This window comes from Peromyscus californicus, unplaced genomic scaffold (genome assembly GCF_007827085.1).
Source record: "Peromyscus californicus insignis strain IS unplaced genomic scaffold, ASM782708v3 Scaffold_4__1_contigs__length_199733344, whole genome shotgun sequence".
NCBI lineage: Eukaryota > Metazoa > Chordata > Mammalia > Rodentia > Cricetidae > Peromyscus > Peromyscus californicus.
Genome location: NW_026294562.1, coordinates 53060466 through 53132554, shown reverse-complemented (window position 1 = coordinate 53132554; position 72089 = coordinate 53060466). Strand labels below are relative to the sequence as shown.

Here is a 72089-nt window from a genome sequence, read left to right as displayed (position 1 = left end):
TAATAATATTTCTTCCTTATAAATTATCTCAATAGTGTTAACAGTTCTCTGGAAACTTACTGTTTTATCCATTAAGTATTCATATTTATTATCAATATGTAGCATGACTCTTAAAAGGCCTTATTAATAGAAACAAACCTGGAGCCAGGTATTGGGGTGAATGCTGAAAGATCAGAGAAGCAGAACAAGCCACAGCTACCTCACCTTGCCAATTCCACAGCTGATCCTGTTTTCTGGAAGCCTCTGAGTCCTCATCCAGAATAAATCTCAGCTGAACTGTTGCTCAAAAGCCTAAAAGCTTAGCCAGCCTAGTTCCTGGCTTTCATGCCTTATATACCTTTCTGCTTTCTGCCACTACTTCCTGGGATTAAAAGCGTGAGTCACCATGCCTGGTTATTTCCAGTGTGGCTTTGAACTCACAGAGATCCAGATGGATCTCTGCCTCCAGAAGGCTAAGATTAAAGATGTGAGTGCCACCATTTTCTGGCCTCTATGTCTGTCTAGTGGCTGTTCTGTTCTCTGACCCCAGATAAATTTATTAGGGTGCATGATATATTAGGGAACACAATATCACCACATTCCCCCTTTTTTGTCTAAAATTAAAAAAGCTTATAATTAATACAAGAAAAACTATATCCAATAAGTATATATAATATATACAGTCAAGAATTACATTAACAGTGTCTAGTCCATTAACATTTGACAGATTCAGACAAAAAATTCCATTATATATATTAACAATGTCTAGTCCAGTAACATTTGATAAACTCAGACAAAAATTTTCACTACTTATCCTATTTAAAGCAAGTAGTTCCTTTTAAAAAGTAGATTCAATAATTGACCTTTTTATCTTATACAATAATCTACCTTTTGTCATTTTTATATCTTCCCCTTTTTCTTTTTAGAGTAAATTCAATGATCTACCCATTTATCCTATTATTTCTTCATCTTTTTTCTGAGTAGATTTAATGATATACCTCATATCCATATTCTCTTTTTTCTTTTTTTTCAAACAAAAACTCTGAGTCTAATCTCCTTGGTCAGCTTTTTTCCTGACCATTAACAATTAACAACTTGTAACCAACCAACCATCATAAATAATGACAATATCCATAACTCATTAAACAATCAAAAACCACCACCCCACCTCTTGGGAATGTAGGCGTTGTTTTCTTAAAATTGCTTCCTGCTTTCTAGGGGCAAAGACATCTTTAGGGAATCCTGAAAAGAAAATTTTTGGGTTAATTGTCAAGTTCTGGGAGAGGTAGCTGTATCATTTGTTGTCTAGTCTCTGCATAATGGGAAAATGTAGGGCTTATCTCAAGTCCTTGCTTGAGTTATCTGTGAATCTGGATCATCTCAGCTAGCCATCTCGAAACTGTCCTGAGCAGTTTGTAGTCCAAAGTCGATCTTTCTGTGGTGTTAATGGCTTTACCATAGTCCACATGGAATCATCATTGTGGGATCCCATCACCTTGTGAAGATTTCAAAGTCACTATTAGATGTGGTCATGGTTCCCTGAAGACTTTTTTTTTGTGCCTCCTGTGTGGTTTGGAGCAATCACAGTCTGATAACAGTGAATATTATGTACATCCCAGTAAGGTCATATATGTCCTATAGAAATTCATTAATCATACAAGCAAAAAAAATTTAAATTCCTGGATGTAATATTTTTGTCATTTTTTGAGAAGTATTCGAAATTTGTAAATTTTGAATTGTAAATTCAAAAATTTAATTTAATTACAATTCAATAAATTGTAAATATTATTACTTTTCTATTTTATTAATCAGTTTAAAGTGTAAAATTATCAGGTAATTTACCTCAGATAAAATCCTCAAAAGATTATCCTTTTATTCTTTTGTGTCCAGATGTAATTGACCAGGTTGAGCGAATGGCTGGTTTGTTCAATGATTTTTGGATGCAGTATTCTTGCTTGGCCAGTGGATGTCCCAACTGTAGCACCAAAACAAGTCTAGTGTGAGCTGACTCAGCTCTCTGAATGTGCACTCTGAATGAAACACTAACCCAGGTAACCCCTACCCGTGATTACTGGGCAGAGCTACCAGGATCACAACAGATGAGGCAATACACCGAGCAATTAGAAGTGCTGCCTGGGACACCTGTAGACACTCTGGGGGACAGGCTGTGTGCATGTGCTCCACTGTGGCTGTGCACAAAATGGCAGCGGTGGCACACAAAATGGTGGTGGCAGCGGGAGTTTCAAAAGATGGAGTTGGCAGCAGTTACACAGAGCAGTTTTAAAAGCAAAGGAATAGACTGCTGGTAGTCTCTAACCAGGTGTGTGTGTGGGGTCTGTCCTGATCTGGCCACTACAAGCATGGAACTAGAAAGGTACCTAGTGTGGGCACCTTTCTCTGGTGCTCTATCTGCCCAAGAATGCACATGCTTCTGGTAGTGGTTACAAGAACCACTGCCTTGTGAATTGCCTGGCCAGAAAGTGACTGACTCACACGCCACTTGAGCTGCCTGGTCTACAGCCTCCCTGCAGGGCTGCTATATGCAGCTGGTCACTTGAGCAGGAGCCAGTTCATTCCTGGGGAGTTTGGTCTGTACACGTTCTGCTGGGCAGAGAAACGCCAGTAGCTACCCATGTTTGTTAGTGTTTGGTCACACAGGTAGCTCCAGTAGGGATGGGTGGGGCTCAGATCCACATATTTGGGACTGGGTGGCTCAGCGGTGCTAGTGAGGCTGACCTGCAGGGAGCTCACAAGCCTCTGAGCTAACCTGCCACTGCTGCCGCAGAGGCTTTGGGCAGGAGCTACAGAGAGTGTGGGGTCTTTTTGTCATGTGGGTGCCATGATTTATGACCAATCCTTGTGAGTCTATTAAACAGGTAATAGAATTTATTAAGATATAAACTGAGGAAATACATTCATGATTAAAGAATGGAGTAGACAGATGAAGTTGTCCTCTGATCTGATGGGGAGGGGGGGCGCGAATCCACCTTGTAGGCAGGAGCAGGGAGAAGAGGCATGTGACCCTTCTCCAACTCCTTATAAGAAGTCACATACAAAGGCAGGAAACACTGCCTCTTTGGGCCGTATAGCCCAAGGTCATGGGCAGAGCAAATACCACTACACTGCCCCTTACCTGAGGGGTGGTCCCAGCATCCCAGACTAAAAAGCTCAGCTACCACCCAGGCCCACTCCTGGGCCTTGGATTGGGACACCCTAGCATCTACCCCATCTATGACCTGCTGGAGCATGTGAAGGGACTGGTCCTGCAGAACCATAGTCACAGGATTTCCATGACTTGGGGCAACAGAAGGATATCCAAGATGAGTTTTGGTGAGGGTTCAGTGATGATGGTGTGCCAGAGGCCAGAGGCCTTGAACTAGACCAATGACTCATTGCAATGAACATTTGTGGATAGGGCTGATTGGACAAAAGGGTATACTGTGTGTCTCAGTTAGGGTTTCTATTGCTGTGAGATACCACGACCAAAGCAATTCTTATAAAGGAATACATTTAATTTGGGGAGAGCTTACATTTTCAGAGGTTTAGTCCATTATCATCATGGTGTGACATGGTGGCATGCATGCAGACATGATGCTGGAGTAGCTGCTCCATCCTGATATGCAGGCAACAGGAAGTGGACTGAGACACTGGGAAGAATCTTGAGCATATATGAGACCTCAAGCCTGCCTCCACAGTGACACAGTTCCTCCCATCAAGACCACACCTACTCCAACAAGGCCATACCTCCTAATAGTGCCACTCCCTTTGGGGATCATTTTTCTTTCAAACCACCACACTGCGTGACACACCATAGCTCCCAATGCTACCAGGATTAATGAAGAGGTGTTGTAGAGGTGGAAAGATGGAGGAGTGAGGTGTTTTTTGTTTATTTTTAATTAACTTTTTTTGGGTTTCCTTTATGCAGGGATGCTGCAAGGTGAGTGGCAAATATGGAGGGACTGTGAGGTGAGTAGGATTGGGGTGCATAATGTGAAATTCCCAAAGAATCAATAAATAATTATGTTATTAAAATTTTTCTCCCAAGGGTTTAGGCAAGATTATGGGGGTTTGCTCTCAAAGGAAAAACTGTACACTTTTTTGTGAGATTGACTGGCTCTCCTTAAACATGATGGCCATTTACCAGATCTTTAGACCCAGCTATTTCAAAGTCAGGATGGGTAAAGGTCTCAGGGAACCCAGTGCACTCTGATCAGTTCCCTTATATTGATCAATTGTTGAAACTTGTTCAAATCTCATCACCTAGGCTTAAGATTTGTACTATTAGGGATTATTCTACTGTTTGGGTTTCTAAAGAACTCCCTGTCACTCATCTCTTGCCACCTTTCCTGCTACCTTCAGAAGCCTAGGACCATCTGACAAGTTCTCTTACCCTTCCCTAAAACCATGTTCACATCTCTCATCCTCATGCCAATCTCCTTTTCCTCCTCTCTCAATCCCAGACTCCTCTATCCTTTCCCACCCTACTCTATCTACTTCTGTCCTTTACCTCTATCCCTACTCCCCCCACTTCCTCTCCTGGATCTATACCACTTATTTTCTCCCCCTCTCCCACTGTAACCATGACAATCCCATCTGTTGGAGACATCTCATTTCCTTACCCCATCCACACTTCCTTGGCTGCTCTTGGTCTTGTTTGAATGCCTACAATGTTCTGGACTCAGAGTCAGTCCTGGACCCTGTCTTTCTGCTGTCTCCCGGAAGAGGGGCAGGCATAGACTTAGGGGAAGGATGCTACCATTTTCAAGTCTGTATCACATTTTCTACTTCAGAGCTATATGACTGGAAATTAATCCCCCCATTTTCTGACAAATTCAAAGCCATAACTGTCCTCTTGGCATCTGTCCTCTGCATCCATGGCCTGACCTGGGATGATTGCCAGTAACTCCTTCTGCCTCTGTTTACTTAAAGAGAAAAGAAACATATTGGGGCAGAGGCCATGAAGGTCTTTATTGCTTTAGCCACTGATACAGATGCTGTTGGTGTTTGAAAGAAAATGGTCCCAAAAGGGAGTGGCACTATTAGGAAGTGTGGCCTTTGTTGGAGGAAGTGTGTCACTGTGGAGGTGGGCTTAGAGGTCTTTTTTTCCATGCTTTACTCAGTATGACAGTCAGTCGACTGTAGTGGGTAGCCTTTCCAGCTTTGATCTGGAAGTTCCAACCCCCATTGAGACTTCAGCAACTGTCACGCCTACAAGGCAGGGTCAAGGGAGGCGCCGGGGGACCCGAGATCTGGATCGGCGGGCGCGCTCTCTGTTGCGGGACCCTGGACTGGAGAGGTGGACCGAGCAGAGCTCCAGAGAACACCGCTGGACTGTGATACACCTTCCCCAGACTCCGCGACCTACCTATTCCTTAATTTGTAAGTTACGCCATTAAATAAATCTCCTTTTAACTACGTGGAGTGGCCTTAATAATTTCACCAATATCTGGCGCTCACGTGGGGCAAGTTCCAAAGGCCTGGGTGGCTCCCGCCCTCAGCCTCCTCCCTGGCTGGCGGGTACCTAAACCCGCCTGCAGAGTTCCATAGAACCAGGGAACGCCTACACGGTTCCATTCCCGAAAAAGGGAGCAGTTAGTCCGGTCTCAGCTCCCTAGCTTAGCCCCCAGACCAGCGAAAAACCGCTGTGAGTGAGGCGATCCCCCTCCTCCCCGAGTGCGGGCCCGGCTCCCACCATCCCGGCTCCCGCCATCCGGCTCCCCGCCATCCGGCTCCCCGCCATCCGGCTCCCGCCATCCCGGCTCCCCGCCATCCCGGCTCCCCGCCATCCGGCTCCCGCCATCCCGGCTCCCCGCCATCCGGCTCCCCGCCATCCGGCTCCCCGCCATCCGGCTCCCCCGCCATCCCGGCTCCTGCCTCCAGCTGCCGCCCGCCAAGGTTGCCAGCAGGCCCTGCTTTGGAGCTGTACCAGCGCCTCCTGCTGACTGAAAAGCGCCACTACACCCCCCCACCACAGAAAGGTAAGATAGGCAAACCAGCGTTTTATTTCAAGTAGAAGTACTTCATAATTTTACACCTTAAAACTGACTAACAAATTTTGAGTAATTCTTGTAATATGGCTGACAACATTACCTCACAAGAATTTGAAAACCTTTTTGCCTGTATGATGAATGACATCTTCCTGGAAATATACGACCTTCCTAAGGCATATATGGCCTGTACCATTTTGGCATTCATTGTAATAATCCACACAGTGTTCAAACACTGGTTTAATAGCAAGAACAAAGATGAGTCATTATTGGGACTGATACGGGCTTTAAGCGAGAGCAATGAAGGCTTACAGAAAAAGATTCTCTCTCTGGAATCTGCTTTAACAGATAGCAATGAGACCTTAGAGAAAAAGATTCTCTCTCTGGAATCTGCTAACCAGGATTTACAGGCTTTCAAAACTAACAATGAAGGCTTACAGAAAAAGATTCTCTCTCTGGAATCTGCTTTAACAGATAGCAATGAGACCTTAGAGAAAAAGATTCTTTCTCTTGAATCTGCTAACCAGGATTTACAGGCTTTCAAAACTAACAATGAGGGCTTACAGGAAAAGATTCTATCTCTGGAATCTGCTTTAACGGATAGCAATGAGACCTTAGAGAAAAAGATTCTTTCTCTGGAATCTGCTAACCAGGATTTACAGGCTTTCAAAACTAACAATGAGGGCTTACAGGAAAAGATTCTATCTCTGGAATCTGCTTTAACAGATAGCAATGAGACCTTAGAGAAAAAGATTCTTTCTCTGGAATCTGCTAACCAGGATTTACAGGCTTTCAAAACTAACAATGAAGGGTTACAGAAAAAGATTCTATCTCTGGAATCTGCTTTAACGGATAGCAATGAGACCTTAGAGAAAAAGATTCTTTCTCTGGAATCTGCTGATCAGGATTTACAAAACAGGCTTGTACCAAAAATTGATCTTATTGATAATAAATGTGAATATTTAATGGACAGAACACTAACTCTCCAGACACTATATAAGGAAGAAAGATTATCATTAATTGATAAGATAAGGTCCATGGAATCATGTGTTTCTGAGGAACATGAAAACTTCTATGATTCCATGAGAAATCTGGAGTCCCTTGCCAGAGAGGAGGTTCACTCCATAGAACAGACTCTAGGTGCTTGTTTGCAGGCCTTAGAAGAAACTCTCAGTAAACATGACAAGGGACCTAATAAGCAGAAGGGCAAGACCATAGAGGTTGTAACATCTCCAAATGGCTCTCACACAATGGCTTATCCTGTTATCATCCATGAGAAGCCAGCAGATGACACACACCCCGAGCCATATACTACATATACAGTACAACCAATTTCAACAAGGGACTTTAAAAATATAAAGGAAGCAGTAGTTACATATGGGATACACTCCACATATGTAAAACAATTGTTAAATTCGTGGTCTACCTCACATAGAATCATCCCAGATGACTGGCATCAGTTAATTTCAGCTGTTCTAGAATATAGTCAGCAGCTACAGTGGAAAAGCTGGTTTAGAGAAGAGGCAAAAAATTTAGAACAACAAGGTAAAATCAGAGGTTTTGTGATCTCCCAAGATCAAATACTTGGTGAGGGATGTTTCGCTGACAGGAATGTACAAGCCACTTATGATGAACATACAATATCCCTATGCCGTACAGCAGCTCTAAATGCTTGGGAAAAAATTTCAGAACCTGGAAAACCAACTGAGGTATACACAAAGATATTTCAGGGACCACACGAATCCTTCACTGATTTTTTACAAAGACTGAACACAGCTATAACAAGAGCTGTATCAGATAAAGAATTAAGAAAAGTATTAACTGAGTCCTTGGCGTTCGACAATGCTAATGCAGAATGCAGAAGAATACTTACACCATTAAAGATCAGATCAGCTCCTTTGGAAGAGTGGATTCAGTATACTAATGGTGTTGAGTCTCGTAACTACAGTAATGAGGCTTGGATAGGACAGACAAATCCCAGAGGTGAAAGAAGGCCCCGTGTTACCAAATGTTTTAAATGTGGTACACCAGGTCATATAAATAAAAACTGTACATGGGGTACTCCTAGGAGTAATACTCCTTTTAGGAATAGCCTAAACAGGAGACCCCAACCACTTCCCGGATTATGTAGAAGGTGTGGCAAAGGCCGACATTGGACCAGTGAGTGCAGATCAAAAATAGATATACGAGGTAACCCTTTACTGGCGGGAAATGCCTCAGGGGGCCTCTTGCAGGCCCCCAAATCAAATGTAGTACGAACATTCCCAGCCACTGTGGAAGAAATTCCTCTCCAAGACAACTGAATAAACCAATGCCTAATGTAAAAACCGATACTGCAATGGATGATAAAACAGCTCTGATGGATGGATCACAGTTTACAAAGAACACTATAAAACAAATATTTTGGCAGACTTCCATAAATGATCAAAGACCAAAGCTTAGAATTCGAATTAATGGCCTGGTTATGGAGGGACTGGTAGACACAGGTGCAGATGTGACTATAATTACACCAAAATCATGGCATCCAAATTGGCCTCTTCAAGAGGTAGATGTCCAACTTTTAGGGATTGGCACCCTATCTCAGATAAAACAGAGTTCGAGATGGGTTGAATGCATAGGGCCAGAAGGACAGAGAGGAAGGCTGAAGCCATATGTAGCAAATGTAGCAGTAAATCTTTGGGGCCGAGATCTGTTACAACAGTGGAATACCCAGATTAAAATTCCTACACTTTCAGAAAAAGAATGCAGACAAATGCATGTTTCTAGGAATAATATCATCACATGCTATAAAAATCAGGCATCAACCATTCAGGCTGTTCACAAACAGAGCACAACTGCTGTTGAACTCTCAGAAGTACCAACTGCCTTACCTTTAAAATGGCTAACTAATAAACCTGTCTGGGTTGGACAATGGCCTTTGACAAAAGACAAGCTACAAGCTTTAGAACAGCTGGTTCAAGAGCAGTTAAATGCTCAACACATTGAAGAATCTACCAGTCCTTGGAATTCTCCTGTATTTGCTATTAAAAAAAAGTCTGGCAATTGGAGAATGCTGACAGATCTGAGAGCTATTAATAAAGTAATTCAGCCAATGGGCTCCCTACAGACTGGGATGCCCTTGCCCTCTCTGTTACCTAAAGAATGGCCTATAATAGTTATTGACTTAAAAGACTGTTTCTTTACCATACCCTTACAAGAAAATGATAGAGAAAAATTTGCCTTCACAGTACCTAATTATAACAATTCTCAGCCAGTCAAGAGATATCAATGGAAGGTTCTCCCACAGGGAATGTTAAACAGCCCTACTTTGTGCCAATACTTTGTGCAGAAACCATTGGAGATAATTCGTGTAAAGTTTCCACAATCCATAATTTATCACTATATGGATGATATCCTATTAGCTGATCCAAAGTTAGATACATTAGAAAGCATGTTTGAAGAAGTAAAGAAAGTTTTACCTCGCTGGGGACTGCAAATTGCTCCTGAAAAAATACAAAGAGGAGATTCTATTAACTACTTAGGATATAAGATAGAGCTACAAAAAATTAGACCCCAAAAGGTACAGCTAAGGAGAGATCGATTGAAGACTCTTAATGATTTTCAAAAGTTATTAGGAAGCATTTCCAACTTACTGGGTATCATGGGAATACCCAAAGAGGGACTACAAAATTTGGCTAATACTCTAGAAGGGGACAAAGAATTAAATAGTCCAAGAGAATTATCAGCCGAAGCTGAGAAGGAATTGGCCCTAGTAGAAAAGACAATTCGAGAAGCACATGTGGATCGTGTGGATCCAGAACTTAAATGCATTCTTGTCATATTCCCCTCCAGACATTCCCCAACAGGTATTTTGATGCAGAGGGAAGATATTATATTGGAATGGATATTCCTACCACGTAAACCAAATAAGAAATTAAAGACTTATATAGAAAAGATCTCTGATTTGATTCAAAAAGGTAAACTAAGACTTCGCCAGTTGACAGGAATGGACCCAGCAGAAATTGTAGTACCTTTAACTAATGAAGAAATTTCATCACTATGGAAAGATAATGAATACTGGCAGAGAGCCTGCAGTAACTTTTTGGGAGAGATTAACAACCACTATCCCAAAAGCAAGAGAATAGAATTCATAAAGAAGACCGAATGGGTCCTTCCTCACATTGTACGGCAAAAGCCAATTTCTGGAGTCCTCACATTCTATACTGATGCAAATAAATCAGGGAAAGCAGGATATAAATCAGGAGACCTAAGTAAAGTGGTACAAAGTCCATACAGCTCTGTACAAAAGGCAGAACTGTATGCCATTCTTATTGTACTGAAGGACTTCACAGAACCCCTCAATATAGTCACTGACTCTCAATATGCAGAGAGAGTTGTTTTACATATTGAAACTGCTGAATTTATTCCTGATAATACAGAATTAACTTCATTATTCATACAATTGCAGGAAATCATCAGAAAAAGGGAACATCCTATATATATATAACACATATCAGATCCCATACAGGTCTGCCAGGACCTCTAGCACAAGGTAATGATGAGATTGATCAGTTACTAATAGGTAATGTGCTAGAAGCTTCAGAATTTCATAAGAAATGCCATGTAAATAGCAAAGGTTTGAAGAAGGGTTTCTCCATCACTTGGCAACAGGCTAAGGATATTGTGAAAAAATGTCCTACTTGTTCCATCTATAACCAACTTCCATTACCTGCAGGGAGCAATCCAAAAGGTATACAAAGAAATGAAATTTGGCAGATGGATGTGTTTCATTTTGCAGAATTTGGAAGATTAAAGTATGTACATCATACCATTGACACCTATTCAGGATTTCAATGGGCAACTCCTATGAGTTCTGAAAAGGCTGATTCTGTGATTACACACCTATTAGAAGTTATGGCCATCATGGGAATACCTGTACAAATTAAGACAGACAATGCCCCAGCATATGTCTCCAATAAAATGAGACAATTCTTTGCTTATTACAATATAAAACATGTTACAGGTATACCACACAATCCCACAGGCCAAGCAGTCATAGAAAGATCCAATCGAACTTTAAAGGATATGCTAAATAAACAGCGACAGGTAACAATGACTCCTAGAAATAGATTGCATAGTGCTTTATTAACCTTGAATTTTCTCAATGCTGATGAGAAAGGAACAACAGCTGCGGAGAGACAATGGACGACAGACAAAACTCCTGATCTAAACCAACCGGTTTATTTCAAGGATGTGCTGACCTCAGAATGGAAACCTGGATATGTTCTACGTTGGGGAAGGGGTTTTGCCTTTGTTTCTGCAGGAGAAGAGAAGCTATGGATACCAACAAAATTAATAAAAATTCGATTTGAACAGGAAAAACCCCTTGATGAGGTGAAGTAAAAGATCATCCACCAATGTGACATCTCTAAAAGTTGTAAGAAAAATTTAACAATCAAGGTTGGGGTAGGGTTCTGTTTTTGTCTTTCCAGGATAATGGAAATACCCATCTTCCAAAAATCATAAGGCCTTGGATATCCGGATGTTTACAGCAGAAAGAAAGAATCTATTGGTACCAATCTACACACGGTAAAATCTCACTGTCTAACATCTATCTCTCTATCAATCTAGAAAAGTTGTGGTTCCAATTCAATTATAAGCCAAGCTGGCTTTGGAGATGGAATTGGCTCACTCCTTCTCTAAACCCAAGCACATTGCTAAAAGAAAAGTTTGAGAGATTCTTCAGTTCCATATCAGAAGAGCCTCTGGTGTGGGACAGAAGAAAACCAATAAAAGGGACCATTGTCTTCTAGATTCTAATTCTCTGCATGCTTACTCTTGATTTCTCAGAATCCTTTCTTACATGCTATGTCTTCTTTAAATCCAAATCTTCCATTTTGATAACAAATAAGTTTTTCTAATAGCAATCTCAGAAGTCTCCAGAAGGAAGATGGGGCCCCAACAACAACTCTACCCAATCCAGAATGATGCCATGGTAATCATCATCATACTACACTTCTTACCGGAATTTCAGACAATCTTACCCATTACTCTAAGACTTACTGCAGAACCTACAGTTAGTCTAACTGAGATTTAACTATCTGAGCTTTCTCACAGTACCCAACAGAGATAACATCACCCCCTAAACAGCAGGAAGCAACTCTAAGAAAACGACGCCCCTTCTCCCTTAGGTTTCATAATTCTCAGGGTTATGGATGATGGTTATAGGGTTGGGGGTGGAAGGAAATATTAAACTCAGTATTCCAAAAAAAAAAAAAAAAAGAAGAAAAGAAGAAATGGAATGGATAGGTATAAGATATTATGGTAGATTATTATGTATACTAGTAAACAAATTTAGTAAAATAGTAGCCTTAAATAATTTGCACTGTAATTTGCACTGTTATGGGTTCTTATATGTTGATACAAATGTAAACTATTTTTATATTCCTGTTTAAGATAATTTGTATATTGATACAAATACGGAACTATATTTGTTATAATGTACATATATTTCTACTCTTATTTGAAATACTTGTATATTGATACAAATGTAAATTTATATCTGTCATACTTTATGTAGGTTCTACTTCTGTTTAGGATATTCGGTATATTGATATATATTTAAGATTATTGTCATATTGCATATCGCACTATATACTCCTACCTCTGTTATAACATCTTGTGAATTGTCACAATTTTGAAGTCATCGTTCTTTACCATACACTTGATTATAGACTGTTTACCTTGTTTACGTGAAGCCTTAGTCCTTAGGTTATTTCGGTAGATAAGACTTATAGATTTATAGTCACCTATGCTTGTCATCTCTATAGTTACATTAGTTAGGTTATCCAGATTTACAGATACATAGGTCAGATGGACAGGTAATCTTCAAACACTTCATAGACCTAGAGAATATGGCATTTAAATAACTTAGAATTCTGTTGATGTGAGACACAATTGCTCCTGGCTGCACCAATTTGATCCCGAGAGAATGTTGGGCTTCTAAGACATTTCCATTTGGAAGTTTGTCTTCTTGGCACAAAATGGCCTACTGGGCAAAGAACTGCCCTTGCCTCGACGGCTGACAGTACTAATGCAATGCTATCTTTTCTGGACAAGTGGGACACAAGGAAAGCGACCACTGTACTCTGCCAAGACAGGGTAAGATGGTCTTTCAGAATTCCTGCTTCTGAAAATGGTCTGTCAGATACTTTAGGCCTGTAGCCAATTTGAATGCACCAACAATGCTGAGAAACATTAGGTGACTGTCCAGGCTGCCAGCTGTCTCCGTCTACTCTCGCAAGATTCCCGAAAGTTGCTTGCATCCATCTACCATTTTTCAGGTACCATTATATTCCTTCTCAGGTCTTTGATGGGATTGAAGACTAGCAGTTATAGTTACAACTTAGTAGATAGAACATATTAAGTATTAGATTCAGGTTCTTTAGGATTGGACACCTTTTGGAATGATCTTTGTAACATGCCATTTACCTATGCTCTATACTTCTCTGGACTTTAGTATGTGTTTCTTGCTTGATATTGTTTGCATTGGTTGTACTTCCATCTTATCTAGGTCATTATCCCTCATTATTCCTGGACAATATTTGATAACCATTCCTTTGTATATAGTCTTGTATTAGGTTAGAACTTTCTTATTTAGACAAAAAGGGGGAGATGTAGTGGGTAGCCTTTCCAGCTTTGATCTGGAAGTTCCAACCCCCATTGAGACTTCGGCAACTGTCACGCCTACAAGGCAGGGCCAAGGGAGGCGCCGGGGGACCCGAGATCTGGATCGGCGGGCGCGCTCTCTGTTGCGGGACCCTGGACTGGAGAGGTGGACCGAGCAGAGTTCCAGAGAACACCGCTGGACTGTGATACACCTTCCCCAGACTCCGCGACCTACCTATTCCTTAATTTGTAAGTTACGCCATTAAATAAATCTCCTTTTAACTACGTGGAGTGGCCTTAATAATTTCACCAATAGTCGACCTCCTATTGCCTGTAATATGTAGCACTCTCAGCTCTAGCACCAGGTTTGCCTGCATGCTGTCATGCTTCCCATCATGATGATAATGATTTGAACCCCTGAATCTGTAAGCAAGCCATCCCAATTAAATATTTTCTTTATAAGAGTTGCTGAGGTCATGGTGTCTCTTCACAGCAGTAAAAACCCTAACCAAGACAGAGGTTGGTACCAGGAACTGGGGTATTGCTGTAATAGGCCTGGCCATTCTTTTGTTTGGAGTAATATGGGCTTTGGTACATTGGGTTGGGAAAGCAGTGAAATGCTTTAAGCACTGCTTAATGGGCCATACTAGTAGGAGCATGGAAGAGGATGGTGCTGATAATGATTTGAAATGTCGGGAGCTGACTCAAGAGGTTTCATAGAAGGATTTTAGTATGTTGTCTAGAAATCATTCTTGTAACAGTTTGGTGAAGAATGTGGCTGCTTTTTGCCCTTGTCTGAAGAGTCTGCCTGAGGCTAAAGTGAGTTTTGGATTAATTCCATTGGCAGAAGAAATCTCAAAACAGCCTAGTATAGACTCTGTCCTGTGGATATTAGTGGCAACTCTAATGAAGATATATAATGAAAAGGAGCAAGAAAAAATACTTGAGAAAAAGGGCACCAGAAAGTGGAATGGAGCTAAATCTTGTGTTCAAGAAGATAAATTGATTAAGACATGGGATAAAGGGAGTGGTGACCTCAGGGCATGACCCCACCTAACTAAATTTCCAACTGGTGAAAAGGAACTGAAGAAAAACTTAGAGCTGTGTGTGGTGAGGCACACCATTAATACCAGATCTGCAAAAGGCAAAGGCTGGCAGATCTCTGAGTTTGAGGCCAGCCTGGTGTACAGAACAAGTTTCAGGATAGCCAAGCTTCAACAGTGAAAGACAGGAAGCTGGTGAAGATGTAATTGAATGCAGGGGCCGTGGTCCAGCCTGAGTAAGCAGCAGAACTTGGCAGCTTCAACTACATGGTTCTGGCTTTAGAGTTAAGGATAGAAGAAAAGAGTTATGGAATAAAGTCATTAAGTCCAGGCCTGTGTCAAGTGTGTCCCTGAATGGAGGCCTAGTAGAGAGGCCATTGTGTGAAGCTGTGAAGTTGAAGCCTGGATTACCTTGGAGAACCCAAGAAGTTAGAGCTACCAGAGTCCTGAGATGCCTTCCCAGCAGAGCTGCCAACAGGGAGTGAAAGCAGCCCAAGAGGAATAAGTGTGTTGCAGTCAACAAAGCTGAATGGAATTGGAGATCTGGAGAGTATTTTGACATCAGACATAGACATGTAGAGTTTGGCATTTGCCTAGCTGATTTTCAGTCTTGCTTTGGTCTAGTATTTCCATTGTGCTCCCTTCCCTGTGTTTGTGAACAGTAATGTATATCTTGTGCCATTATATGTTGGAAGCATGTAATCTGCTTTTTGATTTTGATTTTTACAGGTGATTACGGTTAAGAGATTGCCATGAGTCTCATTTGGACTTTGAAATGAGTTTGAGACTGTTATAGACTATAGGGACTTTTGAAGTTGGACTGAATGCATTTTTGCATTATGATATGGATATAAGCCTTTGGGGTCCAGGGAGTGGAATGTATGGTTTGAAAGAAAATGGCCCCCAAAAGGATTGGCACTATTAGGAAGTGTGGCCTTATTGGAGGAAGTGTGTCACTGTGGGGGTGGGCTTTGAGGTCTTTTTCTCAAGCTTCATTCAGTGTGACAGTCAGTCAACCTCCTGTTGCCTGCAAGATGTAGCACTCTCAACTCCAGCACTGTGTCTGCCTGTACATGACTATGCTCCGCATCATGATGATAATGAACTCAACCTCTGAAACCCTAAGCAAGCATCCTAAATAAATGTTTTCTTTATACATTTGCCATGGTCATGGCATCTCTTCATAGCAATAAAAACCTGAACTAAGACAGAGGCTGAAAAGCCACTCAATTTTGAGACAGTTTTGCTAACCAAGCATCCTTATCAGGACCCCAGTACATATGCTTGTTTTCAGGCCCTGGATGCTTTTCACTGGTACCATAGGACTGGAATTCAGGGTGCAGCTCAAAACCCACTAATTTGTTTAAGACCACAGAGATTCTCTAGGGTCCAGAGAACTCTCCTGGGCAATCTCTTAAGCCATTCCAAGAAGCTTCCTGAATGTATAGCTCTTTCAACCTACTGGCTCCAGAAAAAGCTAGGGTATTAAATTTGATTTTTATCACTCAGTTACCTTTGGACATTCACACAAATCTCTAATGGGGCTAGTTACAAATAAAAAGTAGCCAGTAGAGGGAGTCATGAGTACCATTAAACATACCTGGAACAGAAACAGGAGACTTACTCCTTTGTGGTGGTCTCAAATTGCCTTTCCCCCTTCTGGGCAGAGGTCTTCTACAAAAATTAGGCACCACCATCACCTTTACTCCTCAGAAAGCTAAATTTTCTTTGCATCTGCTTACCAGCTTAGGTTAACTGCTTCTCTGTCTGTACAATATGTCTTAGTTCTTCCAGATTCCATAGCAGAAACAAATCCAGACCCAGGGGCCCTGATTCAGGACTTGCAACAATTTCTTAGTGTATTGGCTAAGGAAAATCCTCTGGGCTTGGCAACACACCACCTCATAACTGAGGTAAGTTTCTTGGCTACCGATAAACAGGTAAGGGTCTAACAATATCCTGTGAACCAAAAGGCTAGACTTGGAATTGCTTCCCATATTGAGAGGCTGCTTAGAAGCTAACATCTTTACCCTAAGCCAGTTGGCTTGGAATACACCTTTCTTGCCTGTTCATAAACTAGAGACCTCAGATACCTTCTAGTCCCAGATCGCTGGGAGATAAATAAGTGGGTGATATAATTTGCCCCACTATTCCAAACCTGTACACTTTTCTCAGTCTCCTCCCACCAGATCTATATGGTCCTAGACTTTAAGCACCCTTTCTTTCTTACTCCCTTGCTTCCAGTAAGCTAGCTTATGTTTGTCATTGAATGGACTGATCCAATGTCCAATGATACTAATCATCTACCTTGGACACACTCCCCCAAGGGTTCCTAAATTCCGCCATGCTCTTTGGGGAAGCACCACAAAAAGATTTAAGAGGATTCAGGGTTTCCCATCCTGACTCAACTCTGCCCTGGTAAAAGTATGAACTTTTACTGGCAGCAATCGACACAGCCACCTGCTCGAAAGAGACTAAGGACTTACTTCAGTTGCTGCAGATATTGGGATATGGTGTCTCTATGAAAAGACTCATTTCTGTTAGACAGAGTCTCCTATCTGGGATACAAGCTAGCTCAAGATAGGACAACTGGCAGGAGAACTCTCAGTGCTGCTCAGAAGGAAGCCATTTTTTGGATTCCCACTCTCCAATACCAGAAGCAGGTATGTGAATTCTGGATCAAAGAGGCTTCAGGATATTGCAAGCTCTGCACTCCTGGGCTTGTTGAAATAGCTACTTTATTCTGCCTCTACATGAGACCAGCCTTTGAAATGGATTGAAACCGAGGAACAAGCTTTTCAAGAACTGTAGTCTCTATCCTCAGCCTCAACTTTGGCCCCACCAAATGTCATTAAATCATTGTACATTTTTATTCACAGAACTCGGTGACTGCAAAGGGTGTTTTAACTCAGACCCTGGGACTTGACAGAGACCCATAACATATCTGTCTAAGTGTCTGGATCCAGTGGCCTCCAGTTGATCATCCTGTTTGCATGTCATAGCTTCAACCACTGTACTAGTAAGGGAAGCAGAAATGTTCACCTTAGACTAGAATATCACTCTAATGGGTTCCCATACTGTGGAAACTCTCTTATGAGGGGCCAATGCCTGGCATGCCCACATCACTCAATATTAGAGTCTCTTACTTGAGCAGCCCGATCCTAATTTTACTGCTGTACAGAATTTCAATCCTATGATATTGATGCCTGATGACAACTCTGATGTCCCTCTCCATGACTGTGAGGACTTGCTGGACATTTCTGAGGCCAGTTGCCTAGATCTCTGGAACACTTCCTTGTGTGAGTTAGAGACTGATCATTTTACTCATGGAATCAGTCTGGTCATCAATAGATTCAGGAGAGCAGGGTCAGCAGTAACTATCTAATGGATCACCAAATGGGCACTAGCCTTGCCACAGGGCACTCAGCCCAAAAGGCTGCACTGATTGCTCTCACTCAAGCTCTACACTGGGGAAAGGACAAGCGAGTAAACACACAGACAGCATGTGTGTCTTTGCTACACTTCATGTCCACATTATGATTGATAAGGAAAGAGGCTCATTAATTGTTGAAGGAAAAAATGTTAAAAACAGAGGAAGTTCTATCTCTCCTTCAAGTGGCCTGGCTTCCCAAGGAGGCAGCAGTCGTCTATTGGACCAGACATCAAACAGTCAACACATCTGAAGTCAAAGAAATCGGAGGGCCGATCAGGATGTCCAACAAGCAACAAAGATGCCCGTGGATCCCATTTCTGTCTTGCTCCTTGCCTTTCCACAGTTCCATCTCCAACCCATCTACCCCCAGAACGAAGAGGACCAGGCCCATTCCCAAGATGGAACACAGGATCTGACTGGGTGGTGGATCTTGCCAGACTCAAGAATTATTCTCCTTGTGGCTGGCCCTTGGGCACCTTCTGTGCATCAACTACACCAGATCACACATCTGGGTGTCACTGACTGACTGAGTTACTGTCTTCCAGGTACCAGATTCTGCATCTCTATGAACCTTCAATCAAATCACAAAGTACTTAGTTACTCCTCTGATGTTTCTGCCGTGATCGCACCAGTTAGCATGTCTGTCTAGGCTAGCTATTCTTTTACCTTGCAGGGTTTACAGCTAGGTAAAATTGATGATTACTTTTCTCTTCTGATAGCTTGCAAGGCACCTTCCAGTCCTTTGAAAGCTAGCCAGTAGGGATGAAACTTCCAGGCCAATCAACTTGCTTCATTTTTCCATGTTCTATGACTCAAGCATGTGGTATCGTCAGAAACAGGATCTTACTGGCAAGAGCAATCACATCAGCCTGTAATGTTTGGGGTCTGTGGAATCTCAAGTCTCAAAATTCCAAAAGAATCCATTTCTGGCTCTGGGTTTTTTATTGGTTAGTTTCTGGTGTCTAGTGGGAGAATTGTTGTCCTTTTATAGCATAACTCTTTTACATTATTTTTTCAATACAAATGAAAACAGACTAACATAGTATTATCAATTTTAGGTAAATTTGAATTTTCTTCAAGGTGTTTAAAAAATGTTGTTTATTATTCCTACTATACCAATTTGTCCTTCTTTAAACTGTGGAAGATTCATGCTTTTGAAACTAGTCTATTGTTTTGTTACAGTTTGGATAAGGTTCTCATAATTTCATCTGTAGAAGAATTGGTCCTTGGTGTTAGTACTTTTGCAAGGAAACCGATAAGCTTTATAAGTTGGGGGTTGTCTTAGTTATGGTTTCTATTCCTATGAAGAGACACCATAACCATGGCAACTCTAACAAGGAAAACATTTAATTGTGGTGTCTTAATTTCAGTTTCAGAGGATCAGTCCATTAGCATCATGGCAGGGAGCATGTCAGCATGACAATTAGGGTGTTTGGCTATCCCATCACCAGAGTAGGTCAGTTCGGGCTGTATCTCGTCCATTGCCAGCAGTCTGCTGTGGGGGTATCTTTGTGGATTTCTATGGGCCTCTATAATCCCACAACAAAGTCTATGCTAGGCTGTTTTGAGATTTCTTCTGCCAACAGAATTAATCAAAAAAAGGGCTGGAGTGGTGGCTTAGAGGTTGAGAGCACTGGTTGCTCTTCCAGAAGTCCTGAGTTCAACTCCCAGCAACCATATGGTGGATCACAACCATCTGCAATGAGATTTGGCACTCTCTTCATGCATGCAGGAAGAACACTGTATACATAATAAATAAATCTTTAAAATAAAAATCTTCACTTTAGCTTCAGGCAGACTCTTCAGACTAAGGGCAAAAAGCAGCCACATTCTTCACCAAACTATTACAAGAATGATTTCTAGGGAACATACTAAAATTCCTATCCTCTGAAACATTTTGAGCCAGACCCCTGACAGTTTAAATCATTCTCAGTACTACTGTCTTCCATACTCCTAGTAGTATGGGCCATTGAGCAGTGCTTAAAGCATTTCACTGCTTTCCTAACCCAAAGTACCAAAGTCCAAATTCCTCCAAACTAAAGAATGATCAGGCCGGTTGTTTGGCTGTTTGGGGGGCACCAAGACAGGGGGATCAGGATCTGTCCCTGGTCTATGGGCTGGCTTCTGGAATCCGGTGCCTGTGGTGTGACACCTTGCATAGTCTTGGTGCAGTGGGAAGGGGCTTGGACCTGCCTAGGCTCAGTGTGCTGGGCTCTGCTGACTCCCCATGGGAGACCTTGATTTGGGGGATGTGGGGTTGCAGGGTGGCTTGGGAAAGAGGGCTGGAGGATGGGAGGAGGGAGGGGGGTTGTGGATAATATGTGGAGGGAGTAGAAAATTTCTTAATAAAGAAAAATGGAAAAAAAAAGAATGGTCAGGCCTATTAGAGCAATACCCCAGTCCTTGGTATCAACTTCCATCATAATTAGGGTTTTTATTGCTATGAATAGACACCATGACTGCTGTGGGATGTTCTGTGTGGCAAATGTGTTGCTCTGATTGGTTGGTAAATAAAACACTGGTTGGCCAGTAGTCAGGCAGGAGGAATTGTAGGCAGGACAAGGAGGAGAATAAAGCTGGGAAGTGGAAGACTGAGTCAGAGAGACACGGCCAGCCGCCACAATGAGAAACAGCATGTGAAGATGCCGGTAAGCCACGAGCCACGTGGCAAGGTATAGATTTATAGAAATGGATTAATTTAAGCTGTAAGAACAGTTAGCAAGAAGCCTGCCACGGCCATACAGTTTGTAAGCAATATAAGTCTCTGTGTTTTCTTGGCTGGGTCTGAGTGGCTGTGGGACTGGCAGGTGAGAGAGATTTGTCCTGACTGTGGGCCAGGCAGGAAAACTCTAGCTACACATGACCATGACAATTCTTATAAAGAAAAACATTTAATTGGGTGACTCACTTACAATTCAGAGATTTAGTACATTATCATCATGGTGGAGCTTGGTGCTGGAGAAGGAGCTGAGAATCCTACATGTTTCAGGCATCAGGAAGTGGTTTGTGACATTGGGAGTAGCTAGAGCATATTGGAGACCTCAAAATATGCCTCTACAGTGACAAACTTCTTCCAACAATATATCATGTACTCCAACAAAGCCACACCTCCTAACAGTGCCACTCCTTTTGGGGGCCATTTTCTTTCAAACCACCACAGGAGTGTATTTGGAGGCAGAAGCTTACTGGGGCACACCTTTGAAAGCAGTGTTTGGTTCTTGGCGTCATTCCACTTTTATATTCTTGTCATATTCCTCTTTCTCTTCTTCTCTTCTTCTTTATTATCCTGCTATCCCTCCTCATGCTCCTTTCCCCACATACCTTACTGGCCACTGGAAATAAGTAGCTTTCCTTCAAAATTCTTCTGTTGTTGTATTCTACTTCACATAGGCCCTTAAATACTGCAGTCAAATGGCCAGGACTAGAAACCAATGAAAGTGTCAGCCATGACAATCTGTCTGAGGTACTACATCAGAGCTAAGGGAAGATGGCCACCCCTAAACTTGGCAATTATCTCTGCATATGAAAATACTCTGTCAGAATTTCGTTTATATATTGTTACTTTCTTCACAATTTTTTCTTTTCAATTTTATATTGATTCTTTGTGAATTTCACATCATGCACCCCAATCCCATTCATCTCCCCATCCTTCTGTATCTGCCTTCCACTCTTGCATCTCCCAAAAAACAGACAGACACACAGACAAAGAAAAACCTCTCTGGAAGCTGCAGTGTGTCTCAGTGTGTCACATAATATACCATTTGCCCAAGTTGTTTTACTTGTAAATGTTCATTGCAATGAGTCATTGGACTGGTTTGAGGCCTCTGGCTTCTACTACACTATCAATATTGTATTCTTACGAGGATTCTTCTCAGATATCCTGTTGTTGCCCTGTGTCATGGAGATCCTGTGCTGGCCCCTTCACATGCTCCAGCAGTTCTTAGATGGGGTAAATGTTAGAGTGGGCCAGCTTAATGCCCTGGATCTGGGCCTGGGTGGTAGCTGAGTTGGTCAGTCCATCTGTACTCCTGCACACAAGCACCAGGGCCAGTTCTCCCACTTTGCCCAGGTGAGGAGTGTGATCATCTCATGCCTGTGGTTGCTGTCAAGAGGTGGGCCCAGCTCTCCGATGCTATTAGGGCTCTCTCTCTCTCACCTACATAATCAGGACCAGCTCACCTGAATGCCACAGCCAGCAAGAGGAAGGGCAATATCTCCCACTCTCACACCATCAGGCTGACTCTCCAATGCCCATGCCACCATGGCCAGCTGTACTGTGCTGCCCAGGTAAGGTGTGGGGCTTGTTGTATGGTATTTTGTTTGTGTTATGACAAATAAAGCTTGCCTGGAGATCAGAGGTTTGAGCTAGCCACTAGTTAACCATAGAGCCAGGTAGTGGTCATACATGCCTTTAATCCCAGCACATGGGAGGCTCAGTCCTTTAATCCCAGCACATTGGGAGGTGGAGACAGGAACATAAGGTGGGTGGAGACAGGATCTTGGCCCCTTTGGTCAGAGGATCTGAGGAGGTAGGAAGTCTCTGGTGGCTGCTCCTTTGCGTCTCTGATCTTTCAGGTTATTACCCTGATATTTGACTCCTGGTTTTTATTGCTAAGACAAAATATATTCATGCTTCAGGGGCTTGCTCTCTGGCATGCTACAGCAGGCAAATGAAGTGGCCAGCTCACTGGCCCTCATGTCTTCCAGGTCAGCTTTCCCACACTGCCCAGTCGAGGGATGAGACCAGCTCTCTGGAGTTCACACCCTCAGAGCTGGCTCACTGGTACCTATGCCACCAAGTCCAGTTCTCCAGTGCTGCCCAGGTGAGGAGTGGGGCCTGATCTCCTGAGTGCCGCATCTGGCAGGGGTGGGGGCAGCTCTCTCACTCTAAGGACCAGTTCTCCCACCTGTCATCGGTGGCATCTCTTCCAAGTCTAAGTCACCACAGGGCCTATAGGGGTTGGGGCTAGCTCTCCCAAGCTCATGCCATCAGGGTCAGCTCTTCCAAACAGCCCAGGCAAGGGGTGAGGCCAGCTTTCCTGAGTACTGCAGCTGGTGAGCGGTTGAACCAGATCTCTCGTATCCAGTGAAGGGTGGAGTCGGGTAAGCATGGCTTCAGGTGGCAGCAGAGACCATGGACTAGTGTATGTCCACTCAGCCTTTGGTGGTAACACATGCCATGGACGTCAACATGGACTCCAGCTGAAGTAGGACTATGGACCCATGGCCCTCAGTTGCCCCCAGGCCCAGATATCCTCATGGCAGCCCAGACCACAGTCATCCAAATGACCCTTGGTTGCAACCCAGGCCTCAGTTATCAACATAGACCCCAGCAACTGTAGGGCTACAGACCCAACATGGCCCTCGGTAGCAGCTGGTTCTGGATGTAACCATGGCTTCAGGTGGCAGCACAGACCATGGAGTACTGTGTGACCTTTGGTGGTAACTCAGGTCATGGACATCAACACAGACTCAGGCTACAGTAAGTTCTTGGAACCAGACATGTCCCTCAGCAGTAGCCTGGACCAGGACATCACCATGACCACAGGAGGCAGCACAGGACACTCAGATCAATTTGGCCCCCCGGTGACAGTAGGGCTCCCAGACGTCTGAATGGCATTAAGCAACAGTCCAGACCACAGATATCTGAGTGGTTCTCAGTGGCAACATGGGCCATGGACATCCACACAGACCCCAGGTGTGACAGGGCCAGGGACCCGGACATGGCCTTTGTTGACAGCCCTGGCCCAGACATCCGCATGGCCTCAGGTGGCAGCACAGGCCACTCAATCAGTATGGTCCCAGTAACAGCAGGGCCCCAGGACATCAACATGGCTTCAAGAAGCAGCAAAGGCTCCTCATATCTGTCTGTTCCTCACAGCCTTTGAACCTCCACCTCTTCCACAGCACATGAACTGCTCTACTTCTCTTTCTCTCCCATCTCTACCACATACTCTGTCTTTCCCATGTCTCCATCACACATTTGTTCATTGTAGTGGCATTTGCTGCCCCAATCTGTGGGACGAGGGCAGGCACTTGTGTGTGTGTCATCTCCACATTTCTTACTGTGAATAATTATAGGTGTTTTATATATAATAATGTAGTAAAATGGTATAAAATACAATCCATATTTGAATCAACATTTATTGAAACATTTGCTAATAGCTAGCAATGTTCCTGGAACAGCACATTCTGAGTGACTTTTTTCTTTATCCTGCTACTTGACCAGAGACCAATTCTCAGAGTTCCTTAAAACGGTGTCACTTTGATGATGGCACCTTCCTCATTTGTATGCCTTGAACCTTTCCACCTAGAACACACACAACAAATACCATCAATGCATAAACGAACCTGAAAGGACACAGAGAATAAAGGCATATCCTGAATTCATAAGAACAACCTCATCCCTTACCCATCATCTTTTGTAAAGTCTAAGATTCCTAACAAAGGATTTAAGTAAATCTAGAGAAATAAAAACCAACTCCTCCCTAGTAACCTCTAAGAGTCAGCTTTGATACTTACTACCTTGGTGGTCATAGCATTCTCCAAGGGGTTTGAAGAAAAAAGAGCACAGGAAATACACCCACATTTAAAAATCCTGCTCATTCTTTTTTGTTTAATCTCATTATTGACCTTGTCATTCTTTCTGTTGTGAGCTTGTCATACTTAAAGAAACCAAGATAATCTGAATCTCACAGCAAAAATTCACTGTCACCTGTGTCTGGTTCTATTTCCTCAAAGTTATTCAGTGATCATGGCAGACCCCTAAGCCTCCAGAAACTGTCAGTTTCAAACAGCTTGCCAGCACTCACTGGGCTGACAGATGATTCTGATTCTTAAGGATGGAATGCCATTTGTATTTGTGCATACTTGTGAAATAAAGGCAAGAACATCTGTTTCATGGTTTAATGGGTAAGCTTCAGTGCATTGAGTATTTTGTGCAAAAGAAGCAGGTCCTGAGTTCAAATCCTAGGAACTTGTGTAAAAAGCTGGGCATGGACGCAAATGCTTCTAATTGTAGTATTTTGGTACTCGTTAGTCTCCATCCCAGCTCCTGGTTCATTGATGGAATCCTCAGAATGGGCAAAGTATGAGTCGAGCATCTAATGCCCTTCTCTGGCCTCTGTATACACATACCCATTACACAGGCACCACATTAACACATATGCTTTATGTGTTTTACATGAAGGCATAGTGGGCAGAAGACCTCAGTTGGCCTATTCATCAACACATCTCCTAGTGCATCCTAGTGGAGCGAGCCTTTGTGTCTGGAGAGCTCCACGCCCATTTGCATCGACCTTATGAAGGGAGACAGGACAGACTCCTATGCCAAGATCAGTGACCACATGCGAAAAAGCCTAATGTCTGATTCCTTGGAAGAGAGATGGTCTGAATGCTATTTCGCTTTCCACATCATAGACCATTGACATACAAGTCCCCTTAAGTGGGAGGTAGAGGTGTTACTCACTCATTTTCCACATCTTGAATGGAGTCAGGCAGAGGCTTATCCTTGGTCTCAGGAAGGAGAAGAGGAACAAAGCCAGCAAGGATGGAGATGACTCCATAGATGATCCAGGGTAAAGAGGCAGAGTACATCTCGAGGGTCATTAAAACAGGAGCCACGACTGCTCCCACATTACTAACAGTACCAATGACTCCTAATGTTCTTGCCCTTGGAACATAAAACATAATTCAGAAAAAAAATCTAGCACACTGGAAATCAATGTATTTGTGATTGCATTAACTATGATTCATAGTGCAGCATATTTTAACTTAAGATGTTGGTTACTTGCTTTGCTTTGGAATTTTCTGTTTTATTTGATAGTAGTTTTTGTCAAGGTGAGAGTATAAAGTCAATTATAACACATTCAGAAAGATAAATACCACATGTGTTCTCTTATATGCCAATCTTACATTTTAGCTTTTATGGAAGTGTGTGTGTGTGTGTGTGTGTGTGTGTGTGTGTGTGTGTGTGTGTGTGTGTGTTTATGTGATATGGGTATAGGGTGTGAAACTAGGAATGTCAACATGAAGGAGGCAGAAAAAAATCACTAAAGGAGAAGAGAACATGTGTTTCTGTAGGACCAGAGAGGAGCAGGTGTCCAGGCTTCCAGTTTCTCAGGAAGTCTGAGCTCTGGGTAACTAACCTTAAGTTTCTGAGAGATCATAGATCACCAGGTGATCAGGCCTCTAGCTGCAACAGAAACAGAGAGCTCAGGGCACTCAGGCTTCTCATTATTGCAGGATCACAGACGACCCTGCAACCTGGTCTACAGCCCAGTGCTCTCAGAGTTCACCGCAGAGCTTTGTCTCCAGTGTTCCCAGCATCCCTTGAGAAACTGGAGCTTTGGTTTTAGTCATCTCTGAGGTCATTATTGGTTCAGAGTTCTGAAGTTTCCAGTGTTAAAGGTCACTCCATGACCAAGAGTCTATATTTCTGTAGTCCTATAGTTTACTTTGTCCTGTGGTGTCAACCACATCCCTCTGATAGCAGACAGATTTCACTTCTTAAGTTTGGTATCTTGCCTCCAGCAGGTTCATAGAATCTAAAAGGCCAAGGTTTTGATTCCAGCTGATCACTTTGGTGCTTTGTATCTAGCCCCACCCTTGGTCCTCGGCACACAACCATGACAACTTCATCAACTCATTCAATATCATGTTTCATCAGTCCTCATAGCTGAATGCCATGTAGACATTCCTTTAAGAAGATGCAAAAGACAGCATGTCCCGATAGGCTCTGAGACATGTCCAAGAGTTCCAAACCCAAGAATTCCTGGTATAGAAGAAGAAAAAGAAAAAGGAAATGGAATAGACAGACCATTATGTAAATTATAGCAGAAAACTCCCCAATGTACAGAAGGCAGACATCCAAATTCAAGACGTGTATAGAACTCCAAATAGACAAACTAAGAGAAGAAATGCTCCATGATATATTACAGTAAGGACGTCGAAATACAAGTAACGAAGGAATCCTGAAAGCAGCAAGAGAAAGGCCTCCACTCACACACAAAGGTCCCAGTGCAGAATTATCCCAGACTTGTTGCCAGCAACCATACAAGTCAGAAGAGCATCAAATGAAATATTCCAAGCTTTGAATATAAACAAGTGTGAGCCATAGCCAGTAAATTTATCTTTCAAAACTAATGGAGAAAGGAGGGCATTTCAAGACAAATACAAATTAAAATGATTCCTGACAACCAGGTGAGCAATGCAGAAAGTTCTTAGTTAATGATTTGCAAGGAGGAAGATGAGAGGCAGCTTTCCTCATGTGAATACATGCATGGATGCACTTAATCTAAAGCACAGATAAATAAAGTACATTTGGAAAAGAAACAACCATGTCCAACATGGCAACCCAGCAAACCCTCAAAATCAATATTGGAGGAAGAAAATAAATATCAGCTGTTGGGAGCCAGGCTTGTCCAAGCCTTTCTTAACTGCCTTGATGAAAGTACAAAGAGAATGCTAGTTCTGTGTCCTTGTCTAGGGGCAGACTTGGCACAGTTCTGTCTGGAGCTGGGTCTTATTAGTCCCAAGGCTTCTTTGTAATTGGTCTGTGACATATCTTGTGATCTCTTTTCACAACATTGCTTGATTAGGTTCTTGTTAACTTCATCCCATATCATGTGTTAGCTTTATGATGACTCTGTCCCATTTCCCCCTGCAAACAGTATTTTGGATGTTGTACCTTTTCATTCAACTTGCTGTCATGAGTCATCAGCTAATGTAGACCTCCTGATCCCAGCTTTCTGTCTTCATTATACTCTCACCTGTTGTCCTCCCCTCTTGACACCTCTCCATCTGGGATCTTTATTCCTTCAGGTTCTGGCCAATCAATAATCCAGAAAGCCAGACTATCACCTAACAAATTGTTAGGAAATATCAACTATTTCTATAATAAACTTAAGTGTAATTAGCTTGAACTCACCACTCAAAAGACACAGACTAATTGAGAGAATTAAAAAACAAGAACCAATTGCATGTTGTGGCCAAGAAACATCTCATCCAGCAAATACTAAAACACTCACTGTCAAATGATGGAAAACTGCCAAACAAATCTAAACAGGCAGGTGTAACTATCATGCAAACCAAACTTCAAATCAAAGCTACGTAGAGGAGATAGAAATGGACACTATGTATTGATAAGAGTAACAATTAATCAAAATAATATACAATTGTAAACTTTTATGCACCAAATATTGGAGCCTCTAATTTCATAAAATGAACATTAAGAAGACGTAAAATATCTATAGGTTCTGATGTTATAGTAGTGAGTGATTTTAATACTCTATTCTCAAATTTAGTTAGGTCTTCCAAAGTATAAATAGAGACTTTAGAGCTAATGTATACTATGAACTTAACACACACACACACACACACACACACACACACACACACACACACACAATATTCCATCCAACATGTAGGAAATATGTATTTTTTCAATAGTAAATGGAACCTTCTCCAAAACTGTTCACATCATAGGACACAAGTCAAATTTAAGAAGTAAAAAATTCAGTCAATTCCTTGTCTCCTATCAGACCATAATTCAAAAAAACCAGTAATCAACCATAAGAGAAACTACAGAAACCACAAAAATACTTGGACACTAAACAACATGTTTTTGACTGAACAGTTGGCTATCCAAGAAGTCAGAGAGGAAATTAAAAAGTTATTGGAGACAAGTGAAAATGATAACACATCCTATCAGAACATCTGGGAAGCTGCCAAGAAGTCCTAAGAGGAAAGTTTATAGCAACAAACTTTCATATGAAAATCTGAGACATATCTACTAAATAACCCAATGATGTACCTCATGGCTCTTAAAAACAACAAGCAGCCAATTCTAAACACAGTAGATGGCAAGACATAATAAAGAGTAAGGAATAAATTAATGCAATTGAGATTAAAAGAACAATTTACAAAGTCAAACAAAGAGTTTGTTCTTTCAAAAAGTTAATGCGATTGATAAACACTTAGCTAATCTGATGAAAACAAAGAGGGAGAAGATGAAAATTAATAAAATCAGAGCTCAGAAGGGTGTCATTGCAACTGACTGCAGTGAAATACAGAACATCATTAGAACTGATTGCAAAAACTTACACTATGAAAAACTGGACAATCCATAAGAGATGAAGGAACTTCTAAATGAATATGACCTATCAAAATTAAGCCCCTGAGATATGAAAACTTAAACAGTTCAATCACAGGCAATGATATTGGAGCTGTTATTAAAAGTCTTCCCTCTAAGAAAAGCCTAGGACCAGATGGACTCACTGCTGAATTCCCTTAAACTTTCAAGGAAGACACCAGACCCACCCTTCTTAATTTGTTCTATAAAATGGAAAATAAAGGAATATTACCAAATCCATTCAATACATCCAATAATATCCTGATATCACAATCACATAAAAACACCACAAAAGAAAGATGAGATAAGAAAACTAGAGACCAATTTATTTGATTAACATATGAAAGAAATCTTAACAAAATACTTGCAAACTGAATTCAGGAATACATGAAGAATACTGTATATTGTGACCAAGTGGATTTCATCTCAGGAAGGCAAGGTTGATTCAAAATATGTAAATAAAAACATAATACACCATATAAATCAACTGAAGGACAGAAATCACATAGTTACTTCAGTTGATGCTAGAAAGACACTTGACAAGTTCACTATGCTTAAATCATAAAGGTTCTGAAAACTTTAGGATTACATGGAATATATTCAAAATAATAAGGGTTACATACAATAATTACATGGAGAAAAACTGACAGCAATACTTCTAAAATCATGAATGATACAAGAATGCACATACTGTTCTCATTTTATATAGTGCTTGAAGTTTTAGCTATAGCAATTAGGACACGAGAAACACATAAAACAGATAACATCAGTAAAGGAAGAAGTCAAATTGTCCCTATTTGCATATGACATGATTCTTTACTTAAAAAATTGTGGAGGCCCACAGAAGCTTCCTAGTAAGACCTTACTCAATGTCAGAGAATCTGAGCTTGCTTTACCCAGCAGGGATGCATAATGAAATGATCTGGCCACAGGTGTGGTTTACCAGGTGTTCTGAAGGGTCTACACTTGGCTGTACGTTGTGCTTTGATCTTGAAAGGGGGAGGTCTTTTACCTTGCTCCTTGACATTGTATAAAAAGCCTTTTGGAATAAATGTCAAGGTGACATGGTATTGACCCCAGCCCTTCCCGAAGCTATCCTGTGTCTCTGTCTTTCTATGTAATACTCCTTCATTCCCCTCTTCTCACCTCAAGAACACTTTGACAGGTCAGAGCTGGACTCTGACAGACCCTGACAAAAGATCTTATTAACTATACCAGAAAACTCTTTAACCTACTAAATGCTTACAGTGATGTTGCAGAACAGAAATCATTATAAAAACTCAGTAGCCTTCATTTATACCATCAGTCTACTCTCAGTGAAAGAAACTAGGAAAAATATCCTATTCAAAATAATTCCCCAAGACAGGATTTAGGAATATATCTAACCAAAGAGGTGAAAGATCTCTACAATGAAAATTAAATGTATGAAGGAAATAAAAGAAGAAGCTAGATGATTGGAAGACATCCCACAATACTGAATTAACAGAATTAATGTTGTGGAAATGGCTATACTACTAAAATTAATTTACAGAATAAATATAATACCTACCAAAATTTGTGTTATATTTCACATGTTTAGAAAAAAACTATACAAAACTCATACAGATACACAGAGGCTGTACTCAATCTCATATTACACTATAGAGCTATAGTGAAAAAGATTGCCTGGGACTCACATAAAAGCAGGCAGAGAAGACCAGTGGCAAAGAATAGAGGACATGAAAATAAAATGTCAAAATTTTGCTAAAACAAAGTGATTTTTTTTTTACAAGGGAGGAAGAAATAAACACTGGAAAAAGGATAACCTATTCAACCAATGGATTCTGGCCAACTATCAGCAGAAGAATAAAACTTGATTCTTTCACTTTGTGCAAAAACCATTTCAAAATTGAATAAACACCTCTAACTTTAAACCTAAAATTTGAAATGTCTAGAACAAACATAAGGGAGACCATTTAAGATACTGAGGCAAGCCAACTTTCCAAACACCAATAGAACACCAATGGCACAGAATTGAATCCTGTTACCAACAGATGAGACTAAGTGAAAATAAAATTTCTGCACAGCAAAAGAAATGATTAGCAGAGTAAAGAGACAAAAGCCTGCAGCTTTGAAGAAAAGCTTTACCAGCTACACTTCAGAAAACGATGGAATATCTAGAATTTACAAATTGCAGAAATTAAACACTAAATAAGTAAAACTGTTGATTAACAAATGGGCAATTATACTGAATAGATAGCTTTTAAAAGGAAAGAAACACAAATGGCCAATAGTATTTTAAAAGATATTCAATATCCCTAGCAGTATAGGAAAGACAACTTTAAACTACTTTGAGATATCACCTCACCTTGATCAGAATGACTGTCATCAAGACATCTGACAACAAATACTTGAGAAAATGTGCTGAGAAAGGATCACTAATTCACTGTTGGTATGGTGCAAATTAATACAACCATTGAGAAAATCAGTTTGGAGATTTCTCAAAAAGTTAAGACTATAACTACCAAAGGACCTAGCTATTGGTGAAATTACTAAAGTCACTCCACGTAGTTAAAAGGAAGATTTTAGTGGGTAACTTACAAATGAAGGGATAGGTAGGTGGCAGGTTCTGGAAAAGATGCAGCGCTCTACCTCTAGCGTCCAGGTCCAGGAAACAAGAGAGTGCCGCATGTCCTGATCTCGGGTCTTCAGGGCCCTCCCTTGGCCCCACCTTGTAGGTGTGATAGTTACCGAAGCCTCAATGGGGGTTGGAACTTCCAGACCAAAGCTGGAATGGCTACCCACTACACCTAGTAATTGCACTTTTGGACATAAAGCCTTAGACCTCCACATTCTGTTACAGAAATATCTGCACCCTCATGTATATTGCTGACATATTTATGATTGGAAAGAACTGGAATGAAAGTAGTTGTTCTGAAACAGTTGAATGGGTAATGAAAATGTACTGTATAAATACATATAAAAATTGAACACTACTCTGCTCTCCAGAAAAATGAAATTACAGCATTTGTAGGAAAATGGATGGACTTAGAATGTATGACATCACTCAGCTCTGAAAGAAAAATGTTATCCCTCATTTGCAGATTATTGTCTACACACACACACACACACACACACACACACACACAAAAGTATATATGGTTGTACAGTATAACAAGTAGAAAAGAGAACAAGACAGATGGAATATTAGGGAATGAGGAAGGAATGAATTCTTGTAATGGACAGGAGATATAAAAGAGGATATAAAGGTATCATACTGTTTTGTCAGTTCCAACTGTGCCATAGTTTTTTCATTTTTGGTGGTGGATGAGTACAGAAAATTTTATTTAATAGTGAAAGTGTAAATTTGAATGTGAAGCTTCACAGCTCCAGAATTGTTATTCTAACTGGATAGAAGCTCATTGAAATGCATATATTTTGAATCTTACTAATTTTTGTGTGTGATGTTCATTTTGTTTGCAATGATTTTTATAATAAACTTTATAATGTTAAAAATGATAAAAGTGGGGAGAGATTGGTAGCACACATTGAAATGAAATGATGAGGACAAGGGGGTTCTACTGGTAGGAAGAAGGGCTTGCTAAACAGGGAACAAATGGATGAAAAAATATTTTTGAAAATGTGATGACCAGACCCTCTGAGACTGAAACTGCTCCCTGAGATAGCCTGCCAGTGCCAATTTGACTAAGAGGTGAATCTTTGTCCTCATAGCTGAATACCCCAGCCTCTAGGCTTTTGGCCCAGGAGCACAACCCTGCACCCCCACACCACCACCAATTGCAGTTCCAGATTCAGGCCAGCAGACAGGTCTCCTGCAGACAGGTTGGACTACCACCATCTCCCAACAGACCCTGTAACCCACAAGCTCACCTCTCCCTAACCTACCCATGCACTGAATCTGCAGCTGCTCACTGAGACACAGCCTGTCAGCACCAACTGGGCTTAGAGCTGCTCCCTGAGACACAGCAATGATTGGACAAAGTGCTCCAATTAGACCAAGTGCTCCCATTGGACCAAGAGTATCGATCAGATCAAGAGAGGCTCCCTCAGACACAGACACTGCTTGCACTGAGTGGAGGAAGAGATGGGTAGATGCCAGCGCAAAAATACAGTCAACAACATAAAGACCAATATGGCACCATCAGAACCTAGTGGCTGTACATCAGCAAGACCTGAACATCCCAACACAGAAGAAGCAGAAGAAATCGACTTTAAAAATGACTTTAAGAAGATGATAGAGGTCTTTAAAGAGGAAATGAAAAATTCCCTTAAAGAAATAGAGGAAAAAAACAAACAAAAAATGGGAAGAAATCAATAAATCCCTGAAAGAAAGCCAATAAAAATCAAGTAAACAGGTGAAGGAAACAGTTCAAGATTTAAAAACTGAAATAGAGACAATAAAGAAGACACAAACTGAGGGAATGCTGAAAATGGAAAATCTGAGTAAACAAACAAGAACTACAGATGCATATCCAACAGAATGCAAGAGATAGAAGAGAGAATCTCTGGCATTGAAGTTATGATAGAGGAAATAGATTTGTCAGTTAAAGAAAACACTAGAGCCGACAAAATCATAATACAAAGTGTCCAGGATATTTGGGACATCATGAAAAGACCAAACCTAAGAATAATAGGGATAGAAGCAGGAGAAGAATACCAACTCAAAGGCCAAGAAAATATATTCAACAAAATCAGAGAAGAAAACTTTCCAACCTAAAGAAGGAAATGCCCATAAAGATACAAGCATCTTACAGAACACCAAATAGACTAGATCAAAAAAAGGTTCCCTTGCCACATAATAATCAAACCACTAAACATACAGAATAAAGAAAAAATATTAAGAGCTGCAAAGGAAAAAGGCCAAGTAACATATAAAGGCAGACCAATCAGAATAATACCTGACTTCTCAATGGAGACTATGAAAGCCAGGAGGTCCTGGACAAATGTTATGCAGATACTAAGAAACTACAGATGCCAACCCAGATTATTTTACCCAGCAAAACTTCCAATTTCAATAGACAGAGTAAACAAAATATTCCATGATAAAACCAGATTTAAACAAAACCTATCCACAAATCCAGCCCTACAGAAAGCACTAGAAGGAAAAAAATCCAACCTAAGGAAGTTAGATACACCCATGAAAAAATAGGCATTAGATAATGCCACACCAACAAATACTAAAGAAGGGAAACACACAACTTCCACCAAAAAATAACAGGAATTAACAATCACTGGTCATTAATACCTTAATATCAATTGTCTCAATTTGACTATAAAAAGACACAGGCTAACACAATGGATACAAAAACAGGATACATCCTTCTGCTGCATATAAGAAACACACATCAACTTCAAAGACAGACACTACCTCAGAGTAAAAGACTGGGAGAAGACTTTCCAATCAAATGTACTTAAGAAGCAGGCTGGTGTAGCTACCCTAATATCTAATAAAATAGATTTCAAATTAAAATCAATCAAAAGAGATTGGGAAAGACATTAAATATTTGTCACAGGGAAAATCCAACAAGATGAAGTCTCAATTCTGAATATTTATGCCCCAAATACAAGGGCATTCACATTTGTAAAAGAAAGATTACTAAAGCTCAAATAGCACATCAAACCCCATACACTAGTAGTGGGAGACTTCAACATCCCACTATCACCAACTGAGAGGTCTTCTAGACAGAAACTTAACTGAGAAATAAGGGAACTAATAGACATTATGATCCAAATGGACTTAATAGATATCTACAGAACATTCCACCCTAACACAAAAGAATATACCTTCTCCTCAGCACCCCATGTAAACTTCTCTAAAATTGATGTGCTCAGTCACAAAGCAAATTTCAACAGATACAAAAAAATTGGAATAACCTCCTGTATCTCATCAGATGACCATGGCTCAAAGTTAGATTGCAACAACAACAAAAATTACAGAAAGCCTACAAGTTCATGGAAACTGAATAATGCCCAATGAATCACCAAAGGGTCAACGAAGAAATAAAGGAAGAAATTAAAGATTTCCTAGAATTCAATGAGAATGAATGTACAACATACCCAAACTTATGGGACACTATGAAAGCAGTACTAAGAGGAAAATTCATAGTACAAAATGCGCACATAAAGAAGATGGAGAAATCTCACACTACCAACTTAAGAGCACACCTGAAAGCTCTAGAACAAAAAGAAGCAAACTCACCCAGGGGGAATAGACACTAGAAAATAATCAAATTGAGAGCTGAAATCAATAAAATAGAAGCAAAGGGAACAATACAAGGAAACAATGAAAAAAAGAGTTGATTCCTTGGGAAAATCAGCAAGATAGACAAGCCCTTATCCAAATTAACCAAAAGTCAGAAAGAGAGAGAGAGAGAGAGAGAGAGAGAGAGAGAGAGAGAGAGAGAGACAGAGAGACAGAGAGACAGAGACAGAGAGACAGAGAGAGACAGAGAATCCAAATTAACAAAATCAGAAATGAAAAGGGAGACATAACAACAGACAATGAGGAAATCCAGAGAATCATCAGTTCATACTTCAAAAACCTCTACTCCACAAATGTGGAAAATGTGAAAGAAATGGACAATTTTCTGGATTGGTACTATATACCAAAGTTAAGTCAAGACCAGATAAACTATTTAAATAGACCAATAACCCCTAAGGAAATAAAACAGTTATTAAAAGTATCCTAACCAAAAAAAGCCCAGGACCAGATGGTTTCAGCACAGAAATCTACCAGAGTTTCAAAGAAGAGCTAATACCAATACTCTTCAAATTGTTCCACACAATAGAAACAGAAGGAACATTACCAAACTCTTTTTATGAGACTACAGTTACCCTGGTACCCAAATTTCACAAAGATGCAACAAAGAAAGAGAATTATAGACCAATCTCCCTCATGAACATTGATGTAAAAATACCCAATAAAATACTGGCTAACCAAATCCAAGAAAACATCCAAAAAATTATCCACCATGACCAAGTAGGCTTCATGTCAGAGATTCAAGGATGGTTCAACACATGAAAATCTGTCAATGTAATACACCATATAAACAAACTGAAAGAAAAAAAACCACATGATCATCTCATTAGATGCTGGAAAAGCCTGTGACAAAATCCAACACCCCTTCATGATAAAGGTTCTAGAGAGATCAGGAATACAAGGACCATACCTAAACATAATAGAGGCAATTTACAGCAAGCCAACAGCCAACATCAAATTAAATGGAGAGAAACTCAAAGTGATTCCACTTTAAGACAAGGCTGTCCACTCTGTCCATACTTATTCAATATAGTACTTGAAGTTCTAGCTAGAGCAATAAGATAACAAAAGAAGATCAAGGGGATAGAAATTGGAAAGAAAGAATTCAAACTATAGTTGGAATGTTTCTCTGGTCCCAGCAGGCTACTGCAGTCCTGTGGCCTGCTTATAAAATAATCACTCAAAAGCTAATATTTTATAACTGCTCAACCATTATCTCAGGCTTATTACTGACTAGGTCTTAATTCACATATAATTCTTATCTATGTTTAGCCATGTGGCTTTGTACCTCTTCTCAGTTCTAGCTTTTCATCTTGCTTCCTCTGTGTCTGGCTGGCAACACCTGACTCAGCTCTTCCTCTTCCCAGAATTCTCCTCATCTGCTTGCTCCACCTATACTTCCTGTCTGGCTACTGGCCAATCAGCATTTTATTTATCAACCAATCAGAGCAACACATATTCACAGCATAGAGAAAGATATCCCACAGTATCACAATTTCACTATTTGCAGACGATATGATAATATACATAAGTGATCCCAAAAATTCTACCAGGGAACTTCTACAGCTGATAAACTCCTTCAGTAATGTGGCAGGATACAAGATCAACTCAAAAAAATCAGTAGCCCACCTATATACAAATGAAAAAGGGGCTGAGAAAGAAATCAGAGAAACATCACTCTTTACAATAGCCACAAATAATATAAAATACCTTGGGGTAACTCTAACTAAGCAAGTCAAAGACCTGTATGATAAGACCTTATTTTTTCCATTTTTCTTTATTAAGAAATTTTCTACTTTACATATCACCCACAGATCTCACCTTCTCCCTCCTCCCATCTACCAGCCCTCCCTCCCGAGCCACCCAACATCCCCATATCTCCCAAATCAAGGTCTCCGATGGGGAGTCAGCAGAGCCCGGCACACTGAGCGTAGGCAGGTCCAAGCCTCTTCCCACTGTACCAAGGCTGCTCAGGTGCCACACCACAGGCACCGGATTCCCAAAAGTCTGCCATGCATCAGGGATGGATCCTGATCCCCCTGCCTGGGTGCTCCCCAAACAGTTCAAGCCAAACAACTGTCTTCCGTAGTATGATAAGAACTTTAAGTTTCTGAAGAAAAAATTGAAGAAGATATCAGAAATGGGAAGATCTCCCATGCTCATGGATAGGTAGGATTAACATAGTAAAAATGGCAATCTTACCAAATGCAATCTACAGATTCAGTGCAATCCCCATTAAAATCTCAACACAATTCTTCATAGACTTGGAAAGAAAAATACTCAACTTTGTGTGGAAAAACAAAAAAACTCAGGATAGCTAAAAGAATCCTGTACAATAGACTAAGCTCTGGAGGCATCATGATTCCTGACCTCAAGCTATACTATAGAGCTATAGTAATAAAAAAAAGCTTAGTACTGGCATAAAAAGTGACTTGTGAACCAACGGAATTGAATTGAAGACCCTGACATTAGTCCGCACACCTATGAACACCTGATTTTTGACAAAGAAGCCAAAACTGTACCATGGAAAAAAGAAAGCATCTTCAACAAATGGTGCTGGCATAACTGGGTATATGTATAACATGTAGAAGATTTCAAATAGATCCATATCTGTCACCATGTACAAAACTCAAGTCCAAGTGGATCAAAGACCTCAACATAAATCCAGTTACACTGAACTTGATAGAAGAGAAAGTAGGAAATAGTCTTGAACACATTGGCACAGGAGACCACTTCCTAAATATAACACCAGTAGCACAGACACTGAGAGCAACCATTAATAAATGGGACCTCCTGAAAATTAGAAGCTTTTGTAGTGCAAAGGACATGGTCAATAAGATACAATGATAGCCTACAGAATGGGAAAAGATCTTCACCAAACCCACATCTGACAGAGGGCTGATCTTCAAAGTATATGAAGAACTCAAGAAACTAGACATCAAAATACTGAACAATCCAATTAAAAAAATGGGCTACAGAGCTTAACAGAGAATTCTCAACAGAAGAATCTCAAGTGGCTCAAAGACATTTAAGGAATTGTTCAAAATCCTTAGTCATGAGGGAAATGCAAATCAAAATGACTCTGAGATACCATCTTCCACCTGTCAGAATGGCTATGATCAAAATCACTGAAGACAGCTTATGTCAGAGAGGATGTGGAGCAAGGGGAACACTCCTCTATGTTTGGTGGAATGCAAACTTGTACAGCCACTTTGGAAACCAGTACGGCAGTTTCTCAGAAAACTGGGAATCAATCTACCTCAAGACCTAGCTATACCACTCTTGGGCGTATAGCCAAGGAATGCTCAATCTTACCACACAGACACATGCTAAACTTTGTTCATAGCAGCATTATTTGTAATAGCCAGAACCTGGAAACAACCTAGATACCCCTCAATTGAAGAGTGGATAAAGAAAATGTGGCACATATACACAATGGAGTACTACACAGCAGTAAGAAACAATGATATCGTGAAATTTGTAGGCAAATGGATGAAACTAGAAAATACCATCCTGAGTGAGGTAACCCAGACTCAGTAGGAGAAACATGGTATGTACTCACTCATAAGTGACTACCAGATGTAAAGCAAAGGATAACCAGACTACAACCCATAGCTCCAGAGAAGCTAGCTAACAAGGAGGACCCTAATGGGGACACATAGATAGTCCAGTGAAGGAGAAATAGATGAGATCTGCATGAGCAGACTGGGGGTAAGGGGGGTAATGGAGGGCAAGGAATGGGGGATGAGAACATAAGGACATTCAAGCTGGAACAGGGACAGAGTGGGAGAGCAATGAAAGAGATACCATGATAAATGGAAACATCATAAGAATAGGGAGAAACAAGGTACTAGGGAAGTTCCCAGGAATCCAAAAGGATGACCCTACCTTAGACTACCAGCAATAGTCAAGAGGGTGTCTGAACTCACCTACTCCAGTAATCAGATTAGTGAATACCCTAACTGTCATCATAGAGAATTCATCCAGTGACTGATAGAAGCAGATGCAGAGATCCATGGCCAGGCCCCAGGCCAAGCTCCAGGACTCCAATTGATGAAAGAGAGAGGAGGGATCATATGAGCAAGTGACATTGAGATCATGATGGGAAAATGTACAGAGATAGACAGCCAAACTAGTGGAAATCCATGAACTGTGGACCAATAGCTGTGGAGCCCCCATAGGACTGGACTAAACAGTGAGACAGTTTTTCACCTTGAACTGTTTAGGGGGCCCCCAGGCAGTGGTATTGGGGTCCATCCCTGGTGCATGAGCAGGCTTTTTGGAGCCCAGTGCCTATGGTGGGACACCTTGCACAGCCTTGGTACAGGGGGGAGTGACTTAGATCTGCCTCTACTGAATGTACCAGGCTATGCTGACTGCCCATGAGAGACCTTGCCTTGGAGGATGTGGGAAGTGGGGGTGAGTTGGGGGCAGGAGGAGAGAGGAGAGGGGGATCTGTGGTTGGTATATAAAATGAATAGAAAATTTCTTTCTTTCTTTTTGGTTTTTCAAGACAGGGTTTCTCTGCGTAGCTTTGTGCCTTTCCTGGATCTCGCTCTGTAGACCAGGCTGGCCTCAGACTCACAAAGATCCACCACCTGCCTCTGCCTCCCAAGTGCTGAGATTAAAGGCATGCGCCACCACCACCCAGCAAATAGAAAACTTCTTTTTTTTTAAATGTCAAGATATATTTTTATTCATTAGACTTTTTATGATTATCTTTCAAGAAACACTCCTTAGATCTTTTTGCATTATGCACAACACTTTATGCAAGGTATAAGAATTATTATTGGACTTGTTTCAAACATATTTCATTCTTATTTCCAAATGAGTTTGGTCATATTAAAGATATACATAAGAAAACTGTCAAATCAATCATAGATTATTAAAAAACCATGGAGAGAGTGTTAAACTTTAAGAATGATTGACGATTCCTGGACCACTCATGTAAAAGTTGCAGACCTCAGTCAGTTTTCACCCAATATTAAAATGTCAAGATATTTCAAACATCAGATGCCTAGTGTTCAGGATGGAATTATATCAACCTTGGAAAAAAGCCAGTACAAGCATTTGCTGAAGAAAAGGGAATCCCCATTGTAAAGACAGAGAGGATATTTTGTTTACAGTCACTGCCATTGATCACATGCTCTAAATGACTTCATGAGGTGGTTACCCCACACTTGCCAGGGTTGAAAGAGTCCTGCATTCCTACTTTTATGAATTCTCCTGCTTGGACCTTTCACTTATCAACTTGTGACCCTTTGGTTCACACTTAATAGAAAGGTTGACAGGGCTAACTCTGTCAAATAGAGAATAACTTACACCCCTGAAGTCAATAGTGAGAATTCAATCTGAAACTTGGGAGAATAAATTGAAAGGTTCTTGGAAAAAGAAAGCAACAGCATTCTTCTAACATTGAAAAATTAAAAAAAAAATTAGAAACAAAAGCAAAAACAGAAATAAATGTGGTGTTGAATCCATAATTCTATTCAGAGCTGAGAGTGACATAAGAGGCAGAAAGGAAGCTCATGCTTATGACTGTTAGCATGTTATTGTTTGCCAAGCTGCCCTATAGAGCCTGTCATATTGTGACAAATTTTCATTATAGAATGAACAATAATTCTGTCAATAAGAGGAGAGAAGAAAAAGAGCAGAACCAAGGAAAGTTGGCTGTTTCTGCATGCTAATATCTTTCGCCTGAACAGCAGTTTGTTTACAAAGCGCTTTGACATAAAACTTTTACAGCTGTCTACCCTGCTAGGAGCTTTCTGTAGCGTCTCCTGTGCCAAAACGCCAATGTGAGCATGCTCTAAAAGCCACAGCTCTAAGGATCTGCTTATGCCAGCTACTGTGTTGAGCTAATTTTTTCAATTTCTACATTCTATTCTTTCTTTTTTTAAACTTAACAACTGAACTTTCATTTATACCCTCTTGGAGAGGGAAAATCAGTTTTCTTCAATGAAGAAAACTTCTTAATAGTAAAAATTAAAAAAAAATGATGACCAAACACATTACTTACACCCATTTTAAGGCATGTACATGAGCGTATGCAGGGGTGCTCGAGTGCATGTGTACAAATGAATGCAAAGATGTGATGGTAGATGTGGTACCAGCTGAGAAGAAGGAATTCAGCAGGAATGGTACATAGGTAAGAGTGATAGAGGGTGAACACAACCACAATCCATATCTACATGAAACTGCTAAAACAAAATAAATGTGATAAAAACATAATTATAAGTGAAATATACAGAAGTCTTATTTCTTACAGCACTTATGTTTTGGGTGGCTCCAAATATTTACATGAGATCTTTATTAGTTAATACAACCAGTTCACAGCTGGACTTAATCTATCTTGCAAAAAGAAAACTTCAGATAAACTTTGATCCCTCTTGTAATCACTACTATTGATTGCTGTTGATAACTACCCAGGTGTTTACACCAAGTCATGTACCTGATCACGGTGGGGAGTAGCTCAGTTGAGTGTATGATATTACTGCTAGAAACCACAACAGAGTTTGCTCCTGCCAGTGTCATCAAAACCACACGCAGGGTCCGCATTTCTGTGGAGAGGAAAATCAGGGACAGTGGTCATTCTGAGGTGAAGGAATTCACTTTCCACTTGTAAGTGGCGAATACAGAGTGAAGAAACTGCAGAGAGGAAAAGTCCTCAGTTGCTGTGGAATGTCGTTCTGTATGCTGTGGATGTGTGTTGCTCTGATTGGTTGAGAAATAAGATCCTGATTAGTCAGTAGCCAGGCAGGAAGTATAGGCAGGATAAGCAGACAAAGAGAATTCTGGGAAGAGGAAGGCTGATTCAGGAGTTCCCAGCCAGACACAGAGGAAGCAAGATGACAAGGCAGAACTGAGAAAAGGTACCAAGCCACATGGCTAAATAAGAATCATGGGTGAATTTAAGTGTAAGAGCTGGTCAGCAATGAGCCTAAGCTAATGGCCAAGCAGTTATAATTAATATAAGCCTCTACATGTTTACTTTGGGGATGTGAGTAGGAAAGACTTGCCCTGACCACTAGCTAGGAGGGACCCAAGAAATTGCCAGCTACAAATGGAGCCCAATGTGGGACACCACTTGTATCTGAAGTTTTCCTGATCCTACCTGGCTCCTGTGGCCCTGCGGTCCTGCAGCCACTCAGACCCAAATAAACACACACAGGCTCATATTATTTTTAAACTATGGCCATGGCAGACTTCTTGCTAACTAGCTCTTATATCTTAAATTAACCCATTTCTATAAGTCTATGCTTTGCCATGTGGCTTGTGGCTTACCAGTATCTTTACATCTTGCTTCTCCTGGCAGCAGCTAGCAGCGTCTCCTCTGCTCTCCTCTTCTAAATGAGCCTGAGCTAATGGCTGAGCAGTTATAATTAATATAAGCCTCTGTGTGTTTACTTGGGGGGACGTGAGCAGGAAAGGCTTGTCCCAACCGCCAGCCAGGCAGGACCTGAGAAATTTTTGGCTACTTTTGGTGCTCACCATCAGGCATTGAGCCATATAGACCTAAGAAAGTTTAAAGACTATAAATGCACAGAAGCAGAGTCACACCAGGCTTCCTAGTCTTACACTCCCATGCCAGCAGCAGCACAAACTCGCCTCCTGACAGCTGCCTGTGAGGAGCTGGCTGCCAGCCTCTGTGAGCTAAGCAGAATGGCTATGGATTCCCGCTGCAGTACATAGAGGCATCTCCAAGTCACACAGTGTGGTGTGTGGTGGATTTAGCCTTTGCTAGTACAAACAGAAAAAAAAAAAAGGAAAGAAAAGGTTTTTGGGCTACATGCTGTTGGATGGAAGCATAGGCACACTGTTTCCTGGTTTTGGCAGTAGGCATACTTCTGCCATGTTGGGAAGCTGAGGTGGGTGGAGTCAGCAGCCAAGGCTGTTGTGTTGGTCCTAGCCAAGCAGTTTAACAATTTAAAATCTCTCCTGGTCAGAGAAAGATTATAGCTTCACAATAAGACAGATTCAGATGAAATAAAACTCTAAACTCTTTACAATGTGTGCAAAAATGTGTATAGGTTTGGAAGAAAGAGGAAAAGGAGGATAGACAGTTATATAAAGAAATAAATTGTTTTAAAAAAATAAAGTCTTTAAAGAGACAGTAAAAGTAATATAAAAAGTAATCCACGTAAAAATGGGAAATCACACAGAGAGTCTGGATTATATTGTCTTTGGGATTTTTAACTGCAGAGAGACATTTGCTTGTAAAAACTGCTGAGTTAAATCAATATGTATATTTTAAAGGTATCTTGATTTCAAAATTTATTTCTCAGGATATGTTACTTTGGAAAAGAGGTTCTGCTTTTGTTTCCACAGAAGATGAGAACCTGTGGATTGCTTCCAGGCTCATACGGTTTGATCAAGGAAGACCCCCTGAGAGGCCCAGATGATCCAACATCCAAAACCAGCTTTTTGGAACCTAGTGCCTATGCTGAGACACTTTGCTCAGCCTTGGTGTAGGGAGGAGGGGACTGGACTGCCTCAAGAATCTATAAGGCTGGGCTGACTCCTCAAGGGAGACCTTGCCTTGGAAGAGGTGGGAGCGGGGGATGGATTGGTGAGCCATTAGCTCAGGCTCATTTAGAAGAAGAGAGCAGAGGAGACGTTGCTAGCTGCCGCCATGAGAAGCAAGATGTAAAGTACTGGTAAGCCACAAGCCATGTGACAACTTATAGATTAATAGAAATGGGTTAATTTAAGATATAAGACCTAGATAGCAAGAAGCCTGCCACGGCCATACAGTTTATAAGTAATATAAGTCTCTGTGTGTTTACTTGGCTATGGGACTGGCAGGTGAGATTTGTCCTGACTGTGGGCCAGGCAGGACCAGGAAAACTTCAGCTACAAATGACGCCCAACATGGGGCAAGACTTTCCACCTAAAACCCGAGAAAGCTTAAAAAAAAAAGATTCTAAAACGGAGCTGAAATCTCTCAAGTTAGCCACAGTCTGCATTCTTGAGCTACTATATGGTAGTGGCTGGCAGCGTCTCCCTCTTCAGCCTTCCACCTCCCAGAATTCTCCTCTCTTTGTCTTGCCTATACTTCCTGCCTGGCTACTGGCCAATCAGCATTTTATTTATCAATCAATCAGAGCAACACATTCATAGCATCCCCAGCACTTCCCCTTTACTTTTTTTTTTAAAGGGAAGGTTTTAACTTTAACATAGTAAAATTACATATAACAAAACAATTATCAAACAAGAATTATAGTTACACTATCTAGTCTATTTATAATATCTATAAGGATGGGCACTGAAGACATTCTATATGGAGTTTATTTTCTTCTTGGCAAAAATAGCCATTTGGGTAAGAAACTGTTCTTGTCTGGACTGCTTCACAAAATGTTACATTTACTGGACATGCAGGACCCACAGGAAGGTGACCACTGAACTTTGCTTGGCAAAATGGTCCTTCAGGTTACTGCCTTGCAGAGGAAACTGCCAGACATTCTAGAGAATACAGAGAGGAGTGACTGAGAGACTCTAGGCCTGTGGGCTGAAGACAGATGCCCCAACTTTACAAAGGAACATTAGGTGACTGTCCAGGCTGCCAGCTGTCTCTGTCTACTTTCGCAAGACTCCCAAAAGTTGCTTACATCCTTCTCCCATTTCTCAGGTAATATATCCTTGTGAGGTCTTTGATGTAGTTGAAGACTACTAGATAGTTATAATTTCCTTAGTTATGATAAAAAAATAAGTTAGATATGAAACCTTAGACTCACAAACATAGGACAGATAGGATACAAACAGACTAGATATTATAAATAGACTAGATATTATAACTATAATTCTTGCTTGATAATTGTTTTGTTATATGTAATTTTACTATGTGAAAGTTAAAACATTCCCTTTTGAAAAAAAGAAAAGGGGAAGTGCTGGGGATGCTGTGAATGTGTTACTCTTATTGATTGATAAATAAAATGCTGATTGGCCAGTAGCCAGGCAGGAAGTATAGTGTAGGTGGGACAAGCAGAGAGGAGAATTCTGGGAGGTGGAAGGCTGAGTCAGGAGACACTGCCAGCTGCTGCCATGAGGAGCAGAATGTAAAGTACCAGTAAGCCATGAGCCACATGGCAAGGTATAGACTTATAGAAATGGGTTAATTTAAGATATAAGAACTAGAAAACAAGAAGCCTGAGCCACACAGCTATGTAATTTATAAAAAATGTAAGAATCTGTGTGTTTATTTGGGTCTGAGCAGCTGTGGGATTGGCGGGTTAGAGAGATTTGTTCTGACTGTGGGCCAGGCAGGACCAGGAGATAACCCCACCTACATACATGACTGCTTTGAAAATGTCATTGAGAACGAATGAGGGAAGGGCAGATACTTCAGAGGGATTGGAGAGAGGACAATGAAACAGAAAACGATGTAATTACATTTTAACTAAAAATGTAATTGAACAATGAGTAAATGATCTATTACTGACCTGTAGAAACTTGGGAATAAATGGCTCCAATGTTCCAGATACTTCTTGAATGCACTAGACTTTCACATATTTAAACCAAACTTACTGATTTTGGCTTTTCTCTCAGTGTCTGAATGGCCAAAAGTTTCCTAAATGTCTGCTTACAGAAAAATCTCTGGATGTATTTTTTTTCTGATAAGTAGGACCTGAAAAATACTGATGAAAAGTACTGGATATTTCCCCCCCCCCCATCAAGTCTTTATTCACCTTCAGGAACAAACACTGTAGCCAGGATGGTGATTCCAAACAGGAAACAGAAGAATAGTTGACTTATTCTACGGCCAATGTGGTTCAGTAAAAACACTGCAGCAATACAGGCTGGGATGGACACTGCACTATAGAGACATTGCACTAGGAAGACATTACTTTTCAGGTGTTGGAGATTGATGGTGAAGCCAAACATAGATATTGCTGTTGCAAATCTGTAAGAAACAGAGGAGAGTCACATCATACTACTTAGAGTTGACGTCCAAAGCCAAGTATATGATTAGCCCAAGAAGATGGTTTTAGCTGTTAAAGTATGATGGCCTATCTGTATTTTGACCTATTTGTATTTGCTTGAGTGAAAATGTAATAATCATCATGAAATCATTGTATCCTGACAGGTTATTACTGTTGGAATTTTAAGGAGAGGCAGAGTATTCGTGGAATGCATGATAGATCCAATCAGCTTTTTAGAGTTTTTTTCTTTAACTTGATCTTAGTGAAGGCTATAACATTTTTTAATTTAAATAATATTTTCTTAATTCTTTGACAAATACATACAATGTATGTTGATGACATTCTTCCCTAATTCTTCCTCACATTTCTCCCTAGCCCACTTGTACATCCTGACCACTCCCAGCTTCATGGATTCTTTTCATTAAAATAGGTATATTTTAATATAACATATTCTGATTAAATACCCCCCCAACTCTTCCCAGTTCTTCCTCACTTTCCCTTCCATGTGGGTCCACACCCTTTCTGTCTCTTTTTAGAAAGCACACAGGCATCTAAAGAATCATAATAAACTAAGGTGAGATGAAACAAAAACAGTTCTGAATAGGACAAAGGAACAGATAGAACAAAAGAGCAAAAGAGTAAAGCACAAGAAACACATATAGATACAGAGACACACATGTTCACACACACAGGATCCTATACAAACACGGGAAGCCATAATGTATACACAAATGATCTGTAAGATTAGAAAAATGCCTTGACACACAATATGAAACAAAAAACCCACCAAAGATACCATTGTGGTTTTTTTGTGCTGGCCATGTACTGTTGGGAATAGGGCCTACCCTTAAGAGTGGTTTGTTTCCCTAGTGAGACTCCATTGGAGAAAACTAATTTTTCATTTGCAAGTGGACTGGGTCCTTAACAGGGCTTTTCCCAAGTGAGGATATTATCACTTTACATTTGTATATATTATGGAAAAGTATATATTTGTGTAATTTACATTAGAAAATTTATTTCCATTGAAATGGAAAATGACAAATGGCAAATGCAGAGAAGTCTGTAACTTGAATGAAGATTCATCATGAGTCTGCATTGACAACCCTGCCAGGGTGCTGTAAAAACATACCTCACTCTATAATTAGTTCTGTGCTTCTCTATTCCAAACCTCTAGAACACCACCAGATACAGAAATCCCTCATTCTTATCTTCAACTTTGTTATTGGGACAATTCATCTCTCTACTGTTTTAAGAGTCACTGTATGAAGCCTACCTCAAAAGGCACAGGAGAAGCACACGCTTTCGCAAGTTGGGGGTGCGGAATAAGTCATGCAGAGAAGGTTTTGTTTGTGTTGCCTCCAGCTCTTCCTTCATGGTGGTTCTCACAACCTTCAGCAAGAGAATCAAGAACTGTTTAGTTTTCACAACATGATGAGCATTTTGGAGCATACTGGGCACTCACAGAATACCAGGTCAGAATCTACTAGATATTGTTGTTTTTACTCTTTTCTTGGGAGGCCCGCCACCCAGCTCCCAAATACATCCCACACAGAGGCCTATTCTTTTTTTTTTTTTTTTTTTTTTTTTTTTTTTGGTTTTTCGAGACAGGGTTTCTCTGTGTAGCTTTGCGCCTTTTCCTGGAACTCACTTGGTAGCCCAGGCTGGCCTCGAACTCACAGAGATCCACCTGGCTCTGCCTCCTGAGTGCTGGGATTAAAGGCGTGCGCCACCACCGCCCGGCGAGGCCTATTCTTAATTATCAATGCCTGGCCTTAGCTTTCTTAGTTTCTAGCTTGCTTTTTTTAACTTAAAATATCCCGAGTACATTTTATGTCTGGACTTTTCTTTTTCTCTAAATTCCATAAATGTTACTCTTACTCCATTGCTTGCTCTGTAGCGGGGTGGCTGGACCCTGGAGTCCTCCCCTCTGGCTGCTCGATCTCCATCTCTTCTTCCAGTTTTCTCCTTCTATATATACTCTCTGCTTGCCAGCCCCACCTATCCTTTCTCCTGCTTTGCTATTGGCCAGTTTTTTTTTTTTTATTAAACCATCAGGTGTTTTACACAGGCAAGTTAACACAGCTTCACAGAGTTAAACAAATGCAATATAAACAGAAGTAACACACCTTAAAATATTCTACTACAACTACTTCTGTCTATTGGAAAACACAGACATCAAGAGACTTATGGCAAACATAATAAAAATGTTAAGAAGTGAGAGCCAAGAGTTAAAGGAAATGTTTGTTATTTCTAGAGAGGACCTTTTAAACAGTAAACAGGTGGCTACAGAATGTTGACAGCAAGTAAAGAGTTATTTATATTCTGGTCCAAATCTCCAGTCTCATCATAATGAATTTGAATGATATAGCAACTTAGTATGGTTCTCTGATTTGTGCATTCACATGTGTATGCATATCTGCCTGTTTTCTTTGCTTTATTTCTTTTTGTTTCATTCTTCTTTAATGAGAACCCCATGTTTAGTCATTCTACCATTGATGGAAAAATAGATTCAGAAAAATGAATTCCTCTCAAGGTCTTTATGTCCATTTTGGAATCCTCATATTTGAAAGAATACATTGAAAGAATATTGAGATGCTGGGTCTCTGGCTGGTTGTATGTTCAGAGGCTGAGAAGCTCTTAGGAGTTAAAGCTTACCTCATGTGGGGGCCTTTGAAGGTGGTAGCTGCCTTTTGTTAGGGCTATGCTTCATGACCCACCATGATGTAATGAGCATTTGCCACAAAGTCCTGTCTCAGTATTGCCATGCCTGTTCACTATGATTAACTGAATGTTGTGAATCCGTGAGCCCAAGTCCTTTTTATTCCATTTTGTTGTTTCTGTCATGAGTCACGGTCACATGGATCTTGGTCACAGCAAAGCAAATGTAGCCAACAAAATAATTTGGTGCCATATGTGCAGTAGTTATTCTTAAAAATCTGACCATGGTGTAGACCATGTGTTGTGGTTTGGTGGTGGATTTTGGAAGAGTTTTCAGAGGCAGGGTAGAGAGAATGTTTCTTTGGAAGTTCACTATACTGAAATGCTGATACAAATCTTTTTTTTTTTTTTTTTGCTGATACAAATCTTAACAGTGAAGGCCTTCTCCATGAGATTTCAGATGGGAAAGGGCACATCATTGAGAATTTGGGAGGAGGACATTCAACTATCCCCTTTGAGGAACAACAAAAAACGACAACAAATTCTGGCAGTGTTTTGACCATGTTCTGAAAATGTGAGTGAGGCTGAAGTCAAAGCAGTGCACTAATTTATTTACAGAGGAAATTCAAGACTGCACAGCATTTGGTTGTGACATGGTGAAGAAGAGGGGGTCATGAGTGCCTATGCTGAGTTAGGTTTCTGTTTATATACTCTGAGACACAAGTTCAGGGCTGGTCTTCTGTCCTTTAGAATGGATGTTCCCTCCTCAGTTAACATAATCAGGATAATCCCACAGAGGCATGACCAGAGGTGAACTAAACTAAGTCATCCCTTCCAGATGTGCCTGGAGGTTTTCTCCTAGATGATCTTGTTGAGCTGACAATCACAATTAACCACCACAGCTCTACTTTTTGTCAACTTCACATCAGAACACATCACCTTTGAGCCATAACTTTCCAACTCTTATCTCCATGTTCTGATAGGAATTAGTCTACAGAGAAATAAAATCATTTAAAAGTCCAAAGTCCAAGGTTCATCTGAGACTCAAGGGAGTCTCTTTTTTTTCTCAGTGCCCTGTGAAATACTTCTTTATTTTGAAAATCAATAAAATATGTCAGCAATGCTTTCCCTTCATAATTCAAACTTTTACATAATAAACTAGATGATTTACTTCTAGTATTCAAGGGAACAAAATAAATGTTCCTATTTCAAAAGAGAAGTGTGGGGATATAAGAACAAATGACTGTACCTATGCAGGACTGAACCTCAGAAATGAAAACATTTAATACTAAAGGTCCATGTCTGGCATCTGGGTCTCATAATGGAATCTTCTAAGCACTAAAAAAATTAAGTAGTCTTTAAATATCTTTGTTCATGGCCATAGGTTAGTGCTCCTGTCAGCCTTAATAAAGATTTTGTAGTTATTGAGTAGTAGTCTTTGAAGACTCATAATTGTCAAAGTAAGTGACTATTCAGTGTTTATCTCTAAGGAAATGTCTCCATCACTCCTTTCCAGGTTACAGAAACATCATGGAAAAGGGTGAGGAAAGGTCTAGAAGAAGTGGTAGGAAATGTGTGGTTCCATCTTACAGACATGCATTGGACTCTTGAACTTTCATCAACTGTGGTTACCTGCATAAGACTTGTCAAAGTTATGCTAGTCAATATACCATCTCTGGGGGTAGATGGTATATTTTTGGTAAAATGGCAGGAGAGAGTCCTTGGTGGGTTTGAGCCAAGGTGCCCCATGGCAGGTGAGGGAGACATACCATGCAGACATGACCAGCAGTGGCCAAGGGGGCATGGCGGAAAGTCATTCACACCATGCAGACACAGTGCCCACATGGAATGTTTTATTGGGGGAAAGGGAGAAGGGAACGGATGGAAAGAGAGGAAAGGAGAGATATTGAAAGTGAGGGAAAGAGAGAGAGAGAGAGAAAGAAAGGGAGGGAGAGGGAGAGAGAGAGAGAGAGAGAGAGAGAGAGAGAGAGAGAGAGAGAGAGAGAGGAGAGAGAGAGGAGAGAGAGAGACAGCAATAGAGAGGTGTGTGTGCCTTTTTGAGCAAGGGAGAGAGAGAGAGAGAGAGAGAGAGAGAGAGAGAGAGAGAGAGAGAGAGAGAGAGAGAGAGAGTGGGAGATGTTTTCTCTTAAAGAGGACTTTACATAAGATGATATTGTCAGGATACTAGGTGAGTCCCCAAGAGGCAGGTCTGAATGCTAACATTATTGAGAGAATAGCTGATGAGCCCCATCTCAGTTTCACAACCTGTATGTAGTTAGTCATTGTTAGTGCATAGGGGCTCATAAACCCATACTCCCTCCTGAGGATATATTGGCAGCTAATGGTTGCTGAGAGATAGATAGACATGTCTTCATTATGTACCCACATTTAAGTTGTCCATGTTCCTGTAGGTAAATCTTCAACATGTTTCTGTAAGTGACCTAAACTAAACAAAATAGATCACAAAAAAGAAGACACAAAAAGAGAGACTAGGATACTAGAAGATAGAAATAGGACTAGTTAAGAAGTTTATGAGAATCATCAGGTTTGGTAATAATGAGGGGGTATAAATAAATAAATACATTATATGCATGTATAAAATTTCAGACTTAATGCACTATGTATAACTTATATATCCTAATAAAAAGTTTAAAATGAAAGAAATCATCAATGAAGGATTTTGTTTTGCAAAGTCCTCTATGAATGAAAGAACTGAATTCAATGATTTAATAATGGCACATTGTTTCCTGGGCTCATACACATGTCAAGCTTGTGTTTCCTTTATGTCATATCAAACTTGCATTATGCTCACCTCCATGGTTAGGGCATCTCCAGAATTCTTCACTCTATTCTTGCATGCAACTTTTCTAAGTTCCTGTAAGCCCTTCTGGGGTTTGTTCGTCACAATCAGCCACCTAGCTGACTCTGACAGCCACCTACTCAAGAAGACATTGTTCATAAGTTCTCAAGAAGTCATTTTCCATATTAAATTTATCCTTGAATAGTTGTGTTAAAATTGAATACCTATTGCTGGGTGGTGGTGGCGGCAGCAGTGGTGCATGCCTTTAATCTCAGCACTTGGAAGGCAGAGGCAGGTGGATCTCTGTGAGTTCGAGGCCAGCCTGGTCTACAAAGTGAGTTCCAGGAAAGGGGCAAGCTACACAGAGAAACCTTGTTTCAAAAAACAAAAAACAAAACAAAAAAACTGAATAACTATCAGTTATTCAGTTATAACAAAATGTGTAATCTTATATCATGAGGTACATTGCCTAGGAAAACAGGAAATGATTCAGCCATGCAGTGCATCTACACTCCTAGAATGAAGATTTGGAGTCACATTGTTCTGTCCCTGTTACTTGGATACAGATTTTAATGGAGGTCATAGAACTAGAATGTGAAGGATATTTCTCCAGATAATTTCCAAATTTTTGTTAGGCTGTAGGGAATATTTATTCATCATATGTCAGTTCCCTAAATTAAAAACCCATGAATAATTTCCCCTAATTATATCACCCAGAGGAGCAATGATACAATGAAACATTGTCTTCCAGACACAACAGGACTGACACATATATGAGCTCACAGAGACAGTGACAAATGCATTTCTTATGTCCCGATTTAATGGACATGGTCATCTCAGGATTGCAAAACATAGAGGAGAAAGAAAGCTCATACCTTGTGGGTATAAGGAAGAAAAATATTGGCACAGACATTACCAGCTGGAGGTGGTGCCAGTTTCGAAATGCAAATGCCAGGCCTGTCATTACTATGCTTCCAAAACAGGAAGCACATAGTGTCAGTGTTGTCACCAAGGCTTTGAATTTAGGGCTTGTCCATTCTACCACTGAAAGGAAAGAAAAATGAATCTTGATTTCTACTAATGGTGGGAAGGACATCCACATCAAACAAAAGCTTGAACAATGTCCATCCAAAGCTCTGACTTACTGAGCAAAACACTATTCATGTTTATGGGTATGAGACAAACCCCCTTCAGGAAGTGAAGTAAGCAGTAGATGGAGAAGGTGGGAGCCAAAGCTGCACAGGTCCCAGTGATGGCCACTTTCAGTAAAGCACATGTGAAGACTAATCTCCTCCCAAACCTGAGGAAAAGACAAAGACTCCTTCAGGGAAATAATGCAGTTGTTAAAAAGAAGAGACAGGAAGCATTTTGTGTAATCCTTGTGGTTAACTTTTCTCTAAACCATGTTTTTCTTTGTCTCTTAATCTTTTTTGATCTCTTCCATGTTTAATAGACTGTTACTTCTGTGTCAACACAACACACAGACTTTTAAACACCAACTGAAATGTGTGTTTGTGTTTCGTGATCTCTAGTGTCAAAGGTACACCCAGAGGAACATAATCTGCAATGACTGTTTTCTAGAGTGAATGAGTTGCAGATGATGAAAATACTCACATGTAGAGAGAACTGCAAAGCACAGACACTCACCTGTCTGATAAATGGCCACCTAGGAAACCTCCTAACAAAATTCCAATCATGAGCATGAATTTAGCCACTGAACTCAGTACCTGAGATCCACACACCAGGTCCCACTGGAAGAGAAGGAAATCAGCATGACAGCTTCTCAGTGTAATTTGTTCAAAATTATTCAACATGAGCTTCCCATTCCAGCTTCCCTTTTCATTATTACATGATTCCTACCATCCAGTTATAGCTTTAATAAATCTGTCCCTAGTAGGCTTTCTGTAATTATATAGGTTATAGTAGTAACTTTTAACCTATGCTGAGAAATTCTCAAATGTGGCAATGATTCATGAGCCTATTTTTTTCCTAACCATGTCCTATTCATCAGTGCACAGCCTCTTCTATGACTCCTCTCAGAGTACAGCACAGCTAGAGCCTGATCATTGTTTTTGGTTTACTTATTTACTTGTCAACTTTTGGCAATACAGCGGATGGAGCTCAGGGCAATTGCATGGGTGCAATGTACTAGCAATTACCCACATTCTGGTCTATAAAGAATGTGAACGAATGGGATTTTTTTATTGTTCACTGCTGAATCTTGGCCCTCACAAGTGCTGTAGATGCATTCTGTCATGGAGCTACATATTTAGCCATCACTGTGGCTTTGTATAACTGTCCAGATGTTTTACATTTGAAATCAAAGCTGAATAGTGCTGACTTGTCACAACACTTGGGCACTTAAACTAATCAGACACACAAGAATGATGTTTTTTTACATATATTTTCTGATTATTATTTAATTTATTCTTTGAAATTTCATGCATGTATACAAAACACTATGATAATATCCAACCTTTATATCCCCTACAACTACCTCTGAAATTCCTGAGCACATCCCTTTCCAAACCTCATGTCCTTTTTCTTTTTTTCTATAGTCTACTATTTGCTTAATGTTGCCTGTATGTGCACTGGAGCACAGGTAACCTAGTACTGGCCATCCCCCTAAAGTAGGGTAATAGTCCCTCCCCTAGCAACCATCAACTCCTAGTAGATCTTCAGGGAGGAGTGAGGCCTTCTGAGTTCTGCTCTAATCTATGCTGGAATTTTGATTGGCTTGATCTTGTGCTGTTCTTGTGCAATTATTCAATGTTTCTGGGAGTCATGTATAAGGATGTTTCCTCCTCTTTCCAACTCTTTTTATTGCTTGTAAAATTTTTAAACTAAAATATAATCATATCAGTTCCATTCTTCCCATTCTTTCCTCCAACACCCTCTCCAGCATCTCTCTGAAGGATGTCTATTATGGAAATTCAGTGTTGAGTAAGCTCATTTCAAAATATAATTTAAAATAAGGAATTTGAAAGGAAGTACAATACTTGGTTGGACAATGATGCTCCAAAAAGACCTGTGATGTTAAGCAGTAATCCCAGTGCCAGGCATAGAGAATAATGTTATATGAGTTACTGGTCAGAGAGGTCCCACAGGTCTCCAAAACTACATAGGCTGTTACTATTGCTCATGGTTACATATGGTAACTAAATGTTAAGATCCTGTTCCTCAAGACAGCACACACATTTTTGTTTTTTGCATAACATAGAAAGCACTGTCAAACCAAACTGGACACTTTCTCCTTGTTGGCTGCCTTTCATAATTGCAGATGTTGCTATGTAGACTGTAGGTAGAAAAAGGATATCAATGGCCTTACCTAGCACTTTACCCTACACACTACAATACCAACCTACATGACAGTGTGGTCATTGGTGCAATAGTGACATAACTGTTATATGAAACAACCATTTCTGATTGGATTTGACCTTCTACAGAGGAAGAAAGTCATGCCTGAAAATGTAAAGTCACTTAGAATCCCATGACATAGAAGGAGATTGATCCTGAGGAAGAAGCTACTGTTGTTATTTTGCTAAATGGTTCTGTTGTCAAAATTCCTTCTAAGTATTACTTCTTAACATGAGCTCATTACTTGAACAAAAGGATCAGAAACATACATCTTTATTTATGTTTGAGTCATTAAAATTATTGAATAAGACTCTTGCATTTAACCAGGCAGTAAGTCAGCTCCAATAACATACACTATTTGTGCTATTGCCGGACTGTAGTAATGAAGTCACTGAGGGGGTGATATTATTGAAGTCACTTACCTCAGTCACAGTGGTGGAGAGGAAGGTGCTTCTGTCGTACACCCAGCCATCCACACAGGGCTCTGTGTCTGGCTCTGTCACATTGGAGAAGGTGCCATTCAGATGAAGCAGATGCCACTGTGGTTGGACAAAACGACGGCACTTGTCTGGCCTCAGGTTGGAGTCCAGTGGGATGGAGATCCTCAGGAGGTCATCTTGGCTCAGGGTTCCACTGTCACTGTCAGAGACAGTGTCATTGTCAAGAATGTGGACCCAGCAGCGATGACCAGGGATGGCTGCAGTAAAGTTCTCCAAAATAATATGAGGAGCCACCATGGCACTGCAAATCAGAAGGAAAGCCATCTGAAGGATCTGGTATCTCCCCATGCTTCCGACTTGATTCAAGAGATCCTGAAAGGCCATTGAGGCTGAATGACTGTCTCCAATGGGAAGCAGAAATGCTTACACCCAGGGGAGTATAAATATTGAAATAAAGTTCTGTTTCACAGAAACACACTACATAGGGTTGTTTTTGAGTTCTTCTTAATGTGTCCATCTTCACGTCACACCAGTCATAGAACTGTGATTTGTTGTTTGTTGGTATCAGGGAGGGACCTGTTTTCTACCAAGTAACTAAAAAATCCTACTAATATTTTTTCCTGTAATCCAGTCTGTTAAACATTTACTTTATTAGAAACTTTGAGCACCACCCCCATGGTCAACTCTGGAAAATGACCTGTAACTCCTTGAAAATAAACCAGAGTTAATCTGTTCCATGGCATGCAGCCATTGGTAGATCATACAAATTTCCAGGAACTACAGTGGAGCATTTTTCATTTTCTGTTCCTTGGGAGTAATTTGCTTCATCTTGAATTTGTTTAACAGAATTAATGAAAGTAATTTGGAACTTAATGCAAAAGAATTATGGTGCAGTTCTCCACCTTTTCTGTCTGACATGATTTAGATCAATTCATTCCCACTGTATACATATTCATAGTTGTGAGAGGCTGGACAAAGACAGGGCCTTAAAGTGCTTCAGTGCAAAGTTCACATAGAAGTTTGATGATTCAGATAGTAAATGTGAGGATCACTTGTGTTCTAATACCAGAAATGCAGTAAGTGAAAGGTAAGTGTTGGAGATCTTACAGTTCAGTGAGTAATAGAGAGGCACACAATGATGTATATTCTGCTATTTTAAATTAATCTCTGTGTGTATAATATACACACTTACCTACCTACAGGCATACATATATACACATGTGAATGAAATTTCCTGGAAAGAAGCTTTTACTACAATGTCTATTCAGCTGATTAGAACTTTAATGATGTGGAGATGAGGGAATGTTGCAGGTGCAGAGCTGAATCACTCTGGGCCATCTCTCACCCTCCTAATAACCATTTACTGCCCTCACTATTTGTGAGCAAATGACGTTGTGACCATTTTAAAGTCTTAGAAATCTACAAACTGACCCTCATTTTCTAACAACCAAAAGGCAGATACTGCCATCTGATAGCCCCCAAGGCCCATAGTTGAGATTTTCCCACATTTCTCTGACCAGCTTATCTGATGTAAAATGTCCTGATTCATAAGTATAAACTGCAGGAACATGTTACCAGATAGGAACATGGGATTTGGCGTAAGCAAACTCTATAGTCCTGAGCTCTGGTCATTCGTATTTGGGTCCAGTGTGTTTCTTTGTCTGCTTTCATTAGTGTTGTGTTTTTGCATTGACGCATACATGAGCTTTAACACACAGTGTATACGTTGACCTAACATTCTTTTCTCTTGATGTCACTTCTTGGGCATTCTTTATTCCTTTTTCATTCTGATATCTTCTATGAGCCTGTTTTCTTTTTATTTTTTTCATATAATATATTTTGATTATTCTATTTCTTCATCCCCTTAAAACCTCCAAGATCTCACTCACGTCCCAACCCACCCAACTTCATGATTTTTCTCTCTCAAAAACAAAACAAATCAACTACACAAAAATCAGAGGTGAAAAAAATCCCTGAATGGGGGCTGGAGAGATGCTAAAGTTGTTAAGATCACTGATTGCTCTTCCAAGGCCCTGATTTGATTCCCTGCACCTACATGGTGGCTTACATCTGTCTAACAGCTGTTCCAGGGGAGCCTGATGCTGTTTTCCATCCTTCATGGGAACCAGACATACAAGTCGTACACAGTCATGATGCAGACAAAATGTACACATAAAATAAAAATTTTTTAAAAAAACCATTTGATAATCAAAACAAAGAAAAAGTACAATAGAACCAAAACAACAAGAACAACATCAACAAAACACAAAGCCAAAACAAAAGAAAATGAGACAAATCCTGTCCCTCAGCTTGATATGCCATACTTTGCTAATGCCCATGGGAGACCTGCCCCTTTCTGAGTGAATATGGAAGAGAGATGGATTGAGCAGAGGGGGAGGGAGTAGGAGGAGAGGAGGAGGGGAAGCTGCAGTCGGGATGTAAAATAAATAAATACATTATAGAAAAGCAAACCCTGCCCCCACTGCGAACCCCTCGAGTTTGTCTTGTGTTGGTTCCACTTACTGAAAATAAATATTTAGTATCAGGAGCATGTGACTTATTTCCTTTCTTTGCTGCTTAATCAGTTAGTAGTGTTCAGGTTCGTGAGCCCCAATAGATTCTGTAATCCCAAGGGTTCAGTCCTAAATGAATGGACTATGAGTAACACTAAATGGACTCAATAGGTTTCACGTATGTGCATGTGTGTGTGTGTGCAACAACAATAAAGGAGAGATCGTGCATTTGGGAGGAAGTTGGGGACATGGGAGGAACTATTTGTGAGAAGGGGGGGTTTAGAAATTTTGTATATTCAATACTCCTGTATCAATTCTAAAAAATGTATTTAAATTAAAAATAGTCCTTGGTCTATTGGTAATAGATTCTGGTCACAGTGGTGTCCTTCAATCCTAGTACTTGGCAGGTAGAGGCAGGTACATCTCTATGAGTTCAAGTCCAGCCTGGTTTACAATACAAGTTCTAGGTTAGCCAGGGCTACACAATGGTGACCTGTCTAAAAACACAAAAACAGCTATTTCTGTGGTTTTTCCCATCATAATCCTGACCCCCCTTGCTCTTATAATCCTTCCTCCTTCTCTTCAATTGAACTCCAGGATTTTGGCCAAATGCTTGGCTGTGGGTCTCTGCCTCTGCATCCATCAGTCACTGGATGTAGGTTCTATGATGACAATTAGGGTAGACACTAATCTGAGTGCAGGGAAGGCTAGTTCAAACACCCTCTCCAACATTGCTATGAGTCTTAGCTGGGGATAGTCTTGTGAATTCCCGGGTTTTTCCCTAGCTGCAGATTTCTCTCCATCCCCTAAAAGAAACACTCTGTGAAGATATCTCTTTCATTGCTCTCCCTCCTTGACTATCCTCCATTTTCCCACCTCCCATTCCCTCCTATCCCTTCCCCTCTCTTACCCCCTCTCAGTTTATTCAAGAGATCTTAACCTTTTCCCCTTCCTGGGGCAATCCATGTGTGTCCCTCTTAGTGTCCTCCTCTTTACCTAGCTGCTCTGGCATTGTAGATTGTAGTCTGGTTATCCTTTTCTTTGCATCTAATATTCACTTATGAGTGAATACATACCATGTTTGTCTTTCTGATTCTGGGTTACCTCACTCAGGATGATTTTTTTCTAGTTCCATCCATTTGCCTACAGATTTCATGATGACATTGTTTTTTACTGCTGTGTAATACTCCATTGTGTATATGTACCACATTTTCTTTATCCATTCTTTGGTTGCAGGACATCCAGGTTGTTTCCAGGTTCTGGCTATTACAAATAATGCTACTAATGGGAAAAAAACACAGAAATAGCTGACCCAAGCTAATGGGAGCTCATGTAGTCTGTACTGAGTGCCTGGGAGCCTGCATGGGATTGAACTAGGCCCTCTGAATGTGGGTGAAAGTTGCTTGGCTTGATGTGTTTGTGGGTCCCCTGGCAATGGGACCAGGACTTATCCTGGGTACATGAACTGGCTTTTTAGGGCCCATGCCCTATGGTGCAATGCCTTACTCAACCTTAATGGCGGGGGGGGGGGGGAGTCTTGGTCTGGCCCCAATTTGGTATGCCAGCCTGTGTTGACTACCCAAGGGAGGCCTGCTGTGGATATTGCTCTGTATAAATAAAATGCTGATTGACCAGTAGCCAGGCAGGAAGTATAGGCAGGACAAGCAGAGAAGAGAATTCTGGGAACAGGAAGGCTGAGGCCGAGAGAGCTGCCAGCCACCAGGAGGAAAAGCATCATGTAAGATACCAGTAAGCCATGAGCCATGTGGCAAAGTATAGAAATAGTAATAGAAATGGGTTAATTTAAGATATAAGAACAGATAGCAAGAAGCCTGCCATGGCCATACAGTTTATAAACAATATAAGTCCCCATGTGTTTACTTGGTTGGGTCTGAGCAGCGGCGGGACTGGCGGGTGAGAGAGATTTGTCCTGACCGTGGGCCAGGCAGGACCAGGAAAACTCTAGCTACAGAGGCCTTACCCTCTATGAGGAGGGGATGGGGGTTGGTGGGGAGAAGCAGGTGAAATTGAAGGAGTGGCAACAGGGGTTAGTATGTGAAAGAAAAGAAAAAATTTTTAAGCAAAAAAAATTATAAAATAAAGTAAAAAACCACAAAAACAGAAACAAAAACAAAAACTATTGGGAGATTTAGTAAACCCGAGTTCGCTGTGTACTTAATAGTCCATTCCTTCCTTTTTTCATGAAAGATTCTAATGAATTGAATAAAGACATAAACTCCTGTCTTGGTGTATTGTAGGCCAGTTAAGTGTGGGATATCCTGTCATATTGATCAGAAATGCAGTCTTAGCTTTGCTATGCTATCTTGACCAGATGTGGTCATTAGTTCATCATTATTCCTTTGGCTTTCCCCCATTAGTTTAAGAGTTCTGACTTTATTGGCCCAGACATTAAATGTAGGTCCATGTTGAATCCTGTTATAAACACAGGAACTGGCCAAATAGTGCTTTTAAAGTCTGTGGAACTTATGATCTAATGTGAATTAAGCCTTGTAATATGATTCTGCATTCTTTATTTCCACAATATATTTACAACAAAAATTTTACCTTTAGTGTTGTGTTACTGTATTTTATATCATCATGAGCTTTGTGTCCAACATTGTTAAAGGGTCGAGGCATAGTATTTTGTCTTGTGGCTAGTCACTGAGTTATTTGTTACTGTCACCTTTCTGTAATAATTACATGGGAATTCTGCTTGTTTAGAAGGAACTTATGTTTTAAAATTTATTCTTCTCACATATAATACATCCTGACTGCAGCATCCCTCTTTCCCCTTCTCCCAATTCACTCCCACCTTCCCTTTCCCCTAGATCCACAGCTCCATTGCTTCCCTTCAGAAAAGAGCAGGCCTCTCAGAGATATCAATGAAACACAGTATAACGAGATGCAATAGGAGTAGGCATTAACCCCCATATCAAGGTTTGATGAGGTAACCCAGTAGGAGGGAAAAGGTCTGATGAAAAGGCAAGAGTAGAAACCCCCTGATTCTCTTTGTTAGGAGTCCAACAAAAACCCCAAGCTAAACAATCACAGCATAAATACCTGGCGCAGACCTGTGCAGGCTCTGTGGTTGCCACTCCAGTCACTATGAGCCCCTATGAGCCCTGCTTAGTTGACTTTGTGGGATGTGTTCTCCTGGTGTCCTTGACCCCTCTGACTCCAAAAATCTTTCTTTCACCTCTTCTGCAGGTTCTACAAGCTCTGCCTAGTGTTTGTCTGTGAGTCTCTGCATCTGCTTCCATCAGCTGCTGTAGGAAGCCTCTCTGATGACAATTGGGCTAGGGCACTGATCTATGAGTACAACAGAATGTTACTAGGAATCATTTTGTGCCTTATTTTTTGTCAGTCATATTTGGTTCTATCCTAGGTCTCTGAGTCCTCCAACTTCTGATTCCCAGCTATCTATTTATGAGTATATCATGTTTTATGTGGTTAGTCATTTTCATTTGGAGAGTGGCCCTGTCTGGAGGTTCTAGAGTTGACCTACTTCATCATATTGGGGTGACAGATTTCAGACTCCTCATTATCCTTTCCTTATATTGTTTGTGTGCCTGCACTGTTGCATTTTGTAGTATTCCATACAGTTAGCTCATAGGACTAATGTGTTTTATGTATCCACACCACAGGTTCTTTGGTTCAATTACCTCTTCTTTACCACGGTAGAGGTGATAGGACCTGGGAGAATGGAGCTGAAATGAGGTGGACTGAAGTCTCATGCTATAGCCAACTTTATTCAGAGCATTAGACAATTTATATTCTGAGGGTCAAGAGGAGTCAAATGAGCAAAGTGTAGAATCAATTTGGGCAAGCTGCATGTGACAGAGAAGCCATACATGGTAGACAAGCTGCATGTGGTAGAAACATGTTTTTCCACAGAGGCATATAAACAAATAGCAATAACCAGTTGTAATGAACAATCCAAGGTAAACTCACTCCTATCCACTACTCCTGGGAGGGATATGAAAGCATAATCCAATAATAATTCTGTGTTTTTGAAGAAACTTAGGTCACAAGATTCTTGTCTTGGTTTCTTGGAGTTGTCTTACACGCACTCAGAAATCTCCTCACATGACTCCATTCTTGGACTGTGTTCTGAAATCTCCCCCTTATTAATTTTTTAAATGCAGGATATCAAGAATGATTATGATTTGAGATTTTGCAGATTAATTTAGTTATCATTTGATGTATGAGTATTGTATAAGAAAACAAATTATAAGTATAATGAATAATATTAGAACAATGAAAACATTGTGCATAATACTCTGTCTTCAGGAACAAGGATATAGACTAAGTTCAGTACTATTGGTTACATTATCATATTGATCAGAAAAATATAGAGAATAGCTTGAAATGAGACCCATATGATTGGTAGTTCTGACATCTTATAGAGCATAAGCCCCTATTTGTCCTTTAATAGGAACACAATTATTAAGATGTCCTATGCAAATAAGAAGTGATTCAAATCCCAAGGAAAAATTAAATGCAATCCTTTCTTCAGATGTCCCAAGGTCCAGTCATAAGCACAGAGTCATTAGTAAAGGTGACATGAGCTGGATCTATCTAATGTACAAGTTGAAGCAAAGGGGGATAAAGAGCATAAGACCAGTATGTGTGCCAGGGGCTCTCCCTGCAGACACAGGTCAAAGCAGCTGGCATTACCAGAAAGATATTCTCAGGTGGCATAGGACTCTGTGTGTTAAAGAGACTAGCTTATCCCTTTGTGCCTAGGGCCTTGCCTGGCCACAGGTAGGCAGACTCGACTTCTGAACACATATTCAGTATTTCCTTTTGTCCTTTAGCTGGAGGTTTGCTATCTTTTTTTCTAATATTTTTATTGCTTATACTCAGACTTTTCTTTGGGTTGCCAGCTCACAAACAATAATACAGAGACTTATTATTAATTATGAAAGCTTAGCCTTAGCTTAGGCTCAGACCCAACTATCTCTTATAACTCAAAATTAAGCTGTTCCTATTAATGTCTGTTGCCACATGACTCAATTACTTCTCCTCTGTACCATATGTCTGACTTCTCCAGTGTCTCACTGAAATCTCTTGTGCAGCTGGATTCATCCTGAGAACCTCCATCTGCCTGGAAGTCCCACCTATTCTCTTCTGCCTAGCTATTGGACATTCAGCTCCTTCTTAATCCAATCACAGTGACACATCTTCACACAGTATAAACAAATATTCTGCAATGATTATTTGGGAATTTCATACCATGAATCCCCTGAGCACACACAGTTCCCAGTCCTCCCAGGTCCACCATACCACCCTTGTGATACCCCCACCCCCCAAAAAAAGAGTAAAAGGAAAAAAAAGCAAGCAAGCAAACAAACAAAAACAAGACCCATTTGTATTACACATATTCTCACTGTGCATATTCAAACACCTGGTTGTCAGCCCCTTACATAAAACTGAGTCCTTCCCAACCTGTACCTTCACCAGAAGCCATCTGCTGTGGGATGTTCTGTATGGCAAATGTGTTGCTAATTAGTCAATAAATAAAACACTGATTGGCCATTGGCTAGGCAGGAAGTGTAGGCGGGACAAGGAGGAGAATAACTCTGGGAAGTGGAAGGCTAAGTCAGAGAGACACTGCCAGCCGCCACAATGACAAACAGCATGTGAAGATGCCGGTAAGCCACGAGCCATGTGGCAAGGTATAGATTAATGGAAATGGATTAATTTAAGCTGTAAGAACAGTTAGCAAGAAGCCTGCCACGGCCATACAGTTTGTAACCAATATAAGTCTCTGTGTTTACTTGGTCGGGTCTGAGTGGCTGTGGGACTGGCGGGTGATAGAGATTTGTCCTGACTGTGGGTCAGGCAGGAAAACTCAAGCTACAGCCATCAATTATGGAAAGCTGCACTTCAGCATCCTTATCACAATTTTAAGAGTTCTATTTGGTGACTTCCTATCTAAACTGTTACTTCTTTTCAGGGGGTGTGGTAGGATATGGATAGGAGTTGTCACAGAAGCCTTCTATGTCCCTCTTCCTCACTGCGAGGACCTCAGCATGTTCTCTGGTCTGGAAGTACAGACCACAGACATCAACATGGCCATATGCTGCTGCACATGCCATGGACATCATCATAGCCTCTGTTATCCATACAGGACAAGGACATCAATATGGCCTCAGGTGGTAGGTCAGGTCAGTCAGATCAAAATGGCCCCAGCAGCAGCACAGCCTAGGGCATCAACATGGCTCTAGGTGGAAGGAATTTAATAGACATCTGCATGGCGCACAGTGGTAACACAGGATATGGATATCAACATAGGTTTAGGTGGCAGCACATACCACAGACATCCACAGGGCTCAGGGCAGCCCCTGGCTACAGTAGGATCATGACCAGAACATGGCCCTCATGGCAACATGACCACAGATGTCAAGGTGATCTCAGGGGACTGCACAGGCAACTCACATCAACATGTTCCCAGTGGAAGCACAGCCAACATCATCATAGTCTTAGGCAGCAGACAAGCCAAGGACATCTGTATGGACCTCGATAGTAACTCAGGCCAGGGACATCAACATGGCTTCTGGCTACTGTAGGGCCACAGATATCCACATGAATCTTGAGCTTCAACACAGCCTGGGGCAGTGGGTCATAGATACCAGAGTGGTCTCCAGTGACATGACAGACCATAGAGTTGTTTTGAGAATGTCCAATTCAGAAAATGAACAGTTCTTCATCTGGGAAATGCCGTTGCTGCTCAGAACCAGGGTGATCATGTATCTGGGCAGTGTGTTTGAGGGCTCAGTTAGAGTACAAGCTCCAGGAGGGTGTCACACCAGTCAATGACATTGTGTCTCTAGTTCTGCCTCTCTCCACTGCTCACTCACTGCTCCATTCCTCTATCTTTCCCACCTCTCCATTGAATATTCATTCCTGGTAGTGGCCTTGGAAACTGTAAAACCAACCCCTTTGACTCTTCTACAGTCACCTTAGCAGTGAGTTTCTAAAAAGTGATTTTCTCCTTTTCCACAGGGACCATTCTGGCAGCTTCAGTTTCATTTTCATCTACAATCTTGTTTTCTCCAAAAAGGCTACAACTTTGTTCTTGATTTCTTCCTAACTGAGACACAGTGGAACTCCCCCTTCATAATTTGTTTCCTTGGCAAACAGTGTCATTGTAATGAGTCATTGGTATGGTTCAAGCATTCTAATTTCTGACACACCATCAATATTGGACCACCACCAAGATTCATCTTGGATATCTTGCTATTGCCAGAATCATGGTGATCCTGCAACTCTGGTTCTTCAGGACCAGCTTCTCTCACATTACTAGCACTCATAAATGGTGGTATATAATGGAGTGGACCAACTCAAAGCCCTGAATCAGGGCCCAGATGCTAGCTTAGTTGGTACTGATAAATGTTTAAACCATGGTGGTCTGATAGAATACAGGAGGTTTTTCCAATTCTTTTGTGTCTGTTGAGATTTGCTTTGTGACTGAGCACATCAATTTTAGAGAAGGTTCCAAGGGGTGCTGAGAAGAAGGTATATTCTTTTGTGTTAGGGTGGAATGTTCTGTAGATAACTATTAAGTCCATTTGAGACATAACTTCAGTTAAGCCCCTTATTTCTCGGTTAAGTTTCGATTTGGGAGATCTGTCCAGTGGTGAGAGTTGGGTGTTGAAGTCTCCCACTATTAATGTGTGGGACTTTATGTATTATTTAAGCTTTAGTAATGTTTCTTTTACATATATGGGTGCACTTGTGTTTGGAGCATGAATGTTCAGAATTGAAACTTCATTTTGGTGGATCGTTCCTGTTATGATTATGTAATGTGCTTATTGATCTCTTTTGACTTATTGTAGTTTGAAGTCTATTTTGTTGGATATTAGGATAGCTACACCAGCTTGCTTCTTAAGACCATTTAATTGGAAAGTCTTTACCCAGCCTTTTATCCTGAGGTAGTGTCTATTTTTAAAATTGAGGTGTGTTTCTTGTATGCAGCAGAAAGATGGGTCCTGCTTTCATGTTCATTCTGGTAGTCTGTGTTTTTTATAGGTGAATTAAGTCCATTGATATTAAGGGATATTAATGACCAGTAACTGTTAGTTCCTGTTATCTTTTGGTGGTAGTGTGTGTGTATTTCTCTTTTTGGGGGATTTACTGCTGTGGGGTTATCTATTGCCTGTGTTTTCATGGGTGCATCTGACTTCCTTAGGTTGGAAGTTTCCTTCTAGTGCTTTCTGTAGGGCTGGATTTGTGGACAGGTATTGTTTAAATCTGGTTTTGTCTTGGAATGTCTTGTTCACTCCGTCTATGGTGGCTGAAAGTTTTGCTGGGTTTATTAGTCTAGGCTGGCATCCATGGTCTCTTAGTGTCTGCATTACATCTGTCCATGTCCTTCTGGCTTTCAAAGTCTCCATTGAGAAATCGGGTGTTACTCTGATGGGTTTGCCTTTATAAGTCACTTGGCCTTTTTCCTTTGCTGCTTTAATATTCTTTCTTTATTCTGTACATTTAGTTGTTTAATTATTATGTGGTGAGGGGACTTTTTTGGGGGTCTAGTCTGTTTGGTGTTCTGTAGGTTTCTTGTATCTTCATAGGCATTTCCTTCTTTAAGTTGGGAAAGTTTTCTTCTATGATCTTGTTGAATATATTTTCTGTACCTTTGAGTTGGTATTCTTCTCTTTCTTCTATCCCTATTATTCTTAAGTTTGGTCTTTTCATGGTGTCCCAAATTTCCTGGACATTTTGTGTTATGACTTTTTTGGCTTTGGTATTTTCTTTGACTGATGAATCTAATTCCCCTATTGTATCCTCTACACCAGAGATTCTCTCTTCTATCTCTTGTATTCTGTTGGTTATGCTTGCATCTGTGTTTGCTGTTCATTTATTCAGATTTTCTATTTCCAGCATTCCCTCTGTTTGTGTCTTCTTCATTGTTTCTACTTCCCTTTTCAGGTCTTGAACTGTTTCCCTCACATGTTTAATTGCTTTTTCATGGTTTTCTTTAAGGAATTTATTGATTTCCTCCAATTTTTATTTGTCTTTCCCTCTATTTCTTTATTGATATCTTCCAATTTTTGTTTGTCATTTTCTCAATTTCTTTATTGATTTCTTCCAATGTTTTGTTTGTCTTTTTCTCAATTTCATTTTTTATTTTTCCTTGAAAGACCTCTAGCATCTTCATGATGCTATTCTTAAGGTCGCTTTCTTCTGCTTCTTCTACATTGTGATGTTCAGGTCTTGCTGTTGGAGGAGGGCTAGGTTCTGATGATGCCATATTGCTCTTTATGTTGTATGTATTTTTGCCTTGATGTCTGCCCATCTCCTCCTCTAATAGGTATAAAAGGTGCCTGTGTCTGAGTGAGTTGCTATTGGTCCACTCTGAGCTTGTTGTGTCTGTGTCTCAGGAGGCCCCTCTGGTTCCAATCTTAGCTCTTGGTCTAATTGGAGCAGGCAGATTCTGTGTCTCAGGGAGTTGCTCTTGGGTCAACCTAAGCTAGTTGATTCTGTGACTCACAGAGCCACTCTTGGTCTTATCAGGGCTCTTGGTCCAGTCAGAGCTGACAGAGTCTGTGTTTCAGGAAGCCTCTCTTGGTCCAATGAGAGGTGGCAGATTCTATGTCTCAGAACGCAACCCTTGGTCTAATGAGGGCTGGCAGATTCCCTGCCTCCTGAGGTTACTCTTGGTCCAATGAGAGCTCTTTGTCCAATGAGAGCTGGCACTTTGGTTTCCATGCGTCAGGAAGTGGTTGGGGTCTCAGGCGGATAGGTATGGGGCCAGGGCATGTAGATTGCAAGGTCCAGTAGGGTGCTTGGCGAGGGGGGGCCTTCCCCAGGAGCCCTGCCTGCTGGGCAGCAACTGGGACAGAGTTGGGTGGGAGTTCCCGGGTGTCCCAGGGATGGGTCCTAGGGGCAGGACTCTGGGTATGAGCAGAGTCACTTACATCTTGGCCCAATGAGAGCTGGCGATTTGGTTTCCATGCCTCAGGAAGTGGCTGGCATCTCAGGAGGATGGGTATGGGGGCAGGGCGTGTAGATTTGCAGGGTCTGGTGGGGTGTCTTGGTGAGAAGGGGGCCTTCCTGCAGGAGCCCTGCCTGCTGGCAGGCAACTGGGACAGAGTTGGGTGGGGGTTCTTATTTTATTTTTATTATTCTGCAGTTTAATGTAAAATATCTTTCACTCCTGCTCCATAGTATTTTCAGCAGTGAAGGAGTGTATAAGATTTAGGTCTCAATCAACTCTCCAATTTTATCCCCATTCTAGCATTCTCAGAGTGTTCTCACATGGGCTAAGGCAGAGGTTCAGGTGCAGGTGAATGACACACTTCTTTATCCGTCTCCATCTCTGTTAAGATCAGAGATTCTTAGTGGGTTTTTTTTTTTTAATCCAGACAATTTTTTCCCACTTTGCTATTGGGTCACTCTGCACTGACAGTAATGTCTGGACCCCTTTCCACACGAGAAAGACACCTTTAATTTCCTGCCAGAATCTTTTGCTTTTGTCCTGGGGCTGTTACCAATATTTTGAAGGAGGGGAAGGGAATTTGGTACTATAGTTGAGGGTCCAGTTTTGCAGTGCCTTTGCTAACATTACTGGCTGTGAACATTCTCAATTGTCAAAGGATTTTTTTAGAACATCTAAAGAGATCTGGAGATCACAGTTGGATTAATCATTTATGAGCAGAAACCTGAAAACTAGCTGTGAACAAAGGTCCTTAGTCCTGGAGGAGACCCAAGGTCTCAACTTCAACAAGCAAAAAGTTCAATGGGTTTCAGATTTTCTTTTGCAGATGTATTCAGAACCTACTGAGTGGAATCAGTGTCGTCCACATGTACATGTGTGTCAGGCTATCTACTGTAATATGGGAAACACACTTGTGTACCACCCCAAAGAAAACTGACTTTCTCTTCACACTCATTCACTTCCTGGAGCTGAGGGCCATGGAAGTATACAGCAGGTGACAACCAGTGTTTGACAAGTTGACCCACCAGACATATCCCTGATGGGGAGCCCTACCTGGAAAAGCTGTAGCGTCACTGGCTGTGGAAACCAGCTCTTCTATCTGTAACTTTCTCAGATGCCACTGCTATGCTTCCCTAATAAGAACAGCAGTGGGATTCCTTCCACAGCCCTTTGGTAGTGTGTTTTACATCTTTAGGCATCCATATCAAGGTGGATGATCAGGTTATGATTTCTGTTTAGGTTGTATAATTTTGGTCTATAGAAACAATACTAGGCTATTTTACATTACTCAGACTGACATAGGATTCTCAGTCACAAAGACAGCCTTTTACACAGAGAGCTGACTTTAGACTTCAGAGCAGATTCAAAGCAGGCAGTTTGCCCCTAGAGACAAATACACGAGGCCATTTTTGCCAGGTGTTGTTTTGCTAATTCAAGGTCAGATCTTGAAGCAACTTTAACATATCTTTCTAAGTAACTGATTTCTTGCACACAGTCCCAGCCTCAGCTGATGCTGCAGGCTCAAGGTTCAGGCAACCGTTTACTTACTGTCTGGGATTCTTCACCAACTTAGAGCTCCGTACATGGGTCAATGTGACATTACTATCCTAAGAGAAACTACATGACTTATCTTGTGTATTGAGAATGTGCAAGGCTCTGAAAATGTAACTTATAATTGTCCAGAGTTTTGTTGTGAGGGAGCCCCATTGGCAGGGTGGAGAGAGATGGCTGTGTAGAGCTTTTTGAGAGCTGCTTCAGAATGTGAGTGAGGCGTGTGTGTGTGTGTGTGTGTGTGTGTGTGTGTGTGTGTGTGTGTGTGTATGTGTGTGTGTGTGTGTGTGGTGAGTTAGAGGTAAAGAAGTAGCATGAGAGAAGTGTGAGGGAGTGAGTGAAAAAGTGAGTAAAGAGTGAGTGAATAATGTAAAAGAAAGATGTGTGAGTGAGTGTGTGAGAGAGAGCTGTATGTAGAGGAGCTGTGCCTAGGAACTGTGTAAATATTGAGAGAGCTATGTAAATGAGATATTTAGCTGTGACTGTGTGGAGATTTGTAACTGTGTGGAGGCAAGGAAGATGAAGCTGTATAGGAATGATAGGCACAAGAAAAATGTATGTAAAAGAAAGATGTGTAGCCATGTGAAAATATGTATATATGATAATATATGTAGCTGTATGCAAAAGTGTGGAGATATGTAGCTGTGTGGAGACAGAAAGATTCAGAGCCCATTCTTTTGTTTTTTGGGGGTTTTTTTGTTTTTGGTTTTTGTTTGTTTGTTTGTTTGTTTTTTGAGACAGGGTATCTCTGTGTAGCTTTGGAGCCTGTCCTGGATCTCACTCTGTAGACCAGGCTGGCCTCAAACTCACAGAGATCCGCCTGCCTCTGCCTCCTGAGTGTTGGGATTAAAGGCTTGCACCACCACCACCCAGCCAGAGCCCATTCTTAAGATGAAATAAAAGAGAAAGTTATCATCAGAAAGCATGTGTGTTTCCTTATTTCACCAGTCATAGATAGATTAAAACTTATTCCTAAATACCCTCAGATAAAAAGGTTTCCTATCCCTCATTACTCTGAGGCATTCCTTTTATTACCATGAGCTGACCATGGCAGTTGATCTGCTATGGTCCTCGTTATTTTCCCATTAGTTTGTATTTAAACATTACACTTTTTCTTTCATATATAAATGTTTTGATTTGATCAAATCCACCTCTTACTCTTTCCTCCAACTCTTCTTGGGTGCCTCTTTTCACCCCTCTCCCATCTTCAGGTCTTCCTTTCATGCTGTGGGTTAATGCTTTTGTACACTGGTTTAGTAAATTACTAATTGACCAGTAGCCAGGCAGGAAGTATAAGTGGGATAAGAAGACAAGGAGAATTCTAGGAATAAGAAGGCTGAGTCAGGAGACACCAGCCTGCTGTCCAGGGAGTAGCAGGTAATGACACACAGGTAAAGCCATGAAAAATGTGGCGACATATAGATTAATGGAAATGGGCTGAGTTTAAGTGCAAGAGTTAGTCTGTAATGAGCCTGAACTAATGACTGAGCAGTTTTAATTAATATAAGCCTCTGTGTGTTTACTTGGGTCTGAGTGGCTCTGGCCTGGGTAGAACACAGAAAAACCTTCAGCTATGGTTAGGGTCCAGTTTTTTAGTTCCTTTGCTAATATTCCTGACTGTGAGCATTCCAAATCACAAAGGATTTTTTTTTTTTAGAACATCTAAAGAGATCTGGAGATCACAGTTGGATTAATCATTTATGAGCAGAAACCTGAAAGGCTAGCTGTGGACAAAGGTCCTTAGTCCTGGAAATGACCCAAGGTCTCAACTGCAACAAGCAAGAGTGTAGTGAGTGATTGTTTGAGCCATGCCATGAAGCACCGCCCCTAGTAACACAGCAGGTAGCTGTTACACCTGCCTGTGACCTGCAGGTACATGTCCCTGGGACGTGGCAACCAGGGACCCTTAAGTCCTAGGATGTACATACATGGCTCCCTCTTCACTTTGATACCAGGTGGTTTTGGATGCTGGTGTGGACAAGGGCAGAACTCACCAGAGAACCGCATGGGACCACTTCCAGGATCCTATGAGAAATTCCCTTTATTCTGTCCTGTGAGTTAACCCCCAAATAAATTCCTTTGATCATTAAATAGACTCCGTGGGTTAACATGGGACAAACTCCAAAGGCCTGGGTGGCCTCTGTCCCCAGCCTCTGTGGCTACTGTGGCACACTTTCCACTTCCCTGTCTCTTTTAAAATTCCTGCCCTGCTGGCAGAGTCTGCTCCTCTCTGCTCCCTGCTGCCCCACAGCTTTCTCTCTTCCAGCTCGGATCAGCCTGCTGAGTACTTCAGTCCTAGCTTTCTCCCATGTTAGCCTGAGGAAAAAGTCCAGGCAACTCAACCTCAATGCATTGAAGTGCAGGTCAAGTCAGCCCCAGCTGTTTATTTAGACAAAAAGGGACCCAGTACTTACCCGCTTCAGCTC

General features: G+C 41.0%; 1 protein-coding gene across 1 annotated transcript; it reads right to left on the bottom strand.

Annotated features, from left to right (window-relative positions):
* Positions 1-24338: 24338 nt before the first annotated feature.
* LOC128094643 (solute carrier family 22 member 19-like) lies at positions 24339-56037 on the bottom strand. Its single transcript, XM_052713114.1, has 10 exons — positions 55636-56037; positions 53504-53607; positions 53002-53156; positions 52732-52900; positions 51869-51992; positions 47672-47787; positions 46165-46379; positions 41931-42039; positions 25558-25761; positions 24339-24399 (listed from the first exon to the last, which is right to left on the bottom strand). The coding sequence occupies exons 1-10, from the start codon at positions 56035-56037 to the stop codon at positions 24339-24341; spliced, it is 1659 nt and encodes a 552-aa protein (XP_052569074.1).
* Positions 56038-72089: the final 16052 nt, after the last annotated feature.

Excerpts from the sequence above, each read along its gene's own strand:
- LOC128094643 (XM_052713114.1), bottom strand. The coding sequence starts at position 56,037 with ATGGCCTTTCAGGATCTCTTGAATCAAGTCGGAAGCATGGGGAGATAC. Across the intron at positions 53,157-53,503 it reads GGTGGCCATTTATCAGACAG|GTTTGGGAGGAGATTAGTCT; the intron begins GTGAGTGTCTGT and ends TCTTTTCCTCAG. Across the intron at positions 42,040-46,164 it reads TACAGTGTTTGTTCCTGAAG|AAATGCGGACCCTGCGTGTG; the intron begins GTGAATAAAGAC and ends TCCTCTCCACAG.